This window comes from Chenopodium album, chromosome 11 (assembly GCF_948465745.1).
Source record: "Chenopodium album chromosome 11, dcCheAlbu1.1, whole genome shotgun sequence".
Taxonomy (NCBI): domain Eukaryota; kingdom Viridiplantae; phylum Streptophyta; class Magnoliopsida; order Caryophyllales; family Amaranthaceae; genus Chenopodium; species Chenopodium album.
The window spans coordinates 40,710,068-40,782,156 of NC_137844.1; the positions used below are offsets into that span (position 1 = coordinate 40,710,068).

General features: G+C 37.7%; 2 protein-coding genes across 2 annotated transcripts; both read right to left on the bottom strand.

Annotated features, from left to right (window-relative positions):
• Positions 1-29,511: 29,511 nt before the first annotated feature.
• Positions 29,512-30,991, bottom strand: LOC145566609 (uncharacterized). The gene is made up of 2 exons (XM_081625973.1): positions 30,793-30,991; positions 29,512-30,725 (listed from the first exon to the last, which is right to left on the bottom strand). Exons 1-2 carry the CDS (start codon positions 30,989-30,991, stop codon positions 29,512-29,514), a joined length of 1,413 nt encoding a protein of 470 aa, XP_081482099.1.
• A 12-nt stretch (positions 30,992-31,003) lies between these two features.
• Positions 31,004-34,087, bottom strand: LOC145566610 (uncharacterized). The gene is made up of 6 exons (XM_081625974.1): positions 34,080-34,087; positions 33,922-33,998; positions 33,159-33,831; positions 31,769-32,635; positions 31,354-31,679; positions 31,004-31,194 (listed from the first exon to the last, which is right to left on the bottom strand). Exons 1-6 carry the CDS (start codon positions 34,085-34,087, stop codon positions 31,004-31,006), a joined length of 2,142 nt encoding a protein of 713 aa, XP_081482100.1.
• Positions 34,088-72,089: the final 38,002 nt, after the last annotated feature.

Genomic DNA, 72,089 nt, shown 5'->3' on the forward strand with positions numbered 1-72,089 from the left:
TGGGTGATTTAAAAATTACTAATATCACTTTGCAAATGGCAGACCGTTCTGTTAAATATCCCCTAGGTATTTTAGAGGACGTCCCTGTTAGAGTTGGTAAATTTTTCATCCCTGTTGATTTTGTTGTATTGGACATGGCTGAGGACACACAAATACCCATTATATTAGGTAGGCCTTTTCTCCATACTGCAGGAGCCATTATAGATGTTAAAAATGGTAAACTAACCCTATATGTTGGTGATGATAATATTACCTTTAATTTAGGGAAGGTTTTAAAAGGTCCTATGCTTGAGGAAAACTGTTGTTTGATTGATGTTATTGATATAATGGATGATATTTGTGATGATAGTTTGACACAAATTCTTGCAAGGGATCCCTTGGAAGAAATACTTTGTGGTAATTTGTCTGCAGATGATGCGAGTATCTGGAGCAAGGAGGTGGATATTATTGAGAAAGCACTTGCCATGGAAGAACTTGATGACAAAGAAAATAAGAAGGTAGTAAAATTAGTTCAAGAATCGAAACCTGCAGAGGTAAAGAAACCTGAACTAAAACCTCTCCCTTCTCATTTAAAATATGTTTTTCTTGATAAGTAGGAAATGCACCCTGTGATCATTAGTACTGCACTTGATGACCCACAAACTTCGCAACTTCTAGAGGTTCTCCGAACCCACAAAAGGGCAATAGGGTACAGTATTGATGATCTCAAGGGTATAAGCCCATATTTTTGTATGCACAAGATACACCTAGAGGACAACTACAAGCCCTGCATTCAACCCCAGAGGAGGTTGAATCCCAATATGCAAGAGGTGGTCAAGAAAGAGGTTATGAAATTACTTGATGCAGGTATTATCTATCCTATTTCTGACTCCAAATGGGTAAGTCCTGTACAAGTGGTTCCTAAGAAGGGTGGGATGACCGTTATTAAAAATGATAAAAATGAATTAATTCCCACTAGAACTGTTACAGGGTGGCGTATGTGCATTGATTATCGTAGATTAAATGTCGCCACTAAAAAGGACCATTTCCCTCTCCCCTTTATTGATCAAATGCTTGAGAGGTTAGCTAACCATAAGTTCTTTTGCTATCTGGATGGGTATTCAGGATTTTTCCAAATTCCGATCCACCCTGAAGATCAGGAAAAGACAACATTTACATGCCCTTATGGCACTTTTGCATATCGTAGAATGCCTTTTGGTTTGTGTAATGCACCTGCTACTTTTCAACGTTGCATGATAAGCATTTTTTCTGATTTCATAGAGTCTATCATGGAAGTCTTTATGGATGATTTTAGTGTCTATGGTTCTTCATTTGATTCATGTCTAATGAATTTAGCAAAAATCCTTAAAAGATGTAAAGAATGCAACTTGGTCTTAAATTGGGAGAAGTGTCACTTTATGGTGATGGAGGGAGTAGTCCTAGGTCATATTGTATCTGATAAGGGCATACAGGTAGATAAAGCTAAAATTTCAGTGATTGAGCAATTACCTCCCCCAGCTAATGTTAAGGGAGTTAGGAGTTTCTTGGGTCATGCGGGGTTTTATCGCCGTTTTATCAAAGATTTTTCTAAAATTGCCAAACCACTGACTCAGCTTTTACTTAAGGATGCCCCTTTTATTTTTACTGATGAGTGTCTTGAGTCTTTCAACAGGATTAAGCAGGCTTTGATATCGGCACCCATCATATGTGCTCCCGATTGGAATCTTCCTTTCGAGATCATGTGTGATGCAAGCGATTTTGCTCTAGGAGCCGTGCTTGGACAGAGGAAGGACAAAGTTTTACATGCTATCTACTATGCTAGTAAAACTTTGGATGAGGCTCAAGTCAACTATGCCACTACGGAGAAGGAGTTTTTAGCTGTCATTTATGCTTTAGAAAAATTTAGATCATATCTAGTTGGTTCTAAAGTTATTGTTTTTACTGACCATGTAGCTTTAAAGTACTTGATAGCCAAAGCTGAATCAAAGCCTAGGCTACTCCGGTGGGTTCTCTTGCTCCAGGACTTCAACATTGAAATAAGGGATAAAAAGGGTGCAGAGAACGTTGTGGCAGATCACTTGTCACGAATCAGGTATGATGAGGGTAAGGATTTTCTCCCTATAGATGATTCATTCCCTGATGACAACCTGTATGCAGTTGTAGAGCAACACCCCTGGTACGCCGATTTTGCAAATTATTTAGTGGGTGGTACTCTACCTCTTGACTTGTCCTACCAACAAAAAAAGAAATTCCTGTATGATGTCAAACATTATTTTTGGGATGATCCCTTTTTGTTTCGTGAGTGTGCAGATGGATTATTTCGCAGGTGTGTCCCAGAATGGGAGGTACATGGTATTCTCACTAGCTGCCACACTTCACCTTATGGAGGACATCATGGTCCCTCTAAAACAGTGGCCAAGATAAACGATTCAGGATTCTATTGGCCCACCATGTTCAAGGATGCTAACATTTTTGTGTAGGCTTGTGACTCTTGCCAGAGGACCGGCAACATTTCGCGGCGGCACGAGATGCCTCAAACTGGGATTTTGGAAGTAGAAATTTTTGATGTTTGGGGTGTTGATTACATGGGACCGTTCCCTTCCTCTAGAGGGAACCGTTATATACTAGTCGCCGTAGATTATGTATCCAAGTGGGTAGAAGCCATTGCCACTCCTACCAATGATGCCAAGGTGGTCCATAGGCTTTTCAAGAAAACTATTTTTCCTAGATTTGGAGTGCCTAGAGCCATAATCAGTGACGGAGGATCCCACTTTCATGAGCGGAAGTTAGATACCCTCCTAAAGAAGTATGGTGTTTACCATAGGACAGGGCTAGCCTACCATCCCCAAACTAGTGGCCAAGTCGAAGTGTCTAATCGCGAGATTAAGGTCATCTTAGAGAAGGTGGTAGCAAAATCTAGGAAAGATTAGAGCGATAAGTTGGATGACACCCTTTGGGCATATAGAACCGCATTTAAGACCCCTATAAGTACCACTCCCTATAGACTTGTGTATGGTAAAGCATGTCATCTTCCGATGGAGTTAGAGTACAAGGCATATTGGGCTATTAAAGAGCTCAATTTGGACGCTAAGCTAGCGGGAGAAAAGAGGCTCCTACAACTTAACCAGCTTGATGAGTTTAGGTTGATGGCCTATGATAGTGCGCGAGTCTACAAGGAGAAGACTAGGAGATGGCACGACAAGATGATCTTTCCGAGAGAATTCAAAAAGGGTGACAAGGTGTTGTTGTTCAAATCTAGGCTTAAACTTTTCCCAAAAAAGTTGAAGTCAAGGTGGTCGGGTCCTTTCACAGTGAAAAGGGCCAACAAGTTCGGTTCTGTAGAGTTGTTTGACGAGCATGGTAATGAAATCAAGGTAAATGGTCAGAGGCTTAAGATATATCACGAAGGGGCTACAATTGGTGCAGTTGAACTACTACACCTAACTAGTTCCAGTTCACCTTGAGAAAACTATGGTAAGTAGGTCGTGCGGGACCTAGATAAACCAGCGCTTTGCGGGAGGCAACCCGTATTTTACTTGTTTTTATTTTTGTTTTTCTTCTTTTTCTTATGAGAGGAGAGAGGAGGGAATTTAATGAGTTTTATGAGTTTTTTGGTACAGTTTACAGGAAAAGAGTTAGCCAAATTTGAAGAAAGTAGAATCGTCAAACCTTACTCTCGGGCCCGGCCGGGCGGAGCTTCGCCCGACCGGGCGCGAGAATTGACGTATACGGGCATTTATTTGGCCCGGACGGGCGGAGCTTCGCCCGATCGGGCGCGAGAGTTGGCTTAGAATTTGTTTAATAATCGCCCGACCGGGCGAAGGAACGCCCGACCGGGCGCGAGAAGAAATTTTGGAGAAGAATTGATCGCCCGACCGGGCGGTATTGGCGCCCGACCGGGCGGTATTGGCGCCCGACCGGGCGGTATTGGCGCCCGACCGGGCGCGAGTGGAAAAAAAGAACGGCTCAATCAGATCGCCCGACCGGGCGAACGTCCGCCCGACCGGGCGCGACAATCTTCCCCGTTGCACCGTCTTTCTTTTCTTTCTTCTTCTCCTTTCTTCTTCTTCTTTCCTTCATTTTCTTTCTTTTCCTTCACTTTCTCTCTCTAAAACTCTTATTTTTCTCTGACTTCTCTCTAAGATTTCTCCTTCATCTCTTACCCAAATCCAAAACTTTTCACATATTTTTACTCCTCTCTTCATCCTCTACACTCCTACATCAAAAATTTTCAAACTCCACAAAATTTAATTTTTGACCACTCAAAATGGCGGCTAAAAGGGCGAGGAATTTTCTCGGGGGAAGCTCAAGCGGGTCATCCCAACAATATGACCCGGCTCTTCAACTCCCTCAGTGGCCGACGATCAAGATCGCGACGGCGGAGCAACGGGAGAAATTGGAGGTGCTCTACGGACGAGAGGTAATTCCCTCACGGTGGTTACACCGTCCCACTTTAGAGGCTTTAGGTATTTATGGCTTTTTTAAGAGATTTTTGAATGATATTGGTATGCGCAAATTTGTAGATATGCATTATTCGACATACCGTGAATTAACCTGTGAATTCTTGTCTTCTCTTGTTATTCAAAACCATAAAAGTGGTCCAAAATTAATTTTTAGGCTTAACAATAAAAACATCACTCTTTCTTTTGCGGAATTTTGTAAATTGTTTGAACTGGAACCGGAATTAAACAGACAATGGCATGCTGAGTTTAAAATGGAGGATGTGTATTTAGCTTTGACTGGTATTCCTCATGTTTCTGCACAACATGCTAGTGCTAGGCCTATCCACCACCCCGTCCCTAAAATGTGGCAAAGATTTGCCGGTGTATGTTTCCTAGGTAGGAATGAACCCCATAACTGTCAGACCAATGAACTAGTTGTAATTGGCCATTACATGTTTGGGTATGAGAAATTGAACATAGCCCGGTATATCATCCACCACCTAGGTAGGCATGCTACGGCCAGCAACCACCACACTACCCCCATCCGTCTTGGTGGCCTTATCACTAGGATAGCCATCAAGAAGGCCGGTTTTGTAGAGAGTGGACCCCACCGGATGACTAACATGGGACCCGACACCTACATGACCTCTAGGTACCTTGAGGAGCTTGGGTGGTTGCGGGTAGACGAGAACCAGGTCACCCATTGGTGCATTAGGACAGGGACTGAACAACCCTTGCCCATTTTTCCTTTGCCCAACCCAGACCTGACCGCCTTTCCCCCAGGGCAAGAGTCCTACACTTATGCCCTGTTAGTTGCCCATGCTAGGGGTGAGGATCCACAGCAGGCCCAGGCCCAACCACAGCTTGTAGTTCAACCCATTCCACAGCCACCATCACCACCCCGACAGTCCCATTCCGTCCCTCACGGTGACTCTGACCCAATTTGGGACTTGCAGAGTATTGGCCAGGCCATAGGTCGCATAGAGCAGACCCAGACCGAGTTCAGACAGATGATTGGTTCTGTCGACCAGAGGCTAGGCTACCTAGAGAGGAACCAGGGTAGGGGACTCTACCCCATTTATGATGATTATGCTCGTCGGGGCAACATTCCCGACGATGCTGTTTACCCAGACTGGTTCCAGCCCCCACCTCAGGGATACGATAGGGATCCCACTGCCCATGGTATTTACACAGATTATTCCTCGTTCCATGGGTACGGCCATGACATTCCTTTTGGGGGACCGCCGGGGGGGACTTTTCATGCTAACTATTTTGGTGGTAGCTCTTTTGGTGCAGATGGTGCAGGTTCCAGTGGTGGAGCAGCTGGGTCCTCTCGGATGGACCAGGATGAGGATGAGTAGCCAGCTGAGCTACTTTCGAGCCAATGAGGACATTGTCCGATCTTGGCTTGGGGGAGATTTTTGGATTTGGTATATATTTTTTCTTCTTCCTTTTTCTTTATTTTTTGTTTTTTTTTGGTGTCTTTTGTTAGTTTAGATTTATTGCTTTTTAGATTAGTTTATTGCTTTCCTTATATGAAAAATACAAAAAAATTGAAAAAATAAAAAAATAAATAAAAAAAATACGAACCAATGAACTGTAAATCATGCTTCCCTGTGCCCCATACTTGAGAAAAATTGTTTTGATTCTTGGTATTTGATTTTGAGCATTGTGGATTAGTTGATCATGATTTGAAGTTTAGTTACTTGGATTCCTAAACATGCATCAATTTTGTCCAACTACTTGTGAATATAGTGCTTGACTAGTTGATTTGGTTAGGAATGTGTGTTTAGTTCCTGGTATGTCAATGAATTTGAGTATTGATTTGCAACGATGAGTAGTGTTTCATAACTCATTATTATGCACATGTGGAGGACGAAGGCATTTGTTCTTTTAGGTAGCCTTCAGATTTATTTAGATACATTTGTTCCCTTCTTGCTACCCATGTTGTTGCCTTGACTTTTTATTGTTTTTAGCCACATTACAAGCCATGTTTTCCCCATTGGTTACTAGTCCCAAGCTTGGCTTGGGGGAGCTATTAGTGAGTGAGGTGAGGGAGTTTGTAGTGTGCACATTATTTGCACAATTTGGGTGGGTTTGAGAAGTTATTTGTTCTTGATCATATTTTTATTTTGATGAGTTTTATTGTGTATATATTTGAAAAATAAAAGTGTGATGAAAAGGAAAAAGAAAAAAAAGAAGTTCAAGAAAGGAAAAAAGTAAAAAAAAAAAAGGAAGTGAACTTCTAATGAAAAAAAAAGAGCAAAAAGAAAAAAAGTGCTTGATGTTCAAATTATCTAAGTGAAGGTTGATCAAAAGAAAAGAAAGAAAAAAATTGAGTATCATTGTAAATATTTGAGTTTGATTTTGTTTATTCGCTCTAGTTTATATTATCATATTTTTATGAGTGAATTTTGTAAGTATTGAGTTTGGTTTTTATGATTGGAGTATATTTGGTGGATTTGTGTTGGAGTTAGTTTTGTTGGAGATGTGTATGATCATTATATTTGGTCATGGGTTTATTAGGATATGGCTCCCTTTTAGCAAGGCTTTTCTCTCACATATTCCCAAATTTATCTTACCCTTTACCCTAGCCTTACATTACAAGCTTTAAAGACCTTCCGACCTTGTGCATAGAGTTGTGTAAATGTGAATGTGTTGTTTATCAATGCAAGTTATGATTTGACATATTCCGAGTCGACTATAGGGTTGAGTGTATGTCTTTTCAAACACACGAGTGTTGTGAGTTTGGGAGGGCACTGTTCACATTAAAGGGGTTGGGATGGAGAGCGATCGAGTACATCTTTTACTCGCCACATAAATGAGAGTTGAGTGTGTGAGCACTAGTCTTGAATTCTATATGCTCTTGTGGTTTGCTCTATTTGACAATTGTTGGGGAGGAAGGGCGATTAGATGGATAGGATTGGTTGGTTTTGAAGCATGCTCACTTGATTTGCCTTGAATCGTTTGTGCTTGATTTTTATATTGGGGTGAGGCATGTTTTATTGTTCATTGAGGAGCTCTTTGCTTAGGGACAAGCAAAGGTTTGGCTTGGGGGAGTTTGATGTGTTCATTTTATATATATATTTATCCCCGTCCCTTGGTCGTAATTAGTAGTGTTTTTGGCTCCTACGAGCCACTTTTATTACTAATTTGTGTTTTCCAGTGCTTTGGTAGTTTTGCTTGAGTTTTGTAGGAATTTGCGTACTTGGAGCATTTTCCCGGGTTTTTCGAGGAGCATCTACAAGTATTGAAAGACCGCGACCACGTTCGATAGCCCAAGACCGATTGGTGGTAGCAAATCGGTGACTAAGGGCTCAGTTTTGGAGATATGAGGCGTTTGGGCCAAGTTGGTGAGCCCAAGGGAGAGCCTCGAGGCCCAAGAAGCCTCGCCCGGACCACTAGAGCTCCGCCCGAAGGCGCGCCCGGCTGGGCGGGGCGGAGCAATACCTTGAAGGGACCCGCGCCCGGATCACGCGCCCGACCGGGCGCGAGAAGATATCTAAGGCAAGGGAGGCGGGCCCGGTCGGGCGAGCCACTGCCCGGCCGGGCGCGAGAAGACATTTGAAGTGGAAAAGGCGGGCCCGGTCGGGCGAGCCACTGCCCGACCGGGCGCGTGTTTTCTTTAGGGAGTTTAGTTTTCCGTTTTACTTTTGTTTTAGCGGAAATCTTCTTGCTTAGTATTAATGCAATTTTAGGAGACAAAATTGGGGACTTCTTCATAATTCTCTTACTCTAGTTTTTATTCTCTTCCTTCTCTCTACTCAACTTTCTCTCTCTAGACTTTTATTCTCTTTCTTGTTCCTCAACTCTATTGTAATTCCGCCGTCTTGGTACGATTTCTCTCTTAATTAATCTCAGTATTTTATTCATTCTATTTTTCTTTCATGTCTTGTTTAATTATTATGTTTTGCTTAATTTTAATTATGTCTGAGTAGTTTTCCTTCTAGGGTTTTTGGGGATCTAATAAATAATATGAAAGGGTAATTTTATGATTGTTGATCATTAATGCTTAATTGATTTCCTATTGATTGTTTATATGCTATGCAATTAGATTTGGCCAGGTTTAATTGTATGAGTTTAGCAATATTGATTCGAGATTCGAGAGATGAGAATTGATGTTTAGGCTTAGTTTCAATAGGCAGATTAATTTATAAATGGTTAGGTCGAGATTCGAGAGATGAGATTTAATACCGGTAAATTAATTATGTGATTGTAATACGTAGCGAAAGCCCTTTATGATCTGATTAATTAATGCATTGATGATTGATTATTGTGTTTTACCCTGGAATATTGTTTATTAGTGAACCTATGCCCTAGGCTTTATTATTATTGATTTTTTCCTTAATTATTCTCTTTACTCATAATCTTCGTAGTATAGTTTATAATCACAACAAATATTGGTTACTTTAATAATTTGGATTATAATAATTAATTAGGAATAGAAAGACCAGTTTCCCTGTGGATTCGACCCTACTTCCCTATCTACTTTAGTTAGAGGACTTAGGTAATTACTTTTGATTAGGTGATACGACTTTAGCCTGTCAACGTATACGATTAGGGACAAATAAAGTAGGGAGCCGCCAACAAGTTTTTAAGAAACTTGTAAATTGTTCACGGGTCATAAAAGGTATCCACGACAAAGGGACAACGAAAGGCAACAAAGATTGACCCGTGAAGGTTACACCCCGTTCATAATCCATGAGATTACTAACTCCATATGGTTCGAAAGCACGAAAGGAGGATCGGGGATGATGGTACGAAGTGAGTCATGGAGTCACATTCGCCCGTATTGGTCTCTACTCGATTCTTATAGTGAAAAGTAATTCCTGCGATCTCAAAGACATGTAAACAAAGATTTAATTTGCCCCAAACTAACATTAGGCTAAATTGGTTGAATATTAATGCAACACATAATTCTAAAATATCGTGATCACTTGATTAAAAAACAAGATTAAAAAGGAACCTAAATCGGTCGTCCAAATTATCTTATTAGGCGTGATTTTCGATTACATATTCCCTTGAAACATGCAATATAGTGATCATAATAAATATAGTAAAAATCAACATTAATATTGGAAGCAATTTAACAATAATATTGTTAGTCAAATCAAATATAAATAACCTAATCATGATACTAGCAATAAAGAATAAAAATAAGATTAATTAAGTGATTAATTACTCACTTTCCGCGTTTTCTTGAATTGCGACATCACGAATAAACTGTTAGTAACTTCAATAATAATAAATTAAATTGAAACAATTAAATTAAAAAGTAGAGTTGATTTTGTCCAAACCCTCAGTGAATTCTACCTTTCACGCCTTGGTTTAAGGACGGAACCTCAGGTGTTGTGTGGACTCCTTGGAGTGCTTAAGGAAGGAATGATGGAAGAATAAGGTGGCTAGGGTTTAGGCTAAATTAAGAGAGAAAGGGAGGAGAGAATGATTGTTGGTGTAGAGGGAGAGAGAATGATTTTGGTGCCCCAAACTGCAGAAATGAGGTTCGTATATAAAGAGGAAATGATTAGGGGATCACACGGAACCCTAGAAAAGACAAAAACCCTAATTTGGGGAACCGTGACACAACATGTGTCTGCCACGACACGGCAATGGGTGTCGTGACATGGTACAGGTTACCGTGTCGCGGTGCGCAATTTTGCCCTAAATATGTGTAAATTGACAAAGCGCGTGAGAATTGTACGAGGAGAGCACAAAGACAAATCTCGTGACATGATACGACAAAGGACACCGCGACGCGGCATCGTCCACCGTAGCGCCGTGTCACGGTGCACAACCTACCCAAAATTGCGTCCAGATTCATAAAACGCGTGAGAAAAAATGCGGAATAGACACGGGAAAGCACTGTGTCACGGTATGTGTACTGTGACCCGGTGTAGAATACCGTGTCAAAGTAGCAGGCATCGTGACACGTCAGCAATTGCCGTGACGCGGCAATTTAGTTATTGCGCGGTAATTCTTGTTTTTGTATGCGTTTTTAAAACTATGATAACGTTTGATCCGTAACTCGGAATAAGGCATATAATATATTGTTGGAAAGCTTATCAAGTCTACTTTCCAACCCAATTTTAATCAGGTCAAAATCATTTGTATATTTTAATATATGTTCGTTTTAGTGAAAGGGTATCGGTTTTTGGCCGAGTTTAGTGTTTGGCTCATATCTTTTTCGTTTTAAATCGGAATTGGGCTTATGATATATCGTTGGAAATATTTTTGAAAGGCCTATCCAACCAGATTATATTTGGATTAAAATTATATAGCCACGAAATCAAATTAGCTCGGTTTTGTGATGTGGACACGGAAAGTGGAAAGTAAGGTATAGTTTAGAGAAATGAGCTAGGAATTGGATTGGCTTATGAAATGTATTGGGAATGAATATGGATTTAAGCACTCCAAAGGTTAAATACTCAACCCAACCAATAATGGTGGTGAAAGGTTGTACATCATCGGGTTTGGTTTTGGGGAGACAGTATTAGGTATTTCCACTCACCCCAAACCACCATTTTCAACGCCACAAAACCCGTAAAAAAACCCTAGCCACGCCACACAAACACCACAATCGGCCCTCCCCCACACTCAAAACCCTATTCGTTTGGGTTCCGAGGGTGGGGGAGGGTTGACTGTGGTGTATTTGCGGTGGGGCTGGGTCTTTTTAGGGGTTTTAGGTTTAGGTTAGGAGGTTTTGGGGTGAGGGGTTTCGCCGTTTTGGTAGTTTCGGGGTTAAGGGAAAGGGTAGCAATGGACGGAGCCGGTACAAGGGAGGGGGGCATGGACGCGACGACAGTTAGGGGCGGGGTAACCTTGGTTGGGTGGTAGGCGGTGGCTGTCAGAACTCCGTGTTGGTGGTGAGGTTTTTGGTTGTTTTTTTTTAATTTTTTTTATAACTTTCAACCAATCACAAGGTGACATGTGTCAGATAAACAAAAAAAAAATTACCTATTTAGCAGGTTACCGGTCACTTGGGACCGTTTAAAGCGAATGACCCCCAAAGTTCGGATTATTTAAAAACAATCCAAAGTTGGGATTATTTTGAGAGAACGGGAAAAAGTTGGTATTATTTTTGTCAAATTTTCCTTTATCTTGTTCAAAAAAATCAATCAATAACTTAATACTAAAACAAACACCTGGAGTGACATGTGTCACATCCTGATGCAATTTTTTCCCTCCAAAACTCCCTTTCACTTTTTTAACCTTTTTTTTTTTGTTAATATTTAATTCTATAATAATAATATTCTAAATCTTTTATATTATCTTTGTGACAAATATATATTCCTTTTTATTTGGTGTTCATTATTCTATATACATTTACCTAAATGATTATTTCAACTCCTTTTTAATTAGTATCTTTTAATTGGAGTATTATTATATTTTTCCAAAAAAGAAATTATAAATTGATTCATATAATGGATGTTATAGAAATTACTTTAAAACATCACTTAATTTTTTTTTTTCAAATACATCAGCTGGCTCATATTTTATTTCAATTTAATATAACTATATATTTAAGTTAATTACAATTTTGTTTCTGAAATTTTACTATTATTCGTACATATTATCACAAATTAAGGATTTATTGAGTATAGTATAGGCGTATATCTATAAAATAAAAGTTGTGTTTGACAAATGATTTTTTAGATATAAAAGGGGATATAGTATTTGTAATTTTGTGTATGTTTGCACATTTACTAATAGTTTTAGTGGATATTTTAGTTTGTTGTTTGATTGATTTTAGATGTTTATTAAAAATGCATTTATTAATAAGTATTTACTAATATGATCATTAGGCCTGATCAAACCAAGTCCCGCCTGAAAAATTCTCGGGTTTGTGCAGCCTAAAAAATTTATTTTTAGAAAAAAAATTTGCTTTGCCTATTAATTAGATTATGACGTTATAATTTCTATATATTTGATTTGTATGTTTTATCAAATTTTATTTTTTGGATATAATTAATTTTCTTATAAAAATTAGACTTACCGTGCATGGCACGGGCCTTATGCTAGTATTTAAATAAATCCTACATGTCATATTATTAATTAATTGTCGCCTACGTGGTGAGATACTTGGCGAAAAGTTGATATGCCAAGTGTCGATGTCTCATGACCTGGCTAAAAGTTTAGCTTAATATATTAGTTATACGATAGACACTTGTGAATGATTTTGTTATATATCGAAGTTAACTACTAGGTGATTTACAATATACGTAGTTACACTTTTACTCACCTCAAAATATTTCGTGTCGTACAATAGACTGACTCAAGGGCTTATTTTGGAACGTTTAGATAGGGGGTTATATGTCAAATGATTGGCATTACAACTTACCGGAAAGTCGAATTATAAACTAACCACTAGTTGCTTCGGATCATGCAGCTATTGTTTTTAACAATGACATTTTCATGAGGACTTCAAGACGGCCATATCAAGTGGAGAATTGGTTTTTAAAGTTTCAAGATATTCAGGTCATGGTTGAGGAGGAATGGAGGAAGCTTTTTATGGGGTCACCTATGTACTATCTAACTAGGAAGCTAGTTACTTTAAGGGGACGTCTGCGACATTGGTGTTTGAGACACACCAAGATTTGGGGGTCAATTGGAAGGTCTTGACTTTTGAGTTAGAACTAGACGGTTTAGCTACTACAAATATTCCCCTAGCTCAGTCATACCTTAATCATGTGGAGGGAGCCTTAACTATAGCAACTTTAAATGTGATATATTAGAAGAAAAGGATGAAGGAAACTTGGGTGGCGTCAGGGGACATGCCAACATCCTTAATTTTTTCGAGGGTTAAGATGCGACAATGGAGGATTCAAATTTTGACTCTTAAAGATGATTCGGGCACATGGATTGAAGATCGACAACAGGTTAGGGATTTGGTGGTTGATTCAATGACAAAGGTCTTGTGTCCCCAATAAGGGACAGATTCTGCTAGTCATACTGATGCCTTATTAAGGGAGCTAGATATACCAAGTATGAACGACAGACAGGTAGTAGTCTTGACCAAGCCCTTTTCTGCAGACAAGGTCCGAAGGGCTATGTTTTGTTTAAATGGGGATAAAAGCCCAGGTCCGGATGGTTTCACGGCTTATTTCTTCCAGGAACATTGGGGTACAGTAGGAAATTCAGTTGTTCTTGCGGCGCAGAGTTTCTTCAACACGGGGTTTATTCTCAAGGAATTGAACCATTCAATTCTGGTGATGATACCGAAGGTAGAGATTTCATAGGTGACGGCTAATCTTAGGCTGATTAGTCTTTGCAATACTGTCTACAAATGGGTCTCCAAATGTTTAGTCAACCGCCTGAAGAAGGCTTTACCGGGTCTCATTTCACGTCTCAACATGCTTTTATTACAAGAAGACAAATGACTGATAACATTCTTTTGAGCCATAAGGTGATGGATAAAATTAATAGCAAGGTGTCGGGAGTGGATTATCTGGCCGCAGTAAAGATTGACATGAGTAAGGCCTATGATAGGGTAAATTGGGTTTTTTTGGAGAGGGTTCTACAACACTACAGGTTCCCAGGGACATGGATTCGAATGGTCAAACAATGTATCTCCACAGTTTCTTACAAATTTCTCCTAAACAGGGAGACAAGTGACCAGTTCCGGCTTTCCTATTGTTTACGCCAGGGAGATCCTTTGTCACCCTATCTGTTTTTATTTTGTATGGATGTCCTCTCCAGGATGCTTCAGCAAGGTCTTGAAATGAGACTCTTCGATGGTATTAAATTAGGGAAGCGAGGCCCTTCACATCTCACATTTGTTTTTTGCGGATGATGCACTTTTACTTTTCAAAGAGTCAGATCAAAGTTGTATGGCCATTTTTGGAATACTCAACAGGTTTTGCATGGTCTCGAGTCAGCAGCTGAATCTTCGAAAGTCACATTTCAAGGTTAGTCCGAATACCCCGGCCCAGATCCAAAATAGTTTTAGATCAAGTTTTGAGATGGATCAAGTTAATCAATTTGGTATCCATTTGGGGGTGCCTATTGATTTAATGGGGCGTAAAGGGGCATCCTTTCATTTCATCAGTGATAACATTTGGAAAGGAATCTTTAGATGGAATGCGATTCCTCTCTCCCAACCTCAAAAGATCATTTTAATAAATTATGTTCTCATCGCTATTGCCTCCCATGTGCTAAGTTGTTTTGAGATGCCTGCTGGTATTTCAAACAAAGTTAACTCTTTGCTAGCGGGGCTACTTTGGGCAAACAAAGATCAGAGGGGTATGCACTGGGTAAGTAAAGATAAAGTCAACCTTCCAAAAGGAATGGGGGGTCTAGGGGTCTGAAGCTTGGGTTTTATCAATAAGGCTTTACTTATGAAGCAGGCGTGGAGGTTATTTCAAAATACACAGTTATTACTAGCTAAGGTCTGTTCAGCAAGGTTTCATTCTCCTCTCTTAAGAGGAACTCAGATTAGAGTGATAAATAGGAATTTCTCTTGGGGCATGCGAGGTCTCGCGAGAGCCTGAAATAACCTTCTTGGGGGTTGTACGTGGTCTGAAGGTGGGGAATGGAAACTCCATATTGGTAGGGAAGGACAGGTGGATGGCAGGTGAGGTTCCGGTTTTCAATTCCAACATCACGCTCCGTTAAGCAAAAACTTGGAGGGTGAGTCATTTTTAAGACCCTAAAACTCATGGTTGGAACCAGGCTCGGCTAGTCGCTGCCTTTGAGCCTAAGGATGCATCGATAATTGCTAGCTTGGAATTACCAGATCACGGTGAGGAAGACTACATGTTCTAGAATTTTCATAAGTCAGGAAGATTCACAATCAAAACAGGGTATGCATTCCTTAAACGTTCTTTTGTGGGCTCAAGGGATGTGGTTCGGGAGGACATTTTTAAGTCCCTTTGGTCCCTCCCCATTCTTCCAGAGTGGAAACTTTTTATATGGAAACTTCTCTAGAATAAAATTGCTACTAAAGCTAATTTGGGGAGAAGAGGACTTGAGATCTCACTGAATTGCGACCTTTGTGGATCGCAGGAAGAGGATTTACAACATCTGTTTAGGTTTTGCACAACTGCTCTGGATGTTTGGAGGGGTGGAATTTTACGTATCCACTCAGAAGCTAATGCAGACCAGTCTTTTCAGGACTGGATTCTGTATTATATATGCCTACTTTTAGGCCAAGATGGTCACAATGGTCATAGGAATACCTTTTTTTATCACAACCTTGTGGGGTTTGTGGGTAGCAAGAAATAACAGGATTTTTAGATCTTCATCTTTGTCTAACCTGTCAACGTCGGCGATAATTTTTGAAGGTTTACGCTAGCAAGGTTTAATTTCCAAGAAAATTGAGGAAGGTCTGAGATCTTTACCCACTTGAAATGGTTGCAAACTACCCGCCAGGATTTATATGAGTTGTCCTTCGTGATAGTGGGATGAGTGTGTTGCCTACGGTGATTCTGGTCGATGGTTCTTGGCATAAGCACACTCATAGATCAGGGATGGGCTGGTGCATGGAGAGTGGTGTTCAAGGGGATCAAGGCATACCACTGGGGGGAGCTAGCAACGGCTTGGCTCAATCGGCTTTACATGCGGAGATGAACACCTGTCTACAAGGTCTACAATGGGCTGCGGTAAGGTCCTTGCCAGCAGTAACTATATACACGGACTCTGCGTCTATGATCCTACTTCTGCGGGATACACAGGTGAGTGATATTGGTCTTCGTTGGACAGCAGATTGAATTCGACAGTTGAGCACAGGTTTTGATTGGTGTTGCGTCCATAAGGTTCAACGGGACATGATACGGAAAGCTCATGATCTAGCCATTATAGCCGGCAGTAGTCTTTCGTCTTTTAATAATTATATGTAATCTGTTTGAGCTTACAAAAAAAAAAGTTGTCTTTCTATGCATGACTTTGAATCTCTTTTAACGCATTAAAATGCATCCTACATCATATATTGGCCACATTTATACCCTTCTACTACTCACTTGATCATTTGTCATGGTTAAACCAAAGCTCCGAGGCCGCTTTTTAAAAAAAAAAAATTCTGAAGTGTTGTTGGAAAGGATGTGACTCATAAAGTCTTGAATACTTTGAATAGGGGGGAGATGTATGTCATATAAATGATATGTTTCACTACATAAGAAATCAGTTAATCTTAAACTCCCTTTGTCTTTCTTTGAGGATGTAATAGTTAAACTTCCCGTTCATTTCACCTTATTTTTACTGAACTGAAATTATTTTTATTGAACTAAAATTCTTTTTACTGAATAGAAAATTATTTTGCTGAACTGAAATTATTTTTACCGATTCTCTATTATATTTCTTCTTTAGAGTTACTGATTTTTACTGAACCGAAATTATTTTTACCGAACTGAAATTTATTTTACTGAACTGAATTAATTTCATTGAACTAAACTTATTTTACTAAACTGAAATTATTTTACTGAATATTATTTGTTTAAGGTGGACTGAACAAACACTAATAAGGTGAAAAAGTAATATTTAAATAATATCTTACACCCCATTATTATTTCCTTGATCATTTGTACTAAATAGTTTTGTGCCCCAGAGTTGTTTATTGAAATTCGAAGATGAAAATTTTATTTATATGCCAAATTTTAAAACACTAGTTGTGGCATTATTATTGATAAGTAATGTATTTGATGGTTTTGTTACACGATAATCTAATTGCGAAAATCCCAAATAATTAATTTTGTAAGAGGCAAATTGCAAGAGGAAAATCTAATTGCGAAAAATGATCTCATAAATTTAAGTAGTGATCTCTTAAATTTAATTGATTGGTTAAATTCATATGACTTAATCTCTTCAGCATATAAAGAATTTACGATCTCAACCAGATTAATCATAAGATCTTATAACTTTAATTTTAACTGATACGCATACAATTATTATAATACTATACAACCAGATTATATTATACAATTATTATAATACTATACGAAAAGAAAGTCTTTAGTACACGATATACAAAAAGATTATTGAAAAAGAAAGTCTTTAGTACATGACATACATCTATAAAATAATAAAAGTACCTCTATGATATTTTTCTGTTATTTTTAATCGATATAATGATATACTCTAATTTATGGTAAACTGGTTAAGTTAAAACCTGTATAGTGTAGGACACTGTCGGTGTTTTGCATGATTAAATGGAGGGAGTGTCAGCTAGCATAAAGCAAAGTGGACCTTGTTGCAAAATATAATTTGAAGTATTAAGAATCTCTCTTTGTCTAGTTGAAAAAATGAAGAAAGGCATAGATGATGCCTCCTTCCCCCCTCTTGAGGTTTTGCTAGTAGAGACAATACATACTCTTTAGGGTGGGGGATGTGGAAGAGCGTGGCTTTTGGCTTTTCTAAGTGATGTAGGTAAATATGTAATTATCTCGAACCAATGCAAAGAGATTGATCAAATTAAGTATATAGATGGATAAGTAATTGAAGGAACCTGAACTCCTCGAGATCAAAGTTGAAACAGACAACATGATAGGCCTTATATTTATGTTGGTTTGGACAATCTTCCATTCAATATGCAGCCTTTTCCAAACATACCCTCGTTTACTTTGCAATCTCATGTCAGATATGAATGTTGTCTGAGAGTACATGGGAGGTGATCAATAGTTCTTAAGAATTTATGAAGTCTTGATAGGGGAAATGTCGGGAAGTAGAAAGGAAAGAAAGGTCTTTTTCAAATATATGGAGGTGTAATTTGCACTGTTCAAATCACTAAGAGTTCATATATCCAAAAAAATAATAAAAAAATAGTGAGAATATTATTGATCTCATATGTCAGAAAATATATCAATTAAAAAAAATTGTTGAAGACTGTATTAATATCCTTTAATTAGTAACTTCACCTCATATTTACTTATGTATTACTTTTCTAAATTAAACCAAATTACTAATCATAATGTGCTAACATTGGATCACATGTTACAAAGAGTTTTATTATCTTTGTCTGAGTTCTATTATCTTTGTCTGAGTTTTCTTCACTAATCATAATGTGCTAATATTGGATCACTTGTATCAGCTGAGTGACTTATACTCAAGTGAAAAAATCCTTTTTTTCCCTTGGAACCTTTCTAATTTCTGCGAATTCCCTCTCAAAGTTAATTGGACATGAGTAATAAAAGTAAACCGAATTATGCTTAACACATTAAACTAATTGTGATTGAGAATGTATGTAATAAAAAGCACACTTGATTTTTAAGTGAATTGGTGAATCTTAGAGCCAAATCTGAATTGCTTCAAGCCATGTAACATATAGACAATCTTAGTACAAATTGTAATACTTTTGATTTACCATAAATTATAGATCTTATATATCATGATCGATTTATAAATAAACATTACATCAGTGCATGTTTTTATGAATAATAACATAAATTACTACCCTTCATAGTGTTTTCTAGGAACATTAACTGTTGTACATGTTCCTAGAAAACTCTTCAAAAGATTTAACTCAATAGCATTGCAACCCTATTTACATTACATTTCCCACCTTCATCTAAACTTATTTTAAGGCAATGCTGGAGCAATACAAAATAAACAAAGAGTTCTTAAACGATATATGTAGTCTGGACTATGCTTGTTCCATACAGCAAAATATTAAGCGTTTTAACTACCCCCAAGTTTAATAGATGTCATTGATATATTTAGCATGCAACCAAAATATTTTAAATAAAGGAGGTGATAGTACCACACCCTAGAGGTGACTTATAGTAGCTGGTTCACTTAGCTATGTGCATCGTTGAAACACTTACCGCTACGTTTCTTCAACAAGAGAGTCAGTTGAGGGCTCTGTGACATGATCATCTTTTTTCGCGGCATCTGTGTTTGCATCACTATTTGATGTAGCAGATTTTCCAGGAGTGGATGTTGCCAAGTTAGCTGGTTCTTTGTTAGTGTAGTCAGTATCTGCATTCTTATCAGAAGGTGATGTTGTGAAACGGAGCTTCTTTCGAGCAACAGTTTTTACTCGAAGCGAATTAGTTTTCTTTTCTTCAGTCTGTGCTGGAGTGACTGGAGATTGCTTAATTCCACTCATGCGTGTGCGACAAAGTTTGGTCCACTCATCAGGTGAAATCTTATGAGATTTCACAGTAACAGGTGTTTCAGCAGCTGAATGTTCCAAGGGTTTCAAAATCAATTTGCTATCAAAAGTGGTATCTAAGTTTTTGGAATTTGCATGTGCTGGACTTTGAGTGATTTTTCTGTGGCCTTCATTAGCTATAACAATTCCTGTAAATTGGGATATAGGTTAATTGTCATAGACATTTGCTATAAATATATATATGTTTCATTGTTTCTGGTATGTGATACATAAACTAATTCACAATATAATTCACAGTGAGGCAGATGGCAATAAATATAGAATGGCCCAATATAATTCACAGTGAGGCAGATGGCAATGGTGATCGATGACATAATCAAACATTTGTCCAAATCACCAAAGTGTTCACAAAAAGCTATTCGTTCATAATAAAAGTTACCAGGTACCAATAACACAACCAAGCATGAGCAATTCAATGTTTAGAGAGGTCAAGACAGACAAAATCATTAAGTGTTTGACTGAATAAGGATGAGCAAAACTAATCGTATAAAATTCCTCAAATTACAACACAGACAATTAGAATTGAAAAGCTCCACATCAGGGATCTTTAGAGTAGCTTGACAAAGGCAATTATCTATGCCACAATGAGACAAGTTATACTCTAACATGGGCATGGACACTTGACTATTCATTTTGGACCAAAAATCATGCAAAATTTTCATAGAAAAACAAAGTGAGAAACATAACTCTATCTATTCACATGTCAATCTTGTCGTAATTCTGTATTGCAGTACTTGTCTTAAAGATGAGCTTTTTGCTTACAAAGATAGGCTGATAGGACTGAGATAAAGAGAAAATTCAAATGGTCAAATTTATGCATAAAGAACAGTGTCCAGACTGAAGCGAAATCTAACTAAGATGGGGTAACCAATACGGAAAAATACTACAACACTTAATAGGTAAAGAAAAAACATATAATGCCACATAAAACAGATGATCAGGGGCTCAGGTTTCATAGTTTCTTCATTCTGTCACAACCTGAAAATAAACAGATAACTGCCAGAACCTCATATCTAACAAAGTTGTAAACATTTTGTTCTTACCTTATAGTAAGATGGAAAATTAATAGAAAAAACAAGTCAAACACTTAATTAAAGAGTAAACACATTCTTAAGGTAACTATGATGGTCTATATACTCACAACAACACAGGGACAACGGTGAAAAATTTTCTATTGCGGGTGAATTATATTGGGACATTTTATATTTATGTATATTGGGCCATCTGCATCACTTGTTTGATGGAAAATTACCAGGAAAATATATATATGATTCACAACAAACTAATGTACTCCTCACTGTGAATTGTCATACTATAAAACAGGTGCAATACTACTTGTTTGCACTACTAGAAAACAGGCTAATTCCGACGGATTGGTTACGACGGACTCGAAATTCCGTCGGAAAAAGCAAAATTTCCGACGGATTTTTGTTCCGTCGTATATTTCCGACGAATTAAACATTTCCGTCGGAAATTTCCGACGGATTAAAAATCCGTCGGAATAAATGTTCATTCCGACGGAATTTTCCGTCGTAAATAACAATTTCCGACGGATTTGTAGTCCGTCGGAAATTTCCGACGGAAATTTCCGTCGTAAAATAATTTTAAAAAAATTTAAAACTGATTAACCCTAAATTGCACCCCTTCTCCTCATTTCCCCCTTCTCCTCATTTCCGCCTCCCTTTCTCTTATTTCCCCCTTCTCTATTTCTCTCTCATCTTCTCTGCTCCTCCTTCTCTTTCCTCTTCTTCGTCCCCTCTTCTCTTCTCCTCCTTCTCTTCTCTGCTCCTTCTCGTTCTCCTTCTCACTCCTTTCTCTTTCCACCGCCGACACTACCACCCGCCGCCACAAGATCGAACAACAACACCACCGTCATCAACAACACACCACCGTCATCAACAACACACCAACGACATCAACAGCAACTAACCACCGACATCAACAACAATAAAGGTTAACTACTTGAAAGGTTTTTTAGGCCAAATTCGGCCATGAAAAGCCTAGATCTAGAATTTTCATGGACGAATTTGGCCTTATTAAACCGTTTCCGTGGTGAAATTCGAAGCATATTTCAATTTAAGGTATGTTTTATGTTTTAATTTATGATTTTTTTTTTCGATTTATTTTTTTTTTACATATGGATTTCGGTGGTGGTGGTGGTTTGTAGTGGCTGTGAGATCTGGGCTTAGGTGGGGTCGGGTTCGGTCGGGTCTGGGTTAGGGTGTTTAGGTGGGTGGATCTGGGTATGGGTGAGGATAGGGTTTTGATTAGTGTTGTGGATAGGTTAGGGTGGTTGTGGTGGTTCGTTGGTGGTTTTATGTTTTAATTTTAAAGTTTTTTTTTTTTAAATTTGGTGGTTCTGGTGGCGGTGGTGGTGGTCTGTAGTGGCGGTGGTGGCAGTGGGTTAGGGTTAGGGTTTGAGAAGGTTGGTTTGGTTGGGGTTGACAGGCCTTTTTGGGTGGTTGGAGGTGGTGATACGCCGTGCCGGTGGTGGCACGGCGGATTTTTTTTAATTCCCGAAAATAGTTTCCGACGGAATTTCCAATTTCGTCGGAAATTTCCGACGGAATTCGCAGGTACCAGAAATTGTGTTTCGACGGAAAATTCCGTCGGAATAGTGTTTCCGACGGAATTTTCGTCGGAAAAGGTGGTATTTCCTACGAAGGCATTTCCGACAACCTTTTCCGACGGAATTCCGTCGGAAACACCTTTTCCGACGGATTTCAAGGTGTTTTCGACGGAAAAATTCCGTCGGAAATGGGCCTTTTTCTAGTAGTGTTGATTGTTCCAATTGCCACAAATGTTTGATTGTGTCTTTTTTTTCCTTTTTTTAATGATGTCTTATATTTGGCCATTCCGGAATCCACTATACATTGTTCAGATGACTTGTTTATTAAAAAATACATGTTAGAATTGTTACCTTTTGGTGACAATGGGAATTTAAGGGCAGTAGTTTCTGAAAGTTTCCCTTTCCCTTTGTCCTTTGCTTTTGAATCGGGTGTATCTTCATTTGTAGCTGTAACAATTTGTTCCACATTGACTGAAGCACCCCCACGGGATTTGGTTGATGTAAAATCAACATTCATATTTAAATCAGAGAACTCAATTTCATCGCTTCTTGCAACAGTTGATTTTGTGAAATCCTTTTTGGATGCATCTTCAGCAGTCTCAATTGTTTTGAGTGACCATTCTAAAACATTGCTTGAACCTAGTGAATTGGATGGACCGAGTTTGAAAAAGGTCGTCTTTTTCCTGAGTTTTTCTTCAATCGCTTGAAAGGCAACCGCATCACCCTAGACAATACATTTGTAATTAGCATATGTATTATCAGTTATAATGTAAATATAGCAGTAAAAAGATATATATTTTATTAACAATATCGATTATAAATAGAATGGTTTAATTTCTTTTAAGTTAGGTGTAAATTTTAAAGAATTATTATGCAAAAGAGGCATACAAGATCTTTCATCGCTTTGATTTCAACAACGGTCTTGCCAAACAATTTCTCTGTGTCGTTGTTGAATGCTGTCAGTGATATCGAACCAGTCACATCAGCTGCTTCAAATTTAAAGCAACTTTGTACAAGAAGTAAAGAAAAAGATATTTAGTGGTAGACTAATTGCATTTTTCACCTGGTAGATGATAGATTAATAAGTTAAACTTTTGTACACCAAATTTAAAGGTATTGTTAGATTATATCAGTGATTATAAAAATGTTGTCTATATACAAACCTTGGAGTCGACACATAGTCCTTGTTGTCACAGACGATGCATGTGAATTGCCTTCCTTCAGGAATACTGCATCTTTTTCCACAACCAAAACAACATATGTAAACAAATACATCATCCAAAGTAGCATTTGGAATGATAGCCTGAATCCAGTGACGTTCCTCCATCAGTGCATTTGCAGCCTGCATGATTGTACAATTATAATATTAGTATTGTATCATTGTTATTCTAAACAAAGATATTAGCTATAATTGTTCTACCTTCTTGTCATTTAATTCTTCAATTGTTTTCATAGATTGTTCTTGTGTAGGTCTCGAATCTGTAAAACTCTTGCTTGTCTATCTTGTAGTAGCTGCTTTCGTGTAACAGCCCTATATATATATTAAAAAAAGCATGGCTGTCCGAATGAGAGTCTAAGAAGTTAGAGCTATGATTTGCTATCAATTAGTAATTGTAAATACTTTTATTACCATTCACGTAAGACATTTGCCCTATCTCCTTTAGGGTTATGAATAATCCTTGTAGACATGCTAGTTGATAAGGAAAATGCTACATAATAGATTACATATTAGCCTTTTTATTTGCACACCAATTAGAATTTCTTGTATATTAATTAAATGGTGTGATTTCACCTCTGTGAGGATTGTGTTTTAGTACTGTGAAACCAACTACGTCAAATATTTCAGCCCAGAAATTAAAATCATCACTTGAAGTTCCTGATAGGTCATTCCAGGCGGAGATGGTCAAAGTCTGGTTATGGCTGTAGTAAGTAAAGAACCAGTCAGTTAAGTAGGTGCACACGTAATGTTATTATGTTATGAATTAGTTAACTTATTAATCTTTACGTCTGATTTGTGATGACAATCTCTCGGACATAGCTTTGGTTGTTATATTTGGAGTTGACTTGTCGTGCTTCTTCTTCTACAAATAGAACCACTCCCACTACATCTGTATAATTAACAAACTATAAATTAAAGAAATCAGGAAAAAGTCAGGTGCATAAATATGTACGTAGTAATATAATGGGTATACCATATTCACCATCTTCGTCAAATTCATAGAAAATTGTATCAATTGGCTGAAAATCTGTGTTATTAAGAAATTTTTAATGATTGATACATATATCTATAGTAGGATATAAGTAATAGCTTAAATATAGGATATTACCATATCTTTCATCAGCAACTTGCACTCTTGGAATTGAAGCTATTGATTGAAACTGTGGTTCCACATAGCCTGTTTCAGGGCAGACTGGCTGAACTACTGTCCGGTGACTGAAATGTAGTTGAAACGGTAACTTATCATGGACAGTACGGTATTGATCATCAAGTGGCTTCACAGTTGCATTAGAAATTAATTTCATACTCTCCATTGTATGCAATAGCTTCTTCATATGCTTTGATTTGATCTCCGAATAGAGTAACATGCATCTTGTAATTCTGAAATACATTGGAATATGAATAATTTAATTCAATGCTAGAAACACATCCTATAAGACATAATACCTATTAAGCGTGAATTTTTGGAGTAGATGATTAGATCATATTCTTATTTTGACATAGTATCTAGGTAATGAGCAGATAGTTGAATCTCTAAATATCTTTATGTCTATCTCTTTATTTTGACCTATAATTAATGGCCTATAATGCTTGAGGTGAAGTTTTCCATTACCATTAGTAAACAAAAATAGTCATTGTTAAAAAGTACAGCTCAATTCCAAATAATGTTTAGGCGAATTTTTAATCGTGTTTGACTTCTAGGATAGTTGATCTCAATTTAATCACATATGCAAGGTTATATATTGATATATTCAACATAATAGATGTGCATGATAGAAGAGTAGCAAAGATTTGCACCAAAACATAATTTCATAATTCAATTATTAATAGAGCTTGTACTAAGAGCTCTAATTTTATAGCCCATTTCTGCCATTAAAGAGTTATGCAACACATTAGTAGCCCAATCTGATTTGAATATCAGATAAGGTTTTAAAAAAATAGTTAATTTAAGGGAGAGAAGGTATAATTGATACAATTATCAAATTAGGTGTATAATTAATTTTTTATTCCAATAACAAAATAATCTATAAATAAAAATGGTCTTCTTAGTAATGGGATCAATGCTTAGTAGTTGTTGTTGCTTTATAAAGTATATAACCGCAATCATAGGCAATCAAAAAAAGATAGTCTACACTGTACAATAGAATGATTCGCTTTTTTGGTTCATCTTACACTAACTTACATTCACAAGATCACATAACTAAATCTATATATGCTAATTAAAGGTGGACCAGAACTAATGATATCATTTTCTTGCATACAAAGGTCTACTTCATTTTACTCCTCTAACTAAGGGCATCAAAGAGTGCCTAAGCTAAAAATTAATATTAGCGGAGTGAAGCTAACCTACTATTGCTAAGTATAGCACAATAAGATTCATAACTTTATTGAGAGAATTATACATTATAAACCCTAGCATATTTAGCTCGCAATCAATAGTTATAGGAAGATTGAAGTTTGTACTTTAGCAGATATAAATTCAAAACTATTTTGACTTCCAAAGGTCGTACATTATTAGGGAGCAAGTTTGCTTTCTTTATAAAACAATAAGCCAAGCAATCTTATATGACTGGTGTTGATTTTTATTAGCTTAGGTTACGTGATTATTACAGCACCTTTGATGATTTGCAGTTGCAACTCCACACAACTTTAGCAATGTTTCTAACTGGTTTTTTCATGGCACCATCTCATCATCAAAAGTTGGTATTAGGGTGCTAGTTATTAAATTATGGTAGGATTTACTCATTCAAGTTGATAATAGATATCATATACTCTTTTGTCAGAGCTTACTTATCTTTATAGAATAATCTTTTGTCAAAGATTGTCTTCCTAAATTTGTTAGCTTCTATAAAACCCCATTTTCAATATTTCTTATCTAAGTCTCGTTTTTTGCTCTATGTTTTCTATGTTGATTGTGGGTGTGTGAGTCCAGCAAGTGTGAGTCCATAAAAGTTCCTTGCTATGAGAATTGCTACCAACTCGTGCTTATTTAGAATTTGCAGAATTGAAATAGTTGTCACCGATAAGATTGGTTTTTTTTTTTCATAGGGGTGGTTTGAATACAAGTATTAACTTTACAAGTGCAGTCCAAATTAGCTAATTTTCAATATAGAATTTTTTCAATAATAATTATTATGAAGATAGAATATATATAATTTTGACTGGTGAATTTAATCTACAAAGAATTACATGTGTATTTTTCTATGAAACCCTAGCTGAGTATTTCTACGTTATTAGATATCACATTAGGCCATTAAATCCATGCAAAATGTGTTTATTTTTTTTAAAATGAAAGCAGATCTAACTTAATAAATGCATCCAAAAAGGGTCATATATAGTATTTCAATAATATCCAAAGAGACAAAATATACCTTTTCATCAAGTAGATATAAATTTTGAAAGATTGTTGCTCTAGAATTGGAAGATATATTTTGCCTTGCCTTTTCAACAACCTTAACTTTCACTGTAAAATTCATGGAGCTAGGATTAAGCTCATCAAGATACATGCGTTCGGTTTACATTTTGAAGAGGAAAAAAACAAAAGATCTATAGTTAGATAATATAACATGTACCTATTATTTATAACAATACTTGAATAAAGCTATAAATTCAGAAAAGCTAAGATTTGTTTAGTCATAAGTGTAGTGTCTTGGTTAGGAAGAAAACCAATTATTAGCTGACTAATAATTATACTAAGCACAAATATTTTAAAATTTCTTTTATATTATTATTATTTATAATCTTATTTTTATGTAAGTAATATAAGTACAAGGTTTTTTTTTTTTTTTTTTTTTTTTTTTTTTTTTTTTTTTTTTTTTGTGAATTACAAGAACCATATTTACATGCATGAGATGTATGATGTATGAATTGTATCAATACGAACAATTAAAGAATAATTAGATATCTTACCTTGTAACTTTCTATCAACACAATGAGGTTTTGTTTAAATTTGTTGGAGGTATTTTGAATGAATCTTGTTGTTTATAGTAGGTTTATTTAGGTTGAATAAAAGAGTGAAAGTGTTCTTTATATAGTGCAAGAAATAGGTTCATGAAAAAAAGGAAGTTCTAGTTTTATGAATAGTAGTAAATTATTTTAATAATTATTGACTGGTAAAGATTGAATTGGGTAGAAAATTATTTAAATAAATTATTATGTGGTAAAGATTGTATTGAAGAGAAGGTTCATGATAGAATTTTTTTGTTGGTATTATATTGTATTGTAAGGGTTAAATAGTATTTGATTCATATGAACTACAGTTACTTTTTAATTTGTGTTATGTATTATAAGGATACAGATTGTATTGAAGAGAAGGTTCATGATTCATATGAATATTATGTCATAAAGTCTCAGTTATTATTTCCTCAAAAAAAAAAAAAAGTCTCAATTATTAATGTTTACGTCTGATCTGTGAAATTAGATTTAATGAAAAATTATACTTTATAATTATAATTATAATAATACTAATTAACCTTTAGGGATAGATAAGATAATTTGATTTCCTAAATACAATTATTTTGTAATTATAGTTAGTGGGAAAATTACTCAGCTGATATTGATAAACTACAAATAAATTTGTCGTAGGTGTAGTTGTTTTTTTTTTTTATCTGTTATTCTAATATTCATTTTTATAGATAAGAGTGGTATGGAATTTTAGTGTAATATGTTAATCATTAATATTTCCATAATAGTACATAAGCCCATACTTCCTTTACTTTAAGTTTTCCTAAGTTTACAAGCAAAGTACTATGCATTCCCATTAATGTTTTCCTTTTATTTTTTTGGCTGTACATTACCTACTACATTCCCTTAACACCAAAGACTTTTACAATGAGATTTTTTATAAAGTTTCAGTTTGTTTTTATGTATTTTGAGTACAAAAATAAGGCCAAAAACAGATTTCTTGCTAAAGAAGGAAAGAAAGATAAATTTTTGAGTTCTTTTTCTTGGAAAGAAAAAACAGTATATTCATCCTTTTGTTTTTGTTGTACGCAGTTTTTTTTTAAAAAATGAACCATTCTTTTATCTTGTACTATAGTAACTGTAGAAGATTGACAGTGATTTTTTTTTATTATCTTGTTCTTTTTATTTATTTTATTTTATTTTATTTATCTTCCAATTTTGTTGGTATATTATAGAATTATTAAGTGGAGTTATTTTTCTATACACTTTTTTTTTTTAAAATGTACATTGTAAATATTTCTAGGTTTTTTTAAAAGAAATAAAATAGGATATTTTCTTTTTTTATTTTATTAAAAAAGAAGCAATTGACAGCTGAAATTTATTCTTATCTTGTTCTTTTTGTGTTTTATTATATATTATAATTTAGTTGTAGTGTTTTAGAATTCAGTGGTAGCTATTTTTCTTTTTATTATTTTTTTAAAAAATGTACAGGGTAATTATCTCTGGTTTACTAAATAAAAAAAATAAATAAAAAAAAGACAGATTCCTTTTTATTTTTTCCTAAAACATTATAACACTTACAAACGTATGTATATTATTAATAAAGATGGTTTAAAAGGAATAAAATTACTATAAAATTATCAATAATAATTAATCATTGAATTGAATTGTTACTAAGCTTATTCCATATGTAATCTTTAGATTTGAAAATTAAAAAAAAATAAATAAAAAAAAAGGTCCAAATTACTTATTGTTTTTAGCTAATCAAATTACTAATCAAAAAGAAGTCTAATTACTAATCAAATTGAATATATAGCATGAAACAAATAATTTATAATCCCTGTCAAACAATAATTTTACTTATTTTTATTGTAAAAGTAATAAATGTAGATGGAAATAGTACCTATTAAACTGAGACTTTATCCTTGTTGCTCTATTTTTTATCTACTGAATTGGAAAAACTGTAGAGATAAATCCATAAACCTTTTAATTAGTTCAACTTATATTATAGAGTTCATATGTTTAAATTTTAAATGCCAAATTTTAATATGAAAAAAGATGACTTTAAAAGATTTAAGAAGATATACTTACAAGATTGGAGGCAATGATGTCTATATATAAATATCAGCTTGATGTGATTATCAAAAAATATGTAATGAGACGATATCTATTGTAATTATATAACAAGGTTCAATAACTAATATTGTACCCAGAACATAAAACAAAATCTTCAATGTTATACGCTAAATTATTTGTGAGTACCTTAAAATATCATAAGACACTACATTTTTAACCGAGTTTAGATGATACCCTTCAGGTGGTTTTGTGGTATATACCACAACACTTTCAGCTTTTTAGCCCGAGATAGTGCCACATACAATTGACCATGTGAAAAGCATGGCCGAGGAAGATATATTGATACTCGTTTAAATGTTTGCCCTTGTGACTTATTGATTGTCATGGCAAAACATAGTTTAATTGGAAATTGTTTCCTTTCAAAAGCAAAAGGATAGCTGCTATTTGCCGGAGGTTGCAAATTTGCTCGATGCAGAAAAATAGGTGTTCCCTTATATTGTCCAACAGAGATCTCACAGACAATAACGTTGGGCAGAAAGGTCTTACAAAGTAATCTTGTACCATTACAGAGTCCTTCAGAAGGCATTATGTTGCGTAGCAAAATTACTAGACAATTCTTCTTGAGAACGAGCTCATGGGGACACATTCCTCCTAGACAAAGTTTATTTATAAATTCTGTCGTATAGATGTTGCATGTATCATTGAGCATCACATCAAAACTTTTGTAAGTTACTAATTCTCCTGGAAATTGATCTATTAAGACTGTATTCACCAAATCAACATCATCATTCATAGGTATTAAAATTGCTCTATCTGCAAAGATATCTGATGTTATTGTTCCCTTTTCAACTTCTGGAAATGTTGCATTTATAATCTTCAAAATGGGATCCTCTTCCATAAGCAAGTGTTGAATCATTCCATCGGGTAGCCTGACATAATCGCTCTCACTTTTTTGTAATTCACCATTACCAAGAGACAACAAGAATGAACTAAATGTCGGGTCTTCACGAGCTCTCTGATTTTCTTTTAGTTTAAATCTTGTCAGAGCTGTCCAGATGTACGAAGTCACTATGCTTGCTTCAACAGCTTGTCTCCGTGACTTGTAAGGTACAACTAGTAGAACTTGTCTAAAATCTCCACCGAGAATAACGAGCTTGCCACCAAATAGCGCTGTATTTTCACATAAATCTTGGAGCAGCAAATCTAGAGCGTGTAAATTTGCCTTGTTGGCCATAGAAGCTGCATCCCATATAATTAGAGTTGTCTCTTTTATCAAATATGCCAAACTACCTTGTTTAGGCACATCACATGTCAAAGAGTTCTCATGGTCAACCGGTATTTTGAATCTTGAGTGAGCTGTTCTCCCTGAAGGAAGATTCGATGCCGCTATTCCGGATGTTGCAGTTGGTAGTACAATTTTATTCATAATCCTGACTTCTACATATAAGCAATTGTATAAAGAGGTCTTCCCAGTTCCACCCGGTCCATCAATAAAAAAAAGCACCTTCTTTTCCTTCATGTATGTGTTTCATTATACACTGGAACGCTTCAAATTGAGCTGTGTTCAAATGTTCCTTTGAATTTATGAATTCCTCTGGAATAGCTATATCTTGAGCATCTGCTATATCTCTTATTTTTCTGAATTCATCAGCAACGGTGTAGCTCAGATGATCTAAACCAAAAGTTTTGAGCGATTTACCCATTGATTCGAGATGCTATTCTAGTACACTAATAGTTAGCTGCTTGATTTTATCAGTATCACCTTTAAACTTGTGACTGAAATCTTCTGACAGTGTTGTGTAATACTTGTTCCATAAAGCAGATGGATCACTTGGTTGACAGAAGATGAGAACCGTTGCAAAAAGCCTTCGCAAAGCATCTGGTAGTTGTACTTCAAAAGCTTCGGCTTAGCATATAGATGCAGCATCATCGTCTTTTAAAAGACCAAGCCATTGAGCAGTTTCTTGGAATGTAGCACAGACGTAATTTTCAATTGTGCGTAGGTGTAAAAAAGATTCTGCATTTCTAACATTTAGCAGCAAAAGTCGAAGAAAAAAACACTCACCTTCAGCAGGTAGGACAAATGTCATCCGCCCAATAACAGTGAGCTTTTTTTGCCTCTGAATCCTAGTTTTTATTTGTGCATCCCATCTGTAGTGCTCTGGGAATTCAACGTATAAAAGTCCAGTGCCACCGCTTGTTTTTGCATTCATTGAGAAATATTCTGTTAATGGAGTCCATGAACGTTTCGGATCTCTCACAACTGAATTAAGATTTTCATGGGGTCTTACGGCAATGGATTGCATATTCGATAAGTGTACGGGCAGTGGCATGACAGGAGGATAGATTTCATACAAATCGAACCCAAAAATTCGCCATGGGGATACCCACCTGCAAAATTGTTATATTTTAATTTCAGCGATATATTTGAAATTATGAAGAAAGAATAAAATTATGTAAATTGAATACTTATTACCGACCTGCCAGATTGAAATTGTTCAATTTCATCGACTTTATTATCAGTCGTAGCAGATATCTTGTATGAGATTCGATCATGGCCTTTATAAACATACTTGTACAGATACTTCACTGCTTTGATAGTTGAGCATACCTCAACATTTAGGTGACAGTCAAACATGAGTAGTAAATACGGATTGTAAGGTACCACCCATCGATTGTCTAACTCACCTCTTCTAATTTTTACCTTTTCACCTGTTTGCCTTCTCTTGTATATAGGATATCCATCTCTGTTGTTTGATGTCTCTGCTACATATTTTTTTGGATACCCATTTTTACATGCTAGCTTTTTCCCATTCATTTGCATGCAAAGGCATTTTGGATTTAGCTTACCACACGGTCCATGCATCATATGAGTCAAGACAACTTTACGAAGCAGAGGATTATCAGATGAGGGTATTTCTGCCGAAACAAATTTATCATAATCTGCTGGCCCTCTTATCTTGAAGTTAGATCTTAGTATAATCAAGAAATGTGCATGTGGTAATCCCCTTCTTTGGAACTCAACAACGTAGATCATTGCTGCCACTTCACCCAACACTTTTTTCTTCATAATCTGCTTCTTAAGCGCTAATAGTTTAGCACGGAATATCTGAGCTACTATATCTGGTCTATCCTGCGCTTTTTCTCCAGGCTGTAGTTCAGCCTTTATTTCCGGCAAATTTGCATTGCATGTCATGGTAATAAAAAGATTCGGCTTGCCATATCTCTGAACTAATGCCATAGCATTCAAATATCGGCGTCTAAGATCTCTAGGACAGCCGGTGAATGATGGAGGCAAAATAACAAGATTTCCAATCTTTGAAGCATCTGTTTCTCCACTTGTTACACTATCAAAAATACCTTGATAAAGATCAGCTCTTAATTGTATCCTGATTGTTTCTAAGGTAATCGAGCCTTGTGTTTTCTATTTTGACATACATGTCCACAACAAACTGTTGGAAACATCGACCTGCTCTTAGAAGCATATTGTTTGGTCGAATTTGCAATTTGTAAGCATAATACTCTCGTGGAGAGATACATTTATCAGCTCTTGTTCTTCGTTGAATAGCACCTACATTTTCGAAAAATAAATCGGAATTACTCAAGATGCACAACAGACTATTTTTTTTTTCAAAAAAGCTTTGTAAGTGTGTATAGCATGAACTTACATGATGCTTCTTCATCCAAAAAATCTTGTATGGTATGAACTGCACAGGAATTTATAGGATCTGACGTGTTTGACGGGTCCCAACAGCAACTCGCTTCTTAAGATTTTGGGTCCAACCACATTCACCATGGGGGAATAACAATGGATATTGTAGTGGGTCATAGCACCCGTAATAATGGTAAATTCAATGAGGTTGTGCAGACTTTCCATACACAAGAATATGCGGAGTGGCGATCAGGTTGGAAGTGATATTATCGGGCCACAACACAGCAACTTCATCTGACAACGGTGCATTGTATACACGTTGATCTAGCACCTTTGCTTGATTTAAGACAATTTGCGTATTTTCATCTATCTTTTGTTCCCTCAACGATCTAAAAAATCTTGCATAAGGATTGTTCTCACTAACCTTCATCAGTATACGAACAATATCTTCTCGTACTTGTGGAAAGCATTTAACTCGATTTTGAATTTCGTGTTGTCTGTCATAAAAATAGAGTTGTAGGTATTTAGGTTTATTGTCATTAGGGATTAGATCCGGAACAGAGTGATATACTTGCCTGTGCATTTTGAACACATATATTCCTTTATATGTTGATGATTCAGTCTTGCCGCCTATTGAACTAAAAGCAAAAAGGTTGTTGTACATCCGGCTATATTGTTTGAAATGGTTAACATCTTCTTCTTGTGATGTAAACAAGCGACATAACTCATCAGGAAATTCATTTGCTGCAATCGTAACCTCTCCATTGCAACAACAAAAGTGTAAAGTTTCATACTTGAACTTTTTTGCATTACAATGCAGACAATAGTGCACATTCCCAAGCTTAAAAGGACCTTCTGGTAAAGGTTGCCCAATGACAGCAGCTGGTAAGACTGTGGATTGGAAAGAGAAAACAAAGTAGATTTAATAATAACATTTGCACATAATAAGCTTCATTTGTTAAATAAAAGTGATAAATTTACTGATTTTAAAAATCATAGTTTCTGACAATTTGACTCTACCTTCTTGACGGGGTTTTTTATGTTGTTCTCGATTAACCCTACACAAGAAATGATAATTAATTAAAGTAAACCATTTGTATCTTTAAGACGTTACATAATCTCGTTAACCTAGTGAATACCTTGGCATATTCACGGTTGAGGAACCTTCAAAAAAACGTTTATGCTTTGTTGAACGTCGCTGATGTGTATGTGAAGAACTTCCGATTTCATCTGACAAGTTATAACAACTAATATTAATAATAATAGAATGATCTAATAAGTAATTTTGATGCACCTGTATAAGGGAAAAGATAGCTAATAATGGTTAAAAGGTCAGAGATCATGTAACAGTATACTGAACTCATAATAGAAAAGGTATGTTGATCTAATTATCTTAAGTGATCTCACAATAAAAAAGTTTAGTTAGCTAATCTTTTCAAAGGGTTTAGCTAAGTAGGATGAAGACGTAACTAACTAAGAATATTAATAGTCTAAGTAGTACCAAGAATATACTCTTATCATCCCATGTGTAAAGGATTATCTTTTAATATCTTTTTTCCTTATGGGATTAAGGTGTCCAAGTAGAAAATATTCTTCCCTTCCGTAATTTTCTTTGTGTGTTTGAGCTTAAAGGAGGCATGTGTGATCTTCAATTATGGATGTTTTGTAAAAGACGAAAAAAAAATTTAAAGGCTTTGATGAACCAATTATAAGCTTATAACTTTATAAGGTGGGGTCGGGTGGGCTCTTGCTGATAAGAAAGGAAGCTGATATTTTGTTACAGTTGGACTTGGGGGCTAATGTTAATCAAAGGTTAATGGTATATTCAGTTTTCTTTCTGGACTGGACCAAAAACCTCGAATCCAGGTATATGAAGAACCTGAGACCAGTCTAATATGATTCGAAATTTAAGTTCAATTACATGTCTGGACTGGATTGTGCACAATCCAGGGCATCATTCCTAAAGTACTATAGGAGTCCTTTTATTCGTCTAAATCCAACCCTGTTTGCTGAAGTTTTTTGTTTTATGTTTCATATTCTAAATTACCCTCTAAATATAGTTTCAAATAATTGATAGTTGACTTCATCTTTAGGCACTTTAGGTAAGCTAATTATAGTATCAAAATTATTTGCACCTTCTAGAAGTGAATAATCCGTTTAACATTATGCCATATAGTACATTTATAGTTTTGATGTTTCTTCTAATGATATACTTTACCACAACTTCTGTCAAGCACTCAAGCCTCAAATAGATGTCAAAAAGAATGCAAGAACAGAAAAGTAAAGCAGTTCATAACAAAGAAGTGTGAGTTAATTATTAATACCCATAATATTGAGAAGCAGGCTGCTTAGATTGGTCTTAGACCTTTTGTTAATGAGGTCAGATTAAGATCACTCAGTGTATACAAAATTGCTAAGATTAAGGCTGATATAACAATATGAAAAAGTTTACTTTTGAAATAAATTAAATTTAGATTTACTTGTATAATAATTAGCATTTTAAGAGCTCTGGCTCAGTAGAAGGTGGTGATTGGGCAAATTGGGGGTCAAAGAAAGATTTGTCGAAGCATGAAAATTCACCAAGAACTGAAGGTTGGGAATCTTCAAAGACTTGAACCGGGTCTAAACTAAAACAATTTTCATCTGCATGGGGTGCAGGCAAAGAGGGTGATGAAAATGCAGGGTGGAAGGAAAGTGATTCCAAAAAAGATCTTGCTTTCGGCTCCGGAGAAGGTGGTGGTTGGTCAGCTTGGGGACCAAAGAAGGATCTTCCACAGCCTAAGAGTTTATCAAAGGAAAATGGTTGGGATGCATCAAAGTCTTGGAGTAATTGTAATTCAAAAGAACCCTGTAAAGCTTCGGGTAAACCAGCAAAAGAAACTGATGGTTCTGGCTGGAAGAAAAATGATCTTCTTGGAAAATCTAGAAATCTGGGAGGAACAAGTGGGTTGAATGATAAACTACTGAAGGAAAACAAATCAGATTCAGAACAGTATCAGCCTCAAGTTCTAAAGGCTGGGATTCTACTGGAGGAAAGGATGCCGAGTTCGAAAGAAGTAATGACTGGCTGTTGAGGTGAGAAGAAAGGGGATTCAAATGGCCTGTATTTTCGAGTGGAAAACGACAATGAAGAACCTTGGATATAGCTAGTAATGTTGGTATCAAGAAGTCTACATAGGGATAAACTGTTGGCAATCTTTGGAAGAAGAGTGATCAAGGAAGTTTGGGCGGATGGACTAATCGTGGGGTAAAAGTCATAAAGGGTCCGGTAGCTGGAGCTCTGGTCAGGGTAATCAACACCTTGTTTCCCAAGGAACATCTAAAAAGTAGATAACAAGGAAGTGACTTGGGGACAGTCTAAAGATCCATCCTGGCAAAAGATCGAACAACAACGAAAATGATGGTGAATGGGGTTCTTCCAAGTTTAATTAACTGGGAGCTGGTAGGAGTTGGGATTCCCAAACGAAAGGGAGCAATGTTCACTCTTGGGGATAGCAAGTTGACTCAACAGTAATGATAGCAAAGAGGTAAAGGATTTTCTTCATTTGTTCAACTAACCACTTGGAATTTGAACTGTTTTTGTATCTTACACAGTTAAACCTAATTTTATATTTTGATTTGCATTGATTTTATCTTGTTTACTGCATCATGTCTCTGTGATCAAAGTATTTTTTTAAAAAAAACATAAATTTTGGTGTAAATCCTATATGACTGATATATCATGTACTCATTTAAAAGTACTCCTACCTTTTTTTTTTTTTTTTTTGTGACACACTTTGACCTTCTGTACACTTTGAGGATTTTGCAAGCATTTTGCAACGTGGTAATATATAATATTCATGAAAAATGTAAGATATTCAGCAATGTACATGAAAAATCTGCAGAAATTCAATCAAAAGCACTATTTTGTTGGAAACATAATAAGCAATTTTCTATCAATTTTTTTGCAAATAAAATTAAATATCAAAACACAGCCAAAAATAAAATGGAACACCATGACATAACAAGAATCCTTCTTGTCTTTGACTTATTCTAAATAGTAATTACATTGTGGTCATGTATAATCTATATTGATCATTGATTCTTCTAATCAAAACATATCTTTCTTCTCACATATTCAGAACAATTTTACTTTTTACATTAAACTCAATGTTTTTTCTTATGGTAAACTTTAGAGCGAAAGTGTATTTCATTTTTAACTAACATGCAAAATTCTCCAAAATCCCAACTTTTTCACGTTGGAATACTTTTCCCAAGTTGTTCGATAGGAGGCGGCGTCTTTTGTAAGATATTGATTCCATTTGTTTGATGTAAATGCCAACTCCATTTGCTTCAATGCCAAACGTGGGTGTTATTTAGGTGTTTAATTTCCAATATTCACATGATACTTTATATTAACAATACACCTAAATTATTATTAAGAAACTCTAATACAAATACGTTTCCTGCGCAGTGAATTTAATCGCAAGCTACATATTTGTACCAAAGTAATTATTATAGGGATACATTAGCACAAATTTTAATGCTAATTTCCCGTTTTAGCAATAACTTTGATGCTAAGTGTATAGGTATGGGTAATTTGTAATGGTATTTTAAGATAAGCCGAAATTGTTCTGTTTTATAAGAGGAAGGTGGGAGCTTTTGGTATTTTTATTTGAATTTTCAGACATTTTGCAAGTTAGGTAACTAGAAGTATGTGATATGAGTTGAAATAATGGTTGATGGTGTGTACATTGGGGGGATATGAAGCTGTTTATTTATAGGCAGAATATCTTAACTGTTTAATAAGGTTTTTTCTTTTTTTTTTAAAAAAAAATATTTTAATGTATGTACTTGATAATGGTATAGATTTATAGAATCTTTTTTCACTTTTAAGTGTTTGTAGATTACATTAAGTGGTTGAATACAGCTTTATTTTTTCTAATTTATTATATTTGGTATAGATTTTTGTAGATTGTGCTCAGTGTGTGGTTTAGAAAAGTTGATTTATCAATGTATGCTTTATATTGAATCTGTAGATGCTTTCTTCTGTAGTTTTTCCTTTTTTTTCTTGTTTTTTTCTTCCTGTTCTTCCTTTTCTAGAAATGTGTGAATCAAAATTGCATCTTTTAAAATTTCCAGAAAGAATCTCATGAAATTACCACGATAAAGATACAATACACAATGAGATTTATCACCTTTGCAAATCTAGAGAAAAATTCAGAGTCATATTCTTTGTGAGTTCATTTATGCAGCAACAACATAAACATCCGTTTTCTTATATGTAATACCTCGTATTTTTATACGTATTTTAATTAAAATAAGTATTTTGATAAGTATTTAATTAAGCAGGCAGCCGCCGGCACCGGCAGCAGCCAGGTGGCTGTCGTTTGCTATGGTTTTCGAAAAAAAAAAATTAAAACTTTATTTTTAAAAACCATTTTATTCCTAAATCTAATTGTTAATTATGAGTTTTGGGATTTGATTTTTGATGTTTGATTATAAGTAATATGTTAATTAATTTTCAGATTATGTTTTCAATTAAAAAGCCCAAATTTTTGAAACCCTAGGTTCTTGATTTGTAAATTATTGATGGGTTACGATGTATAATGGTTTAGACCTTTGATTAAAGTGTTTTAAAGCTTAATTACAGCATGTTTTAATTAAAATATAGTGCTGGAATTTTTAGTAGAACATTTAAAATCAAGTTTCTTTAAGAAATTTTAATTACCCATAATTGATTACAAGTAGTATCATGCTAGATTTGAAATGGAAATTATGACTTGGATGTTATTGGTGATTGTATTATGAAGTATGTTTTATTTGTGATGGATTATTGGATGGAAAATTATTGCTTGGAATATTATTTATGAACCACATATTTATTTGTGGCATGTTAGAGAGCATGTTTAATTAAACTAAATGTTTAATTTGGTTTGGAGTATTGAAAAGGAATTTTATTATGGATCATATAATTTTTATTGATGCTATAAGCATGAGGAAAGAGCTATATAAGTGTCTATGTACACGAGGAATAAATTATATTATGGTGCCTTAGTGCATTTAAGGTGTTTTCAACACCGAGGGATAGGATTTGTGGCGCTTTATGCGTTTAAGGTGTCTTTGACACCGAGGTAGAATTAAAAAGGGTTCAATATTAAATATTACGTGGTCACTAATTATTCAAGAATTAAATTAGTATATTTGATTCATTGAATAATTATTGTGGATTGAATGGTTATGGTTTAAGAGTCATTACCAAGTTTAATAATCTGTAAATAACGTAAAGTGAAAGAGATTACGCACCAAAACTCTTGGAACGTAAATACCTTGAGTATGAACATATGGGGGGAGTTATGTGACTTTATATTTGATCATAACTTCTACTGGAGTACAGGACGCTTTACATTCCTTTTATTATTATTATGTGCAGGAATTCCGCCACCTATGTCTGGTTATTGATGCTGGCACGGTTAGCTCCCGTGTCATTTACCTCAATTTATTTGGGGGAGGTTGAGTGGGAAACCCGTTCGATGCGTAGTCAACATTAAATAAATTATGTAGTGTCTAGTGAGAACTTTTATGGATTGTTGTATGCTTGAAAAACAGGTGCAACGAGATAAGTGGTGTATTGATAGAGAATTATATGCTAGTGTGTTAATTACGCTTATGTACTCAGCTTTGCTGATTGTGTGTTTTGTGTGTTTGTTGGCCTTGTCTTTATCTTGTCTCTATGATGACCCATTTTTAATGGAGAGTAGTGGGAATAAGTAAAGATAAGCTTTTCAGGTGATGAAGCATATTCATGAATAGGCATGAGTGAAGAGCGAATCATGCTAGTTTGATGTGTTTATTGCTTTAATTATTTATGATGTTATTATTATGCATGACTAACGAAAAGGTTTTGAATTTGGTTTTGTTTTAATAAGGGCCTATAATGGTTCCAAATTGTAGGTTGATTTTATTTTACTTCGTTTAACTTTGGTTTGACTTTACTTTCGTTGATTTAACTTTTCAATGTTGACTTGGTTTGAATTGTTTTGAAATTAGTCTTCCGCTGTGTGTCTTTGATAATTGCCTTAGTCGTTTTCACGGTGGCGGTAATATCATAGATATTCCTATTTAAAGTTTTAAACAGGGCAAAACAGGTATTTTAAAAGAAAGGAATTTCTAGGGTGTTACATTAAACTCCAAGATATCCCAAATCAAGAATCCGACTCCCATCTGTGATGATTATCATATCATCCTACGATAACCCGAGTAATTATGTTGATTCCAAGCAAAAAGCCATTGATTAAGATATACAAACTGATAGAAAAACTATTTATAAACCACTAACAATTAGTTTTAACGGTCTAGCTTACTCCATAGCTACTTGAAATTGACATTGATAAAGACGGGATTTCATAAGTATCTGTTGTATAGGTGCTTATGCACTATTTCATGATTCCTTATGCATTATTTAATTTTTGTGACTTGTAAACCTTTTTTATCTCATCAAAGAATCTATACAGAATGTTAGAGGTTTTTGTTACGCTCCAGTTCACATGGCTACAGTTTGTGGTTAATTTCATTTCAAATCTTTATTAGTTAAATGTCTATGGGGCATGAATCGTGTGCCAAAATCACCTTAGCATTTGTGCACTTTAATATTCTCCAGTCAGGCCAATAGATTTATCTAACTATAATTAAGAACACTAATATAATAGATTGCTCACAAGCATAAGCTAGTAACAGTCCGTGGGATGGCCAATGTGTGGATGTTTAAGTATAGGTGAAAACTAAAACAGTATAGGTGGAGAAAAGAAGAAAATACGTATATCAGTATCTTGGGAAATCTGAGTTTTATTAATGCTATACAAGTTATAATATATATTATAATTTTATCTAAATTTTGAGCTATATATCATGAATTGCATTAAGGAGTACGAATAATAACATATTTGTATTTCTGTTATTCATAGTAGCGCAAACAAAAAGAGTTTTGAACATATAGTTGTTTTATTAAATCAATTCGAAAAACTATGATACAAAGAGGTAATATAATTGAAAATATCACTCAAATTAAATCAAATTCTAGTAACTGAATTTTGTATTGGAGGGAGTTCTACACAAAAAAAAAAAAAAAAAAAAAAAAAAATAGTAATGAAACTTCAATTTAAACATGACTCTTCATTTAATTCGAAATAATGAAGCCAACTATCTTTAGTAGGTGGCAACTTCATTTCTTTTATATAAACACAAACTCCACTTGCTTAAATGACGGAGTTGAGTGTTATATAGGTGTCTAATTGCCAATAAATATATTGAACTCTCTATTGACGTTACACCTAAATGATTATCATGTAACCTTTATACAAATATATTCAATTAGTAAATTCAATCAGTGGCTACATTTTGTATTAAAGAATTATTTTTAGGAATACATTAGCACCAACTATGATGCCGATTCCCTATATTAGCACAAACTTTGATGCCAAATATAGATCTATTGTTTATATCTAATGGTATTTTGAAATAAGATGAAATTGTTTTTTGATTGATAAGAGGAAGCGAAGGGCTTTTGGTTCTTTATCTTGATTTTTGAGGCATTTTTTTATTTAGGTAATGAGAAGAAGATGTACATGGAGCTAGATTAGGCGATGAGAAGAAGATGTATATAGGTTTTTGTGAGGTATATGGAGCTAGATTAGATGATGAGTAAAAGAAGTCTACAAGTCTAAACTATGCAATTGATTGGTATATATAGCAATGAATGTATTTTTAATTATTTAAAAATATGACTATGGTTTAAACGACATACTTGGTTAGTGTATAAATCTTAATGTAAAAATCTAGCTATGTTTGTATAATAAAAACGTGCGAATATGTTATAAGTATCCAATAAAATGGTCTGTCAAAAAAGTAAGTATTATACAAAATATAAATCTGACAGCATTAAGAAAAAGTAATTTAAATGTTACTTTTCACTGCATTGTCACAGTCTGAATAGAATAACTTTAATCATACATGAACTTATGTTTTAAGACTTATTATAATCTGAGTGCTTTTATCATTGACCTACACTTTAAGATTTATTATAATCTGAGCGCTTTTATCATTAACTGATATATAAGCATGCAGTTCTAACAATGTATAGCACCATAATGACTGTTAAAGATTCCACAATACAGTATATTCATGACTCTATTTCCACTACACAAGCAAACACTATAGAAATCATGCTGTTAAAAAAACAGCACTGATGATGTACAGCACCATAATTACTCGCAAAGATTCCAAAATACATACATAACTAAATTTCCACCACACAAGCACACATTATGCCAAACAGACTGGTTAAAAAATCAGTCATTGAAAAACAATCAGAAACATACACCACCAATCCCTAATCATCACACTTTGTTGTTTATTTCTGTTTATATATAAAAGCTACTTAATATATTTTTTTTCGATACTATCATATCCAATCAAAATAATTTCATTAAGCCCAAAAAGATCCAAAAAATCAAAAGAAGCACTTTTAAGAAGGTTTCCAATTAAGTTTTTCATGAACTAATCTTGAAATATAATAGAAATAATTACCTATATACTGCGTAGTTGAGAATTCCGCCAGCGATTCTCTCGTTTACTACGCTTACTGGAACTGGATCTATGCATAAGAAATTACATATATAAGTAGTGAATAACCTATAACACAAGTTAGCTTAACAGAGAGACAGTGTGTCACATTCTTGAATAGACACTTGTAAGGAACTATCGAGCATCAGTTTCCAATTTGTGCCCCCCTCAATTTGAGTGTTGGAAGGTGTTTCTAGATGACGCTTCATTTTATATATATCGTCAAGGTCCCTTTTAAGAAAAAAAAAATCCTTAATAATGGTTTTGCCTAGAAGAACAGAACAACGAATGTGAATGGCATATGTGATTAGTCTGTACTTTAGTACTTAAAAATACTTTGCGAACATATTTCCGCATTTCTTTGGTTTTTCTATCATTTGCTTCTGAATCCAAATCACAATTTCTTAGCAACCTCTACATTACAGGTAATCTGCAACTACTAAAACTGTTTTTTTTTTTATATTTTCTTCTCTAATGTGTTGAGATCAGTTTAATTCTCTAAACATGAACTTAACAGCAGAAAAATCTCTAATGCTTGTTCGGACACTATCAAGTTATCATGCCAAACTATTGTATAATTATATTTAATAGGACAAGAAACGGTTAAATAATGTAATCTCCAAAGTGAAAATATTCTAACCTCTCTAGATGAGTTCGGACAAGGAAAAATATGTTGAAACGGTCAATTAAGTTTAGTAAATTTAACCAAGAGTTTAGGAGTTATTTAATATAAGTTCACAACTAAAATATATTAATTAATTTCAATCGATTCACTGAAATTGGTTAGTTACCTTCCTTTTTCCTACAAGGAATGTTTGAGAAATGCTTGAATGAATTTCATCATCTCAAACCCTGGAAAAACAGCCCATATAACAACAATCAAACGCAATCATAACAAGATTTAATCAACATAATATAAAATTTTTTATTAAACAACTTAAGAAAAATAAGGAAAAATAGATGAACACACACAAAAAAAAAAAAAAAAAAAAAAAAAAAAAAAAAAAAAAAAAAAAAAAAAAAAACCAAAAAAACATTGTGAACTGGAAAATACAGAAAAGGAGAGGATTAACCCACCCACATGGCCAAAACTTCTGGATAGATCATTCCCTAGGCTAGAAGAACAACTACGACAGAAGAAACTGGAGCTCTAGATTGTTTGTGAAGTTTATTCAAGACTCCAAGTACCCCAACTAAAACCGGACCATCTCTCCTTAAGCAACCTGTCAAACACCCCCAGCCAAATTAGCTACGGATATATAATAGAAACAGGTGGAATAATTCATGATCAGTGCATCATTATTTATAACAGATTTGAGGAATTCATGATCAATGAATCCATGAAAGCAACACTCTTTTCCAAAATAGTGTAAATATAAACCACTAAAAACGAATCTTAGGTATATATAATTTCAATGATTTACAACAAAATTTCAAGTGTCATATCGCCAACAGGAACCAAGTCTCCATATTTGGAAAAGAGTATTGTTTTCCTGGATGCATTAATCATGTGTTAGCTAGAATAGATTTCAGTAAAACCATAACCCCACTTTTAATAAACAAAATTCAGCTAAACAAGGTGCAAATCACAAGTAAATTAGGAAAAAAAAACTTTATAAACGATATGAATTCAAACAATTAAACTAATAAATTCAACTATTAACAACATAGACAAGTTCAATATTCTCTAAACACACAACCAGCTTAATTAGCTTTAAACACAATCAGCTTTAAACGCACACTCAACTTCTTACTCCTCAATTCAGTCAATAGATTAGCTTTTCACATTTCCAAAACTCTATAAAGCCTGAAAAACTAACAAATAATCACAACCGGTTCCAAAATTCCCAAATTTCAGCCTACTAACCCAATCAAAAGGAGACAAATACACTTTTTAAATAAATTTAATCTACCAACCCAATTAATAAGAGATATCAACAAATTTGATAACTAATCCAATTAGAAAGTTATACCAACCACTACAATAACAAATCCAATTGGAAAGACATATTAAAATCCTTGGCTCCCAAACTAATCAATTTTAAGCTGTTAAAAGTCATAGACCAAACAAAAAATATAAGAGTAAACATGTTGTAAACAATACTAAAGTTGCTCCACCTAACATAGCAAATAATTTTTTACAAAGAACAAATATACATGGTACCAATAATTTTATATATTTACAACAAAACAACCCATGCTTTTAGTCTTTTACATACATAGTACAAAAACATCAGTAACTAATAAAAGTCCTAATTTTTATTCTAATCTAATTATATAAAGAAAATAGATTCTATGTCTACTAAAGCCATATTACAGCAATAATTAGATCAGCTGAATTTTGGTCTTTTAACAACACTTTTGAGCTCTGGTAGACCACTAACCAAGCGTGCAGCAATTTTAGGAACACCAGAACTTAAACTATCTCCACTACTCCCTGATCTTCGCTTAAATAAAACGGTACCAGATGCAGTGTTCGGTATTTTTAATACTGTCAATCTCAGGTTTGCCACTTTTAATGTTGTCTACATTTAAATCTGTTTGCAGATGGTGAGATTGTTTAGCTCGATATTTCTTTAATAGCATAAAATTATCACGAACCAAAGAACACCTTTTATTGCTAGCCAATGCCACATCATAATTAACATCTATAATTTCGAAATTATACTATAACGACAAGAAATTGATCGTCCTCCTCGCTAACTTCTGTTCGGCCTCATTCAATTGAGGAGAAGGTTGCTCAAAAACACATTCTATTGTACCACCATGATGACGACATTCTACAACAACCCAAGATATATAACCTAATTTTGCATCCCAAACACTCTCTATAGAAGTTACAATAGCACCTGTTTTGAGAATAACAGTCTGAAGTAGCTCAATAAAATCTATCGCTACGGATTCGCTATTCCCAAGAGTTTCTTCATCCATAACTTTTTTCCATCAAGTTCTTCCTTATGAGGAACAATGGAACCCATCTCAAGAAGTTTACGCTTGTATAACTTTTCATACATGCGATACATCTTAACTTTACCATAGCTGACATCGTCAACCGTAAATTTATAATATGTCATCAATTCTAGTACACTCTTTCTAGCTGCAATCTCACGTGACTCTTCTATTATATCAGCTTCATCGCCAATGAAGAAAAATTCTCTAGAACTGTCATATGACTTAATCGATAAAGATGCACTGTTCTTGGTTCCATCTATATACGCATACACTGGATTTTGAAGATGGAGATGATCAATTATCCGTTCTGTCAAGGAATGAAATCTAATAGCTCTCCTCATTGATTTAGATTCCATAACCTATATTTAGCAAATGATGTACTTATACAATCCATTTGAGCTAAAACAATCTTCCTAATAAACAAGATTAAGTGCACTTACTAATAAACGTGTCACAACTTATAAGCCCAAAGCAAAATGTAACATAAGATCTATTGCATTAAATGTAATCTACGTCACTCAATACATAGATCTAAATAAGGAAGGAGTTGAGCATGGCAGTAACCTAGAGAAAGAAAAAAGATAAAGCGTCAACGACAGAAATAGTGAGTAAATTAAATTGAATACTAAGTTCTTTGGGCAATTATAATAAAAATTCATTCCAAGTTATCACTGACCCAAAACCATTATTGATTACCAAGGAACCAGTGTATAAAGTATTTCCTTTAACAATATAAAAGAATGCCACTCATTGAAGTCCGGATGCAAAGACTTTACTTATTCCTGAGGGTCACATTGCATTTTAATTTCAATCTTTAAGATTATAAGCAACTCTTTAAAGATGTGACAGAATTCTATAGGAAAGTTAATCGATATTTATCATTTTGCTCATATGATATAAGAAGCCAAGTAGAATAAAATTGTGATGCTACTTTTCAACTCCATATATATCTTCGTAGTATAAATGGCACAATTGGTTAGAGGATTAGCATGCCTAGAAAGAGAGATATGATTTTGCGCTGGAAAATAAATAAAGTCAAATGACAATAATTGCATGACAAATAAATTATATACATACTTTAGATGAAAATTAAATTATATACATACTTTATTTATTGCAAGAGAACAAAATACTAGGTGATTAATGGAATTAAATATTTATTGCAATAATTTGAATCTTCATTCTTATTATTTATAAGAATAATAAGAATTATTATTTATTATTTATTGCAGGAGAACAAAATATAATTACCTGATAATTAATTATTGCAGGAGAACAAAATACCAGGTGATTAAATTATAGTCAAATGACATTTGTTGATTGAATTTATTGATTAATGACAATAATCACATCAATTCAATAATTCTTATTTCAATAGTTGCATGACAAAGATTATATTTTGAAGAGTTTTCTAGGAACATGTACAACAGTTAATGTTCCTAGAAATTATAGACATACTTTCACATTGCCTTTGTTGGGGGCTTATATTTTATACTTATCTTTCCAAATCTACCATTCTATTATACCCCAAAAAAAGATCAAGCTCATAGCAGGAAGAAGAATTAAAACCCTCTTGCTTCCATTAAAGAATTCAATCCGGGTTGTTTAGAGATAACAGAAATTTGTGACCCGCTTGCCAATACAACACATCATACTGACACAATTACAGTTCAAATTGCAACCAATTTACATATGAATTAGCAGCATAAACATTGACTAATACAAAACAAAATAGCTTTATTGATCATTTTTAATATGAATACAATACAAATCAAATTAAATCTTTTAGGTCAAAAAATCAATTGAAAAAATGAGTGCTACCCATACCAATTAGATGATGTCAACCACTCCTTAAAGAACGAAAATAGATTGATAGTTATAATATCAACATTGGTAGTTGAAAATTAAACGGCACCTATTATATTATATCATTCTAATAAGTATTTACCACTCCTTAAAGAATGAGGAAAAGAGAAAAAAGGAATTTGTATCTTCTATTAACAAAACAATCAAGATATCTATTTAAATCCAACAACAAATTTCAGAAACCATAACTATTTCATTGATATCATAATTATCATTCAAAAAACACTACAAAATTCGGGGGTTTACACAACTTGCAATCTATCTAACCTCCTACCAATATCTAAATAGCAAACCACATAATCTCCAAACCACCTCCGAAATAGTCAAGTCCCAACTTCCTATATATAACATTCAAAATACGAAATACACTTCTTCCTATAAAAAACTAAAATCGAAACCCGTACTATGCTATTCACTACCACAACAAACCACTTATCCAAAATATTTTATCGACTGTTCTAGATTGCAAACTTGTTATACTTCATCAGAACCGAATCAAGTTCCTCATTTTTTTTCTTCTTATCTTCTTCTAATCTTTTAAACTGTGAACTACCTTCATTAGTGACCTGCTCCACCCAATCTAAGTATCTAACAAGGCCTTCCACCACAATTGGTGCTTGATCAATTGCACCCTGCACTCCATTTGCTGCATTTCTCAACACCAAATCAACCTCAGCCTTCTTCTGATTAATCTTTTTCTCCAGTCCCAAAATTCCCAGTTTCAGGACCTCTATTATACGCTTATGAACTCTACAAAAACTTTTATAATGCGCAATTGCAGTTTCAATTTCCTCTGCGTTTCCCATCTCTATATATTATTAACAACTACGTATGGAACGGATCCTATAATACAATGAAAAAAATTAAATTAAATAATTATTAAACCTAACTACCTATATAAAAAAAAGATATTTTTATACTAACACAATAAAAGGAAATGTGTGTCATTTACAGATATCTTCAGATTCTGTTGAAACATATCTATATAGATGACCGTTCCAAACTAAAGCCCTGGTTTGTCCTTTTAAACACATAGCTTGTTATCCAACTAAAGAAACACACATCCTTATGGCTAAGCACAACTTCTGAACCCTCCCACTCACCTGTAACACATACTGCCTAAAAACAGCCATTTACAGTCAACACCACTTCAACTAACCAGAACTAACACAAAATAGCAATAAAAATCCAGCACTCAAAGAAAGATAATGGCAATAGGCAATCAGTGAAGCAAGTACCTTGAAAACAAGTATACCCAGCTTAATTACAGGTTCAGCTTCACCTGAGACACCGTGCTCGACTTCTAGCCTTGACAAACTGATCCAAGTTGCAAAGTTCAATATACACATGAAATATTTTTGCAAAGAGAAAAATACTGAACTGTTAAAGTTTTTACCATGTTTATTAAATTAAGCATGCACACCAGAATGTGCTACGGCTGCTACACCTACTACAACTTCAATAATATACATTTTGAGTAGGAATGTTGTTTTGAGAGATAATTTACAGGTAGGTAGGCAGAAAAGAAGTGTTGCTGAAGACAGGGGAGGGAGCTGGAGAGTAAGGCAAAAGGTGTCATCGAATCAGAAGGTACGGCGATATAAAGGAGAATCAACTCCACCACCTAAGAGAAGAGAAAAAGGATGGCAATAAAAGAAAGAATTTCTTTGCAACTAACAGCTATCACACAGCACTAACAGTATTCACAAAAAAAGGATCTACCAAGAAAAAAAAGGCCCTAGGTTACCTTTCGAACTGACATGTCAAAGCTGTAATCATCAGCGCAGGTCACTTTCACACAACTAAACCCCAAAAAATCCCCCATTCGGTTCTCTATAAAACTTACTTGTCTACTGCAAAGCCAAGTCTAGTTCAAAAGAATGTTTGGCACATTGCACAAGGCATAAGCCATACAAAATGCAAATGAAAAGAACAATGTTGTTATTTAAAATCCAAACAGAGTAATTTTTTTTTTTTTTAAAAAAAAACACACCACCAGCAGCTATCTAAAGAATACTCAATTATGCATAAGTATGAAGTATAAAATCTTGCGCGTATTCCAATGAAAGCATGTATTATACTCAATTATGCAGAAAAGATATCTCGAGTACATTTATTTTATGGAAAAGATATCTTGAGTTTATGAAGAATAAAGATATCTTGATTGTTATTCCAATGAAAGCATGTATTATACTCAATTATGCATGTCATTTATTTTGACTACATCATAAGTTTCGGTGTCGCAAATTAATGTAAGCTAGAAGGCAGGCAATTTAAAACGAAGCAGAGGTTACAAAGGCAAGTCTGAAAATCTTTTCTTAAGCTTGAGAGATATTGTGGACCTAATACCACAATGAGGCATTGATCTCATATCAGCATAATACAATCAAAGTCTGTGCATCACCAACTCAGTGATTAAATTTTATACAAAGAAAAGAAATTTGATAGCAGAAACTAATCCCGTTGAAATTTCCAGCATCTTATATCCAAATACTTGCTAAGGACGAAGAGTTAAGACCAGGTACAAAACATGGGAAACCTAGGGGAAAAAATGGCTAGCTAATATTACAAGTAGAAATTCCTCAAACAAAATCGAGAACTATTTAAACAATTTCAATTCTATTCCAATTTTCAAGCACAACAACAGCATATCCTCATAGAGAAGCAATGATGAAACTTAAAGTCACAATTGAATAACTATGCTTGTATATGGCAGACGGACCAGCCTCCCTCATAATATTGGCTTCACCCAATCGTTTAATACCATAAAATAAACTCGAAAAACTAAGCAAGAACAATCAGCTCTTAACCCTAGAACAACAATTAAGTCATATGAAAAACTTCTCCAAAATCCAATATACTAATGTACTGCTAGATATCTAGCAATTCAAACCTCGTTTGACATAAAGATCTTCTAGTTCTCATTGTAAATCTCCTTATAAAAACTATAACTTCATAACTATCACATACATTACTTGCAAAATATCAGAATTCAGTTAAACCCCACATTTACACATAATGCAGAACACGCAAAATTATACTCACAAAACAAAAATCATCAAATCATACAATCTGTTACAATCAAACAGAAAGAATAACAAAAATTAGAGCAGTCAACTAATCAAAGATCAAGTGGTAATTCCAAAAGGGTTGCTTCTAAATTCCAATTAAACTGGGTACATGAAGATATTGCATGCTAATTACGAACAGAAACAAACAATGCTCCAAATGAACATTGGCCAAAAAAAATCCAAGACACAAGACTTTGTAAATAAATGAACTTTAAAGCACTTGGAATAAATGAAGGAAATGAATTTCACCAGATAAAGAAATGAATTTCAAGTGCCGTATGACTTTTTATTAATGAATATAATCTCCCCCCTTCAAAAAAAAAAAAGAAATGAATTTCACTTACAACTTGAACTGTTGTAGTCTAAAAAAAAACCAAAACAACAAAACTTAATCAAAAAAATTCAACTACAATACTAAAAAAATAAAAGAATTAGCAAAATAAAAACAGGTTCTATTGCATGTATCATCTCCACTTGGAACCCTTACATTTTTTTTTTTTTTTTTTTTTTTTTTTTTTTTTTTATGCACATATATTTCTACTCGCCATAACCTCTCCATCACTCTCCTTTATTCCTCTCAGCTCTCACATGACTCAAGAAACTCGAACCCTATTGCTCTCCGCTCCCAACCCAAGAAATTAAACTGAGCTACGAATGTTGCATGTATCATCTCCACTTAGAATCCCTTTAATTTGAACAACTTAAAAGTGAATTTAATTAAAATGAACAAAGACCCTAGGATCGAAGTAGGTAAACCCAAAAAATCAAATTATAAGCTCAACCCAGAAATCAAACAAATCTACACACTTAATAAGTAAATAATAATAATAATAATTACCTCAGCTACAATGGAACAAAGGAAGCTCAAAACACGCTTCAATGGAAAACCCAGAGTGACCTTTGTTTCCGGGTTTTTTGTGAACTCCTCGGATAGTGGTCGCGTTCTTCTGACAATGAGACTTGGACACCTGCAAAACAACGAATATTCCGTTTATCAGAATATTCGCCTCCGACGATCAAGTTAGAGATCGGAAATCGGAAAAGCTAGAGAGAGAAAGCAGAGAGAAGTTGGAGCTTTTTAATGCTCTATATTTATGTTATGTCGTAATCCCCCCTCCCATCATAAATGATTGGGGTATTTATAAGAGTGGGAACATGTGCCCCTCTAGGGTTTATACCCTAGAATTTCGTGACGTGATTGGCTGCGCAATCAGGGGTCGCCACGTGTCATGGGGGACGCCGTTTTACGGCATTCAAGGTGTTTCTCGGGATTTGGGCCTGATGTAATCAAGGCCTTTTTCTCTTTCTGATGTTGTATTGTGTATTTAAAGGTAGCTGACATGTGTCACCCTGTCAGGAGGACACGTGTCAACCTCTCATAATGCCACGTGTCGCCTTCTTATTAGGCCACGTGTCACTATGAGATTGGGCCACGTACTTGGGGTATTTTTACCCTAAACATTTGCCCCTCAGAGGGGGTGGCTCGTACACTTACTGGCCGCCTCCTCTGATCTTCCATTCTGGACGTCCATGTACTCTGGGTTGGGTTTACCTCCCATCTGCCCTGGACGTCCATATACTTTGGACTCAAAGCTCTTTTTGCTACTTGGACGTCCGTATATTTTGTTCTGGACGTCCTCATAGTCTGGAGTGAGCTTGTCTTCTTGCTCATTTGGGCGTCCACATTGTGTACTGGACGTTCTCGTACTCTGAGAGAGGCTTAACCCCTGGTTCATTTGGACGTCCACATACTTTGGACTGGACGTCTTCATGCTCTGGGAGGAGCTTATCTTCTAGCTCATTGGGACGTCCGCATATTTTGGACTGGACGTCCTCATACTCTGGGAGGAGCTTATCTCCTAGCCACCCAGAGTGGCCTCAGTAGTGGCACTAGACGTCCTCCTATTTTGGTCTGGACGTTCGGATACTCTGGGAGGAGCTTATCTCCTAACTGCCCAAAGCGTCCACATATTTTTGAAATGGATTGGGCTTCCTTGATTTCAGGCGTACTCTATGGTTCTTTCATCATGCTGCGTACGTCTGAACTTTCCCCTTTGGACTAAACGTCTAGGAACTGGGCGGACGCATTTTCCTCTTAGATATTTTTAAGTTCTGGAGACTAAGTGTTGAAGGTGTAAATCTCTTGAATTTGTGACTTAACTCACTTCAACTCACTTTGACGTGCCGTCAATTGTCCGTCTGATTTTTTCACAAGTTAACAGAACCCTAACGTCATTCTGTCCCTTTCTTCTAGTAATTTCTCAAAAAATTACCGTTTAAATGTTTAGGTGGGAAAGATGGTTTTACCATTTTGCCCCCATAAGTCCATTCTATAAATATGGGAAGTGAATTCTCATTTTCACACTTTACCCAATTGTGAATTCTAGAGAGAAGTCAGAGCAGTCTAGTGAGAGAAAGTGATTTTCCTTTTAATCTTCAAGAGCGCCGCCGTGAGTTTGAGTTGTCCGGGCATTTTTTGAGTTTTCCGGTCAATCTTCAACAACACCAAGAACACTTTCGAAGTTTTCAGAACGTACAAAGGTAGGCCGTCTACAGTTCTTTCTTTTGTTATATTTTTTCTTTTATTTTAATTCTGGATCCATACTCGGCTTCGTCCGACTCTCCTCATGAGGCCGGCCGTTCGCCTGGGACTGAGGAGTCTAGAGTGGACGGAGAAGAGTTGTCTCCTCCTTGGAGTGAGTCTATGTCTGGTGCGTACATACTCACCCCCACTTATTCTTCTCTGTCCCAACAGGCAATGGCAAGAACAATGCGTACGCGCGATCTTCATGCGGCCAGGAACCCAGACGGTAGTCTGGTTCACCCTAGGGTCCCTTATGACCCTAATAACCCAAGTACCATGGAGGTGGAGACTACCTCCACCACCCAAACAACAACCGCCTCCACTGGCTCTCATCACTTGGTCGTGGAGGTCACTTCTTCTTTCGAGGAACCCCAACAAGCTCAAGGCCCTCGTCCACTCTTGCTCCGGGACTTAGGTTCCCTCAATTTGCCAGCTCAGTCATGGATGAGGCCGAGCTGGTAGCCTGTAAAGACCATCCTACCAATCTTGGGGCGGACGTTGCTGGTTCGTCTGTCCCCTCTTCCTCTCAACCTCTGCTCCAACTGGGCGGGGCGGACAGACCTATGATGGGAATCTCAATCAGGGAACCGTCCGATCTGCCTATTCGCAACGCCCCTCCTTCGGGGAACGAGGCGGACGCTGCCAAAGACAAAGGCAAGCGTCCATTAGTTGAGGAGGGCGTTCCTTCTTCCATGGGCGTACTCAACTCAAGAGGCCGAAGCTCGGCTGAGGCAGCAGACCTGGATAGGGTGCTGTCTTCAGAATTCGAGAGTGCCCCCTCTCACCAAATGGAAGAAGAAGAAGTTGAAAAAGAGGCCGTGGGTGAGACGGCCGAAGGTGAGGCGGCGGCCGAAGAAAACGTCGCCAACATTGATAACTTCAGGGACTCGTACGCCTGTACAGTTGGAGAGACGGCCCTGAAGTTTCTGAAGAAAGAATTTGAGGAGTACAAGGAGTCCTTCCATTTGGGGGAGGGATTCGAAATACAAGTCCCCAGGAAAGCCATTACTGTGGCTACCTGGGATGATGAGAAGCCGCGCAAAAGGGCTTTTTACGTCTATAGGGCCGCCTTGGATGTAAGCCTTCGCTTCCCTCTTCATCCATTCGTCCGGACTGTTCTGGACGAGTATGACATTGGCCTTTTCCACCTGACGCCAAACAGTTGGTTAAATATATTTGGGTACTTGGTGACGTGCATCTGCAAGGGTTTCACGCCAGACTTTGCGGTCTTCTGTGAGATGCACTCACTTATACGGCTGGAAAAAGATACGGATGGTTGGCTCGTCTTGAGCGCGACCAGGGATTACATGGTTGTGGTCGACCGTGTCAGCAAATGGAGGGACTGGAAGCACCGTTTCTACCGCATCAAAACTAAATATGCGGAGTTCAACCTCCGCATGAACAAGTGTCGTCCAGATCCCATTCATCTCGGACGCGGGGATCACAAGCCTGACAAGCCGCCCATCCATCCAAGCCAAGAGCACCAACTTGAATATTTCAAGGTCAATCAGTTCAAGCGGGGTAACAAAACTGAACGTGTCCCTCGCCATTGGGTTTCTCTAGCCAATTGGCTTAGGGACACCACTTTTATGTCTGCGTACGGCCTGTACCAGAACATGCCCCAAGGTGGACACTTAGATATATAAACCTTTTGTACGCACGGAGAGTTTTAGAAAAATATTCTAACACTTTGCTTTTTTCTCTTTGCAGCGGAGGCGTACGCTATGCTTGACCCAACACAAAAGGGAGAAGTGGCTATGTCCGAGGTGGACATTGCCCGCTACAAGGCTCGTTTCAAGATGTACGAGCAAATCAAGGAGGTAAACACTTAGTTTATTTTTGAGTCTTTCTTTTTTATTGTCCGTTCTGCTGTATTGGGAGGAACCTGCTTCCTAAGTTTGCACGGACGCATTTCGTCCGTTCATACATGTTGGAAGGGAGCTCCTTCCCCAATTCACACGGACACTGACATGCTTTCTACCTTGTGTAATTTTTCTAACTTTTCTTGTGTTTTTACAGTCTTCTTCTACTCCGAAGGCAAGGAGGAAGCAGCCGGCTTCGTCCACTCCTGATGCGAACGCATCTAAAAGGAGGAAGACGGTTGCAACCAGGACGCCTTCAAAATCCGCGGCCAAGGCAAAGTCGCAGACTGCTACAACGCAGTCTCAAGGAGAACAGCCCCGGCTGACACAAAGCGGGGTCTCCAAGCCCGTGGAACCTATTGCTGATCAGGTCCACGATTCGTCCGTCCCACGGGACGATGGGGGTAAGTCATCCCCGGAAAAAATGACCGGCTCTATCTCGACTCCGCATGTCGAGGTAGTTAAAAAATCTGATTGGCTAAATGCCAGTCAGTCGGCCATTGACACTGCTGGCCGTTTAGACAACGAGGGGGACGCCTCTTTGCCGCCCCCTCCCATCAATCTCTCTCCTCCAAGCTTCTCCACTGGTTAGCCTTTCTTCTTTATTCTTGTACCATTTGATTTACTTGTACTTGTAAATTTTAGCTAACTCTTCTTGTACGGTCGTCCGCAGACATCTCAGAGGAGTTGCAAATGAGGCTGCCCAGCCAGTCACTGACTAGCGCAGACAGGAAGGCCATGCGCGAGGCCATGGTTCGCGCGGTTCCCCAAGAGCAGCGTGATAAGCTGCGGGGAATCAATGAGGGCTTCCTCGGCCCTATGCTCAACTCTAGTGCTGAGGTACGTCTCCTTTTCTCCATACCTTTTCTTTCCAACACTTAGCAAATTTTTCTACATTTGACTAAGTTTCCTTCTTCTGTCCGCAGCTCTTCCTCCGCCTGAACGCCTTCCTTGAATGGAAGGATAAAGAGAACGAGCGGCTGAAGCAGGCTTGGCTCGAAATCAGGAAGGTCGAGGATGCTGTGACGGGGACGACCGCCGTCCAACGGGTGCATCTTGTGACCCAAATAACCGCGCTGGCCGACAAGGCGGCGCGGCAAACTGAAGACCTGGTCAAACTGGGCAAGGCACTCGAAGAGGAGTCCTTGGGCAGGGATGCCATGCGGGTTGAGAGGGACAAGGCCGTCCTGGAGAAAGAGAAATGGAGGCTGGGCTTCGAGGCGTCTGAGGCCTTGAAGAGTGAGCTGAAGTTGGCCCAAGCCAACCTTAAGTCTGCTTTGGACGAAGCGGACGCGCTGAAGGCCGAGGTTGAGGCCTTGAAGAAGTCCGTTTCGGACTATGCTGAGCAGCTAAAAGCTCCTCGGCCGCCCAGCGCGGAGGAAATCGTCCGCATTGAGCAGAATGCCGAAGACAGGCTTAGGGCATACTTCTTCGATGCCTTCGAGCTGATGGTGGATGATGGTGAGGCCGCATACTATGAAGAACGCTTTAAGAAGCGGCTGAACTATGTCTGCCTCAGGGAAGAGGCGAAGAAGGCCGGCCAGCCTCCTCCAGAGCTAGTAGTTACTTCTCCCGAGTCCGGAGAGGACGAGGGGGAGGGAGAGGATGAGGAGGAGGAGGCGGACGGTGAAGCCGCTCCGGTCGAGGACGCCAAGGTTGCGGAGGAGCCTGCCAAAGATGATACGGCTAAGTAGAGCTCAGGTCCTCCAACAACCGTCTGTTCAGCTTCCCAGCTTTCTCTTTATGCAGCTTTTATTCACTTAGCTTATTCTGTACTCTCTTTTTTTTTTTTTTTTTTGAGGCCGCCTATTTGAGCGGTTTTGTAAACATTTCGGCCGCCTTTTGCGCGGTCAGTTTAATGAAGATTTCTGTTTCATACTTAGCAATTTTTTGCAATGTTGTGCTTTTTGAATGTTTTTTGTACGTCTCAATATTATGCTTTTTCGTACGCTCCTAGGGGTATCCCCCTTTATTCGGTGTTCGCCTAGTCCATACTCTAAGATGTTTGATTAACTTGGTAGTTTTTATGCCTTAAAGGGTATGACGACTAGCAAGTTAATCAAATCATAGTAATGATATCCCTTGGACTAGGTGAAGCACCGAATCAATTTAATTGGCCGTTCAGCTATCTTTGTACGAGTAGTCCGTTGAATGTATCGGTCGGACGTACCCTAGAAATCCCAAGTATTATCTCAACTTAGAGATTCCTGACTCGGCCGGGCTAAACGCCTAGGTATGCCCTTGCCCTATTTGTAAAGGACACTTGCTTTTTAAACAAGTTCAGAATACCTTGCCTCAACCGTCCGCCTTGAATTGGTGCGGACGCATTGTTCTCTGGATTGAATCAGTTTTTTTTTTCTCGTGCCCGAATTGCTCCATCGGAAGCAATCTTGCTTCCTTTTTGCTTCGGCCACTCAGTAAGACTGATAAGCCGTGTTGCTATATTGGAAGCAACTTAGTAAGTAATTTCACTCGGCCTTTAATTACAAATCATAATATGCAAATAAAGATAAGTAAAATAACAAAATAGTTCAACAATGCTTGACTTTTCATTAATTTTGTCGAAAGTACATTGTTGCGGCCGTATGGCTTTGATTACATGGCTCGGTCAATAGACCTAGCTGTATACACAGCTTTTTGGCTAAGTACTTAGAGAAACTTAAACATGATATTTCTTCAGATTGTCAGTGTTCCATGTCCGTGGGATCTGACGGCCATCAATTGCTTCAAGGCGATATGTGTCGTCTCGGACTTCTTCCCTGATTCGGTACGGCCCCTCCCAGTTTGGGGTCAACTTGCCGTCCTCATTGGCACGCTTCCATTTTCCTCAACACTAGATCCCCCATTTTGAGTGGCCGCTTAGACACTCGGCGGTTATATGCCCTTGTCATCCTTAAGCGATAAATTTCATGTCTAAGCGTCGCATTGCCCCTAGCTTCTGGAAGAAATTCTAGAGCGGTCTTCATGGCCTCCTAATTGGCCGATTCATCATAGAGCATTACCCGCAAAGTGGGCTCGTACATTTCAATTGGGAGTACAACCTCAGCTCCATAGACCAAAAAGAATGGAGTCTCCCCTGTTGAGCTCTTTGCTGTTGTCCGTATGGACCATAGCACATTAACCAACTCATCTGCCCATAGGTCGCCCGCCTTTTCAAGCTTGCGCTTGATCCCATTTGAAATCAGCTTGTTATAGGCCTCAACTTGGCCATTGGCTTGTGGTCGGCCGACTGAGGCAAAACAATGAGTTATTCCTTGGTCCCCCAACCATTCCTTGAGTTGGCTCGTCTCAAACTGAGGTCTATTGTCGAATACCATTGACTGAGGTACCCCATACCGAGTGATTATGCTCTTCCAAATGAAGGCTGACACATCCGTCCATTTGATTCCCCGCACGGCCTCAGCTTCAACCCATTTAGTAATGCCACTAGTATATATCGTCTCTGGCCGGATGCAGGAGTATACGGCCCCAAAATGTCCATGCCCCATTTAGCAAAAGGAAGCGGACTACTTGTGGCTGATAGACTATTTGCTGGACAATGAATAAGGGTTGAAAACCTCTGGCACTTGTCACATTTTTTCACCATTTGCATGGCGTCCGTATTCAAGCTCGGCCAGTAATATCCCAAATGTGTCGCTTTTTTCAGCTAAGGCTCGTCCTCCAATATGTGAGCCACAATGCCCCTGATGGAGGTCGTCCAACACATCATGCCCTCTTTCAGGAGTTATACATTTAAGATAAGGCTTCACAAAAGCTCTTTTGAATAGCTCCCCATCCTTCATCTCGAACCAGGCCGCTCTCCTCTTCATTAGCCAACTCTCTTTTGGGTCGTCCGGAAGTATTCCATCCCTTAGATACGAAATAATTCCGTCCATCTAGGTTGAACTTCTATCTATTATCTGAACGGGCTCGGCATCAATACTCCTTTTCTCCTTTACTTCCCAAAACACTAATCTTGGAGTATCACATGATGCCGAGGAAGCCAATTTGGAGAGCGCGTCCGCTTGATGATTTTCTGATCGAGGAACTTGTCTGAGAGAGAAATGTTCTAGGCACTCGGCCTCATCCTTCACTAGCTGCATGTACTTCATCATGGCTGGCTCCCTAGCTTCGAAGCCACCATTGACTTGGTGGACTATTAGCCGGGAGTCCGAGCACACTTCAACTTTAGTTGCCCCGGCCGCTTTACACATCCTTAGGCCGGCCAACAATGCTTCGTACTCAGCTTCATTGTTTGACGCTTGGAACTAAAATCTCAACGCATACTCATATTTGTCTCCTTCAGGAGATTCACATATAACACCAGCACCACACCCGGTTGCTGTTGCACTACCATCCACAAACACTTTCCAGACTTGGTCCCCGGCCGGCTGAAGATCAGGCCGAGTCATTTCAGCCAAGAAATCCGCAAAAGCTTGCCCCTTGATTGCCTTCCTTGGTTCAAACACAAGGTCAAAGCCCCTGAGTTCCAAAGCCCACTTAAGCATGTGGCCACTTGCTTCTAACGTTGAGAACGGCTTCTTCAAAGGTTGGTCTGTGTAGACCACAATTGAATGTGCCAAAAAGTACGGCCGCAGCTTCTTTGATGCCATGTACAAGGCCAGGCCAAATTTTTCAATTGGGGGGTACTTAAGCTCAGCATTGTGAAGTACATGGCTGATAAAATACACCGGGACCTGATGGCCGTCCCTCTCAGCAAGAAGGGCGGCACTTAGAGAATGTTCAGAGATGGCAAGATAGATATATAGCTTCTCATTCTTGAGCGGACTGACGAGGCGAGGCAATGTATGCAAGTGACTTTTCAACTGTACGAATGCTTCCTCGGCCTCCTCTGTCCACTCCAACATGGCTTTCTTCTTAATGGTTTGAAAAAAGTAACGGCACTTATCCCCTGACCTTGACAAAAATCTTCTAAGGGCTGCTAAACAACCGGTCAGTCTTTGCACCTCCTTAATTGTTCTTGGAGACTTCATGTCAAGGACGACTTGAATTTTTTCAGGGTTGGCCTCAATTCCACGTTGATCAATCAAAAATCCGAGAAACTTGCCGGACTCAACACCAAATACACACTTCTTTGGATTCAACATCATCTTATGCCGCCTGAGTTCGGTGAACGTTTCTCGTAGATCCTTGAGATGGTCGGCCGACTCTTTTGACTTGACAATCATGTCATCAATGTACGCCTCCATGTTCCGGCCGATCTGGTCTCTAAAGACTGTGTTAACAAGCCTCTAAAAGGTAGCAGGGGCGTTCTTGAGGCCGAATGGCATAACTTTATAAAAGTACAACCCCTGCTCGGTCACAAACGTTGTCTTTTCTTGATCTTCTTCCCACAAGGGAATTTGATGGAATCCGGAGTATGCGTCCATAAAACTCATTAGGGCGTGTCCAGCCGTAGAATCAACCAAACGGTCAATCTTAGGCAAAGGGAAGCTATCCTTAGGACACGCCTTGTTCAAGTCCGTGTAGTCCACGCACATTCTCCAAGTCCCATTCGGCTTTTTCACAAGAACTACATTGGCCACCCAATCTGGGTAGAAGCATTGCCGAATAAAACCGGCGTCCAACAGCTTTTTCACCTCTGCTGCGGCCGCCTGATTCCTCTCTTCTCTGTGATTCCTCTTTTTCTGGCGGACATGCTTTATCAAAGGATTCACGACCAACTTGTGCACGGCCAGATCAGGACTTATCCCTGGCATTTCACCAACTTCAAATGCAAACACATCTTTGAATTCTCCTAAAAGCTGAACTAACTCATCCCCAAGCAATCCCAAAGCTATAGTGCCGACACTAACTGTCCGTTCTGGGTGGTTAGAGTCAAGCACTATATCCTGGTGGCTGCCGGCCGGCTGGGGCCTCAACTCATCTGGCCGGCCGACAGTCATTAATTGCTAGGCTTCTTCTGCCCTGGCCGCCTTACGCTTCTGGCCGACCTGGTATGCTGGGAGTGAGGTTCCTTCTTCCTTCGGCTCGGACAATTTTGGGCCGCGCGCTGTTGTCTTCACGGCCAACTGATTACATTCCTTAGCCATTTTCTGGCTTCCTTGAATTGTTCCAATTTTTCCGTCCGACCTTTCAAACTTCAACAACATTAAGTCAGGCACTATGACCGCCTTGGCTGCATTTAGAGTGGGGCGGCCAAGGATGACGTTGTGCCCAGTCAGCTCTTTAACAACAAGAAAACGGACGACCATGTCTCTCCCTTCTCCCTTCTTCCCAAAAAGGATTGGAAGATCAATCCGTCCGACGGGATGAATGACATTCCCCCCAAATCTTACCAAGGGGTGAGTGATGTCCTGTAGAGCATCTTCTGGGAAGCTTAAATTCCTTAGGGCAGACAGGCTGATGATATCGGCCGAACTGCCCGTATCAATCAATATTCGTCCCACTTTCAAATTTGTTATCTTCATGACAAAGACCATGGGATCATTGTGCAAAGCCCTTAACTCTCCACGATCAGCCTCACTTATGATCACTTCAGGAAATGGCTCGGCCTTAACGGCGTCCGTTTGCATCACATTTGACAAATTTCGAGCATCCTGCTTGATTCCTTTCATGGTAGGGCCGCCTGAAGCAAAGCCTCCTGATATCACGGCCACAAAACCTGAATCAGTGCTATTCCCATCATCTTCCTTGTCATTTTTCTTATCACTTTGTTGCTTTTTCTCGGACGTGTTGTCTGTCCGTTTGTAGGTGAATTTGGACTTGGTCACATAGGATTTCAGCAGACCCTTGTCGGCCAACTTATCCAACAGCCTCTTTAGATTGATACAATCGTTCATGTCATGACCTACATCCTTGTGGTAATGACAATACTTGTTCTTGTTTCTGTACTAGGCCGAGCCTCTCAAAGGCTGAGGCTTCTCAAACTCAAACTTGTCTTTTATCTCCATCAAAATGGAGTAGCCATCCTTGTTGAACTCATACTGAGGCTCGTATGTCTTGCTTTTCTTTGACTTGGGTTGCTTTTCTTTGACTTGGGTTGCTTGTCATCAGCTACCCAAATTTCTTTTCTTTTGCTTCCTTCTTTCTTTCGGCCGGCTGAGTCTTGCTGAGAAGATTGCTTCTTTTCAGCCCCCTTGGCCGGCTGTTCTGATTCGGTGAGCGAACAAAAGTCCGCGGCCTCAATATAGGCTTCAGCTTCCCGCAATACACCTGCGTATGACCGAATCTTTTTCCTTACCAAATCAAACTTAAAACCATTATGCCTTAATCCCCGGAGAAATTCTGAGTATGCCATTTCGTCCGGAAGATTATGAATTTGGGCTTTTTCTTGGTTAAATCTTTGGACGTATGAGCGTAGTCCTTCATTCTTCCCTTGAACAATTGTTGCCAAGTTGAGACTTGTCTTTCTTGGTGGGATGTTGTATGAGAAATTTCCCACAAACAACAAACTGAGGGTAGTAAAGCAATTTATGCATCCGACCGGAAGGCTGTTAAACCAATCCTGGGCCACCCCCTTAAGAGTGGCCGGGAAGCATCTGCACCATGTAGCATCATCTACACTTTGCAAGTACATCAAATTCCTGTACGAGGTAATATGTTCCTCTAGGTTGCCCGTACCATCATAGGCACCCACTAATACACTCTTCACTTTTGCTGGTTGAGGGGACGTTAGTATCTCTTGCGAAAACGGAGGCGTCTTATCTCCCAAACTCAACAAACGCATCTGCCAATCGATGGGCTGAGGCTGCGCGGACGTTCCAGCCAAGTATGGAGCCTGGCCGAACACCTGGCCTATACGGCCTATATTGAGTACTTGAGGGGGCTGATATTGTGATGGCTGAACTGGAATGGGAGTAATAGTATGAGCGGCTTGACTTCTGCTGGAGACGGCCGTGTTGGTGTATTGTGAGAAAGATTGGTTGGAGGCTTCATCCGGCATGGTTGGGGTAGAGGCCGTGTCAGAATATGCGGCCCTCTCCCTTTGCCTGTGCCGAATGTAATCCCTTGCGTCTTTGAAACGCCCTGTGACGGCTCAGTCTCAACTCTTTTCGGCTGTCTGCCCCTCCCCCCAGCCGACTGTGTTTTCGCCAACAGGCTAGAGAGGTTGGTCCGTGGGACTCAGGGAGACCTTCCATGCGGACGACGGAATGTGGTATTACCAGCATCAGTTGCATTGGTCTTGTTGTGTGCTTTCTTGGAGGCACCTCCTCCCCCTTTTTGTTGGTTGGAGGCCAACTCTTTGCGGAGCTTAGTCAGCTCGGCCATTAGGGTAGCTGGGGTAACAGGAGGTTGTTCGGCCTCTTGAAATGAGGCAGTCAAAGGATTGCTAGAATGTATGGTTGTACGTAAGTGTTCTACATATCCGTCCTCGCCTGGACGAGGACCAGTATTAGGTGTCTGACCATCTATTGCCATAACGGACGAGTATCCCCACAGACGGCGCCAAATGTTTCGGGGTTTTTTGTGAACTCCTCGGATACTGGTCGCGTTCTTCTGACAATGAGACTTGGACACCTGCAAAACAACGAATATTCCGTTTATCGGAATATTCGCCTCCGACGATCAAGTTAGAGATCGGAAATCGGAAAAGCTAAAAGAGAAAGTAGAGAGAAGTTGGAGCTTTTTAATGCTCTATATTTATGTTATGTCGTAATCCCCCCTCCCATCATAAATGATTGGGGTATTTATAGGGGTGGGAACATGTGCCCCTCTAGGGTTTATACCCTAGAATTTCGTGACGTGATTGGCTGCACAATCAGGGGTCGCCACGTGTCATGGGGGACGCCGTTTTACGGCATTCAAGGTGTTTCTCGGGATTTGGGCCTGATGTAATCAAGGCCTTTTTCTCTTTCTAATGTTGTATTGTGTATTTAAAGGTAGCTGACATGTGTCACCCTGTCAGGAGGACACGTGTCAACCTCTCATAATGCCACGTGTCGCCTTCTTATTGGGCCACGTGTCACTATGAGATTGGGCCACATGTCACTATGAGATTGGGCCACGTACTTGGGGTATTTTTACCCTGAACAACCTTCAACGGAAGAGCAAAAAGCTTAAAAGCAAAAGTAAAAAAATTGTAGGACAAAGAAGAGGAAAGAGAAAGAGGGTAGGAAGAGAGAGAAAATAATGAGTGATGGCAAGTGCATTCAGGAAAAAGGACAGAAAAAGCTGAGGTGGAAAGCAATATAAGTAAAAATACAATGGAAGACTGTAATTAGCTTCCCAAACTGAGGGTAATTCCGGAAGGACACTGTCCTACTGTTCATAAGGAACAGTTCCGTGGAACTCCTCTCTTTTTAAAGAGTGTAGAAATAATTGATACAAAAGTGAAAGAGGTGTATATCTTATTCCTCAAATTGACAATTAAATTTAATTTTTTCTTAGGTTTGTAGGTGCCATAGCTTTTCCCCACCAATCATCTTTGTTTTGTTTTGCAGAGGGGATTATACATGGCTTTTGGGTTCTTTAGATGCATTTTATGGTTGTATAGCTTAAGGTAGTGAGATTGAATTTTGGGGTCTACCTTTCAGTTTGTTGAATAATAGTAATTTAATTTAATAAGTTGAATTTGAAATTGATGTTTGCATTAATTAATTGTCGATTGAAACATGAAATCTTATGTAGTTTTGACATTTATCTTTTGCAAATTTCGCACTCTTCAACAAAGGGGGTGACCAAGGAAATCAACAATCAGCTTTTTATGACATATCTTATTCATGGAGTGGAGAGGAGAAGTAATTGGTTTCAGCCTCCTCCAAGACCTTCACAAGAGCACAATATAAATGAGTTGCTCGTACCTCCTGCCCATGCATATTGACTAACATCGTCAGCTGCATCTGCGACAACTTTTATATATTGTGTATATGTATTATATTTTTGATAAAACTAAATTGTTTTTTTTTTATTCATTTCCGTACATTAAGTTATTTTAAAAGTATTAAAAATCACAGATCAAGAGTACTTAGAGAGTTTAGTGTTACGTAGTTTGTCATTCACGGGTTGTGGATAATTTATGAGTTTGCAAAGCAATATGGGTAACTTTTGATCTTAAGGCAAATTAAATGCTTTTTTAATGAAATTGAGACACAAACAATTAATATATCCTCCCTTCCCTTTGTAATTGCAACATCATATTCATACTTTTGATGAAAATATTTTAATTATATAAGAAATAGTTAAATAATTAATTTTGTATAATAGATCGTGTTGGTTAACAATAATTTGGGCGCATTTTCTCACGATGACATTGAAGAATTTCAATGTCATGAGTGTGGACTAAGCATAGAGATGGACTTTTGATTCAGCGTACAATATGTTTATAATTTTATTTTGATTCAGCTACAATATTTTTATAATTTAAGGATATTTATTCAACATTACTGCAATGTGGCAAGATGAAAATGCATGTCGTTATCTACCCTTTCCCCAAGCCAAACTAAATTTGTAAACACCTAACCAACCTTATATGAATATAGGGCAAGTTAAGGGTCGATCCCAAGGGAATGCAATGATGAAAACTAAAGTCTAAGTCAAGCTACCTCGGAGTCGAAAATGAGATTATGGTTGGTGCTAAAATGAACTAGATCAAATTCAACAAATAATCAAGGGTCTAAACACTAGGGATATGGGTTCCACATGCAAGATCAATGATAATGCTAGATTAAAGCTCAATCAATTAATTAAAGTATTGCAATGGACAAACAATAGTAGCAATCAAGAGAGTTCAAATGCTATCTCCTATAGGCCAATCTAGTGGTCACTATGAAAGGCAAACCAAGAAGAATCACAAGCAAACTCAATCAATTAGAGCAACCTTTAAATCAATTGGTCATGTCATTAAGAGTTGCAATGAAATCTAGATTAATCTTATAGGGTGATCAATCCTAATCTAATCAATCTCATGCAAAACTATGTCAACCAATTTAATTGCAACAAATCAACCAATCAAAGAGCATCAACTAGCATTTCCATTAATCAAACATGCTTCCCCCTTTCCCTAGCAACTAATCTACTCACTAATCATGGTGAAATTCAAAACCAAATAACTAGATATTGTATTGAGCATCATTCTATATCAAAATCTAATAGAAATCAAAGTATTCAATATTATCAAACCAAAATCCAAGAAAAACAAGCATCAAGCAAAAAGAATCAAATAGCAAGTAAGTAAGAGATGAAAGAAGGAAGAGATTCTCACTAATATTGATGATTGAAAATGAAGAAATCCAAACTTGATTGATCAAATGTTGAGTTACAAATCCAAAACCAAGAATTCCTCTCTAACTTCTCTCTCTAAAACTAAGCTAATGAAATATTATCAAAAAGTTGGATTCAAAAAGGAAATACAATTCTATTTATAAGCTAAGAAGAAATCGGCAGCTCCCGCGCCCTCTCTCGATAGACCCGCGCCCGCGGAAAAATGGGTACGGAACCCTCCACGGGCTGTCTGGGCAGCACCCGCGCCCGCGGCATCAGGGGCCCGCGCCCGCGGCAAGATCCCCTGCTCCCAAAGGCTCATCAGGGGGCCGCGGTCTCTCTGAGTGGAGAGGCCTCTCCATTTTGCCCGCGCCCGCGGGAAGCCCTCGGGGCAACCGCGGCTAGTTCCTGCCAACTTTTGGCAGTTTTGAGCATCATAGGCCCGCGCCCGCGGCTTGATGACCCGCGCCCGCGGCCTGGTGGAATGCCTTGGAGACCTCTCCGAGGCCTCTCCAAGGCCTCTCTAAGCCCTCTCTAGCCAAATGCTTCTTCCTTGCTTGATCATTGAGGTCCCGAATTGTATCCTTTGCCAAGGAGAATCTCACAATACCTACACAAGTAAACAAAGAAGGAAATAAAAGGGAAAAAGAGCAAAATAAAGGAAAACACGATAAAAACACGAGAATCATAAAGAAAAGAGGAAAAAGGAGAAACTAAAGGAAAAAGGACCAAAACTAAGAGAAGAAAGCAACAAAAAGGGAAAGAAATAACCTAAAAGACTACCCTATGAGTGCCATAAATGACACTCATCAAATTCCCCCAAGCTAGACTTTTGCTCGTCCCGAGCAAAACAAAGGCCAAGAGGGAATAAGAAAGGACAAATAAAAAGAAAAAGAGGGGTAAGAATTTACACTAGGACTCACTGTCGTAGGAATCACGGTTGTTTTTAGCTACAACAAGCCATTTTGAACCCCTAGATCGCTAAAGAGGACGAGTGATGCTCTCGTAAGGGCATCCTAAGAGTTTACCCATAACTCTCCACCAAACCCCCAAGAGGCAAACCAAAGAAAGAAAAGAAAGAGGAAAAAGGGAAAAAAATCTTTACGAAATGGACTTTACAAAGAGACTATAATTCAAATGAATAGCAACCTTTCTAAAGTGAATTATGGTATGCACGTTATAAGATACCTAAGGTTGATTGAAACATAAATATGCTAAGCATAGGAACTAGTTATCACACTCCACCTTCATCCCAAACAGTCTTACCGCGTTCCCCCTACTAATCTCATATCTCCCCTTAGTGAGCATCTCATAGATTCCGCGAAGGAACCGGAAAAAGATCAAAGTTTTTAGGCTACTCGACATCTTGATTTCGCATCCCCTTTCCTTAGTCCACAACCTATGATTCCCTCCACCGATGAAAGACTCAACTCCTAGGTCCAAAGGTCTTCCCCAAGGTTGTAACGTAAGGCAAGAAGGGTTAAGGTAGGCTAAAAATTTAAAATTTGGTGGTTATCCTAAAATGTGAAGCAAAGACCGGCCAAATCTCAACACCAAACTTAAGTAATCACCAAACAAAAATGTATTAACACCCCCAAGCTTATTCAAAGCAATACTCTACTAAAATAAGACCAAAAAGCGTGAAGACTTAACGTTTTCCCCCCCCCCCCCCAAGCTAAAGGAAGCATTGTCCTCAATGCAAAGAGAGGTGAAAGACACTTGGAGTATTATTATTATTATTTTTTTTTTTTTTTTTGAAGAAATTTCTCATACACCTTTAAAGCATTAGTCCTTGCCTCTTTCTCAATTCGGACGGCTTTTACAAAAGCATTTACCATTATTCACAAAAACGACTCAAATATGTGTACCAAATCGAACCAAACCCCAACTTCATACACCACAATCACCAAACATTGACCCTTGCTTCACAAAAACCAAAAAGATAGAGAATGAAACAAAAGGCTCAAAATATCTAATTATGCGGCTTGAAAAGAGGGAAGAAGGCTCAAAGGGGTAACAAGTAGGTAAATGTATCCCAATTCCAAAAAAAAAAAATAAACATAATAGGGACTATCCTAAAAAAAAAAGAAAAATACCTCCCCGAAAAAGCTGCCTTTGTCCTTCCTAGGTAGTTCGGTCACGGTCTTAGGAATCATATGCTAAGATTCTAGATTAGGTTTGCGAAAATCAAGGATCCATGCCGCTCATGCAAGAATTTGATGAAAGCTTGAACAATTATACATCTCACATGGTTGTAGCAAAAACTCACTAAGGTTGTCAAATCAAAGATAGGGAGCAACTACCTACATGCCACAAACGAGTAGAATCCGGCTTCATGATCCCCCTAGTTCTTGACAACTATCTTAGCATGCTTTATCCTAGAATCAACCAAACGTAATCTCAAACCGTGCATACCATAATTACCTAGGAAGACTATTATTCAAAAGCAAGAGTCCATTGCATACAAGTCCGACATTCAAAAAGAGAAATAGTAAAAAAAAAAAAAAAAAAAAAAAAAGCCTCAAAAAGATATGCACGCCAACAAGAACAAAAGATAAGAAAAGAAAAGAAAAGAAAAGATGGAAAACTAAGATAAAGATAAGAAAGGGAAAGAGGAAAGGGCAAAGATGCAATCATAACACGTTTATCCCAATCGACATACAAGTGGTCTAATGGCCACATCGCCAAAGACCCCAAACACACTAGGTGTTAAATTCATACATCCTCGAACCGTTCAACTTCCCCTAAGTCTAATCTTAATCTAAGCAACCAAGAAAACAAAGAAGTGAAAATAAAAAGGAGTAAAATAAGAAAGGCCTCACCAAGCGTCCGTGCTAGACTAAAGTACCCAAAGAGTAAGAACGAGCTTCTCCAAAGGGCTCCGCAATCCAAAGCATGAGCTACGAACAAGGTGAGTAAAAGAAAAGAAAGCTATATATATACAAAATGAAATTGTTAGTAACTTCCAAACAAAAGCAAACAATAAAAAACACTTAAACACTAACTATATAAAAAAACCTAGAAGAACCCATCATCATCCAAACCAAAAATTTATTTCTTTGTTTTTTTTTAGAAAGTTCCCAAAAACCATCATCCGAAGAAATAATCAACAACAAGCAACAGAACATCGAGACCAATAGCCAAGATCCACCAAAAACCTTATCAAAAACTTCCCACCGAGCCCAAGGTGCCGCCCCCATGCTAACACATCCTTTTTGACCCTCCCCCCTCACAAAATGAAAGCATCGACCCCGATGCCGACAAACATGCAAAAATAGGGAAAAGGGGAGAACAAAAAGGGAGACAAATATGCAAAAAGGGGACTATTGGCCACTGGGGCCGGCACCATCATCACCTCCAAAACCATCACCCTCATCCCAACCTCCGGTGAAACCGAGAGGAAATCCATAATGACCCTTAAATAGGTCTTGTTGGGATGGGGTCAATTGGTCAAAGGGCTCTTGTTGAACAAGGGGCTCGGGGTGACGGGGGTCAACATAATAATAAGCGGGGTCACCCCTGTAATCACTCCCCCCCGAGACCCTATAATCATAGGGCGGGAAGTTGCGCCTTGGCACATCGGGGGTCTCAACCCCTTGCCAATAAGGGTACGTAGGGAGGCCGTCACCACCCCGGGAACGTACCGGCCCTTGTTGGGGCGGCACATAAGGATAGTTGACCGGGGGTGCGACCTCCCCCCTACGTACACTAGCGTCATACAAGGCGCTAGTTTGATAAGATAAAGTTTGGTGGTCAGAAAATATACCTTGCATGCTCAATTGCATGCGTTCCATGTGGGCTCTCATGGCCTCCATTTCCCGGAGATAAGCATCTCCTTGGAAGTCTTGTTGTTGTTGTTGATGTTGATGTTGTTGTTGTCGTTGTTGTCTTCTCTCTCTTCTTCTTCCTTGAGCATCCTCTTGGAAATGCTCATGTTGTTGACGAAACGGTTGTTGTTGTTGTTGTTGCTCCTCTTGTTCTTCTCCTCTTCCTTCCTCCTCCTCCTCATGCACTCCCTCAAACCCGGCTCCCTTAGCAAAATCTGCATCCTCCTCCATCTCATCCTCATCTATCCTACCATTGTCCCTAGGGACCATCCAAACGTTCCTAGCTTGGCGAAAAATGGAGGTAGCGGCCGGGTTAGGGAGAAGGCAATGGTGGGTATTCCTCACTAGCCAAGAGTAGGTACCGGCTCTCCTAGTACTAGTTATGAAACGGAGGGTGTTAACCTGCCTCAAACTAATCCAAATGTCTTCACTCCCTCCAACCGGAGTGCAAGACTCTAAGAACCGCTCTTGGTTAAAATACCGCACTAAACGGGTCACCATGCCCCCACAATGAATTTCCCCCGTCTTAACCCCATGCATGATCTCCTTGCAACACTCCATGAAAATGTACCCAAAGTTTATCCTAGATCCCAACTCCGGTTTAGTAGCCATCCACAAGACCATGATCTCCTCTCGAGACAACTTTCCCAAATCTTGCTTACTATAAACCGAGTACCCGAGAATTCTATGTAGGATCCTAAGGGCCGGATGAATGATCTCACTAGCAAGGGAAATTTTGGAGTCAAACTGTTTTTTGTGGGCTATGGTTCTCCACCAAGCGACCTCATTGTACTCACTTTGGGCAAGGGAGATTAGGGGCTCGAAGATATCACCATTTGGGTTGAAACCTAGGGCAACATTAAACTCGGCTAGGTTCATGGTGTGCTTAACATTGAATAGTTGGAAGGAGATGATGTAGTCGGTTTCCCCTACCCTATTGAATTCAAAGGTGGAGAAAAACTCAATTGAAGGCTCCAAGTAGGTTCGGGGGTTAGATTTCAAAAACTTACCCAAGCTTAGGTTTTCGAGGAGTACATCAAGGTCATTATCTATCCCTAGCTTGGCCATGTCATCACGAAAATAATGGCGGGTGGGTCTAAACTTTCGGTCTTTCATTTTGTTATAGATGGGCAATTGTTTAGACCGGTTCCACAATTTTAGAGGTGGTAGAGGAGGAGGGGCGTCATCTTGGTTTGGGGAATGTGTTTGGGATTGAGGGTTTGAGGATTGGCCTTGAGAAGATTGGCCGGGAGATTGGTTCGGGCGCTTTTTGCTACTCTTAACTTTTCTCAACAAATTCATTTTTTTACCACACAAGTTCACAAAAATTCACAAGAAATAATCCAACTCCCTTAAACAAGCAACAAACACCTCAAACACTCACAATCCTCCTTTCAAATCCAACCAAACCCCCAAAAACTACAAGGTACCTGTTTCAATCAACACAACAACCAAAATTCCAACAACAAATACCAATATTAACAATCATCCATCAAATATATGCAAGATTTATCAAGAAAAATCAATCATCACTCAAAAATACCAAATTTCACAAAAATAACCATGAAACGCAAAAATCATGCTCAAAATCAAGATAAACCAACCAATGTAAAGAAATCAAGTGAAATTGACAAGAATAATACAAAGGTTAGAAGTATACCAAGATTGGAGACTCAAATCAAGCTTAGAGCACCACACACTACCGAAATTTGCCGAAAAACCACGAGAAACTTGAGTAGAAGTGATGAAAATGGAGAAATAAGGTAGATTTTGTGAAAATTTGATGGAAAATTTGAAGAAAGGAGTAAGGATTTGATGATTTGGGGTTAGGGTTTTAGTGTATGTAGAGAGAGAAAGGGGAAAATTAGAGAGGAGATGAGAAAATAAGAGAGGAGAGAGAGGGAGAGGGGTGCGTCCAGGTTTATGAAACCCAGATACCCGCGCCCTCTCCCGATATTGCCGCGGTCTCGGGAACTCTCCCGCGCCCGCGGAGAGACCGCGGGGCAACCGCGGGGAGTTCCTGTCAAAAATTGAAGGAATTATACCTGATGTTAGCCGCGCCCTCTCCAGATTTGCCGCGCCCTTTCCAAAACTTCCCGCGCCCGCGGAGAGACCGCGGGGCAACCGCGGGAAGTTCCTGATCCAAAACTTAGAAATTTGCTGAAATAGGGGCCGCGCCCTCTCCAGTTTTCCGAGACCTCTCTAAACTCCCCCGCGCCCGCGGAGAGACCGCGGGGCAACCGCG

Bases quoted from the DNA above. Each gene is read 5' to 3' on its own strand.
- LOC145566609 (XM_081625973.1), bottom strand. From the start codon at position 30,991: ATGGGTAAATCGCTCAAAACTTTTGGTTTAGATCATCTGAGCTACACC. The intron at 30,726-30,792 runs GTGCTTTTTTTT...GCTTATATGTAG, and splicing joins CATACATGAAGGAAAAGAAG to AAGTCAGGATTATGAATAAA.
- LOC145566610 (XM_081625974.1), bottom strand. The intron at 33,832-33,921 runs GTAAATTTATCA...TCCAATCCACAG, and splicing joins AACTATGATTTTTAAAATCA to TCTTACCAGCTGCTGTCATT. The intron at 31,680-31,768 runs GTCGGTAATAAG...ACAATTTTGCAG, and splicing joins GAACAATTTCAATCTGGCAG to GTGGGTATCCCCATGGCGAA.